The following is a 72089-nucleotide window of genomic DNA, read 5'->3' as shown; positions in this document are numbered from 1 at the left end:
TGCTGATGCTCCAGATATTCAACTAGTCCAAAGAAGGCCAGTTTTATTGCTTCTTTAAACAGGACAACAGTTTTCAGCTGTGCTAACTGTCAAGGGAATTTTATCATTCCCTGTCAAGGGAATTTTATCATTCCTATATGTGTTCATTAACCAATACAATTAAAATCCCCCTGTCTGTTTCTAAGAATTTGTAAGATCCTTATTTGCATAAAATAGACAGAGACCAGTCTTATCAAAATTAGCCAATAGCATTTATTCTCGGAGCGCGCTGCTCATAGAACCCTGTACAACAGTTTATATATCAAATATGACGTCATAGGTTTTAAAATGTCCTTCCTCCTCTCGATCAGTACAAAGCAGGTTCAAAAGTTCATTCCAACTCACCAGTGCACATACATGACACACAATATAACTGGATTAACTCCTGAAGTCTCACCATAATTTATTACCACTTTAGCAGACAGTTCCAGATACGGAAAACCTGGAGAGGCTCTCGCTGTCTTATATGATCGCCACAGAGTTATAGTTGAGTCGGTTCAAACATAGGTTAATGACCCTCTTTGCTTCCTTAAGACACACACACACACACATTCCTTCCTACACAATGGTTATCATTTCCAATTACCCCTTATCCATGCTACATACCCTCTTTTTTAGGAACTAACATTATTCATCAGATATTGTAAAACAGGGTAGAGTTTAATTAGTTATAGTTCTATTTAAATGTAGATATTGTTTAGTCATTATTCATAAAATTCCGAACACTAACATAATTGCAAAAGGGTTTTCTAATGATCAATTAGCCTTTTAAGATTATAAACTTGGATTAGCTAACACAAGGTGCCATTGGAACACAAGAGTGATAGTTGCTGATAATGGACCTCTGTACGCCTATGTACGTAGATATTCCATTAAAAATCTGCTGTTTCCATTTACAATAGTCATTTACAACATTAACAATGTCTACACATTATTTCTGATCAATTTTATGTTATTTTAATGGGCAAAAAAGGTGTTTTTCTTTAAAAAACAAAGACATTTCTAAGTAACCCCAAACTTTTGAATGGTAGTGCATATATGTTACAGAGAAGTACAGGACATATTCGCTACCAGCAGAGATAATGAGATGCATTTTGTCTTAGTAATGATAATGAAGTAGCCTACTATTAGGCCACCACCACCTGACTTTCCTAATGGCAGCAATCTGTTTTTATACAACAACCAGGTAAATGTGGTTAGAAATTGCAGATTAAAGATATAAGTATAAGTATTGTGTTATCAATATTAGCAGTATATTTCTCTCTCCCTTTCTCAGGATATACATAGGGAAGCGATTGGCTGCCTCCACAACTAGCACTCTGTGATATATGCTTCAGGGTAGCGCTCCCATTTGTTGACGGCAGACCAATAGGAATGGCAGCCCTTGCCACAACACACCCGTTGCCCCCCTCTCTCGCTGTCATGGGGCAACATAGGACCAGGCCTTTCTTTACCACTGTCTCTCTGTCTGTCTCAATATGTCTGTCTGTCTGTCCACCACCCACCAGCACGTTGTGTGTCTGTCCATCAGTCAGTCACCCAGCATCTCTGAATCTGTGATTGTCCCAGGGCCAGAGAGAGTGTGAGTGTGAGTGTGAGTGTGAGTGTGAGTGTGAGTGTGTGTGTGTGTGTGTGTGTGTGTGTGTGTGTGTGTGTGTGTGTGTGTGTGTGTGTGTGTGTGTGTGTGTGTGTGTGTGTGTGTGTGTGTGTGTGTGTGTGTGTGTGTGTGTGTGTGTGTGTGTGTGTGTGTGTGTGTCAGGGCCGGAGAGAGACTGCTATACAGACATTGTGTCAATAACTCAGACTGAGATCACTATTACTTTACCAGCAGAGTAACACTGATCTCAGTTAACTAACAGAGAGAAACGAGTGATGAGATGGAGAGAGAAAAGGGAGAGAGAAAAAAGAGAGTAACTCCTCACTAAATCCCCATGGAAGGTATGAGCAGGGCGTTGAAGAAATAGGGTATATAGTCCAATGCTTAACCAAATTTAAACCAAAATCAAATTCTGGTGAAAGAATGTCCCCAACAGTATATCTTTATTTGACTCTGGTCACCAATAATTTGTGTCAGAAATAACAGATCTGTGATAAGCCTGGGTGGTTTGTATAACGTTGAGGAATGGTTTGTATAACGTTCTAAGTGGTTTATGACAACACAAGTGGCGCTGGTTGTTTTTGTTGTCCTATATAACCATCTGACTGTTTAAACTCTGAACTGTTTGAAGGACCATAAGCCCATTAAACTTCATTCCTCATACAGCTCCACATGCCTGTGGTCCGTTTGTCTCTCTTACTAGATCTTTCCTTTTTATACACTTTTATTGTGTTTGGCTACGCAATCATTTTATGCTAATAATGAAACAAGTGCTAGAGAACTGTGATATAATAACATATACAGTACCAGTCAAAAGTTTGGACACACCTCAAGTGCAGTCGCAGTAACCATCAAGCCCTATGATGAAACTGGCTCTCATGAGGACCGCCAAAGGAAAGGAAGTCTCAAAGTTACCTCTGCTGTAGATGATAAGTTCATTAGAGTTACCAGCCTCAGAAATTGAAGTCCAAATAAATGCTTCACAGAGTTCAAGTAACAGACACATCTCAACTGTTCAGAGGAGACTGCATGATTCAGGCCTCCATGGTTGATTTGCTGCAAAGAAACCACTACTAAAGAACACCAATAAGAATAAGAGACTTGATTTGGTCAATAAACTTGAGCAATGGACATTAGACTGGTGGAAAACTGTCCTTTGGTCTTATGAGTCCAAATTGGAGATTTTTGGTTCCAACCGCCATGTCTTTGTGAGACGATGAGTAGGTGAACGGATGATCACTGCATGTGTGGTTCCCACTGTCAAGCATGGAGGAGGAGGTGTGATGGTGTGGGGGTGCTTTGCTGGTGACACTGTCTGTGATTTATTTAGAATTCAAGGCATACTTAACCAGCATGCCTACCACAGCATTCTGCAGCAATATGCCATCCCATCTGGTTTGTGCTTAGTGGGACTATCAATTGTTTTTCCACATTACAATGACCCAAAACACACCTTCAGGCTGTGTAAGGGCTATTTGACCAAGAAGGAGAGTGATGGAGTGCTGCATCAGATTACCTGGCCTCCACAATCACCCGACCTCAACCCAATTGAGATGGTTTGGGATGAGTTGGACCGCAGAGTGAAGGAAAAGCAGTCAACAAGTGCTCAGCATATGTGAGATATCTTTCAAGAATGTTGGAAAAGCACACCAGGTGAAGCTGGTTGAGAGAATGCCGAGAGTGTGCTAAGCTGTCATCAAGGCAAAGGGTGGCTACTTTGAAGAATCTAAAATATATTATGATTTGTTTAACACTTTAGTTACTACATGATTGCATATGTGTTATTTCTTAGTTGTGATGTCTTCAATATTATTATACAATGTAGAAAATAGTACAAATAAAGAAAAACCTTTGAATGAGTAGGTTTTTTTGACTGGTACTGTATATCAAAACTCAGACATTTGTATAAGTTAGCCCTGATCCTCATTCAATTATCTGTCAGACATGTTTGTGTCAAGCCATTGTGTAACCGCAATATATTCTCATGTAGTCATACATCAGTGGAGGAACAGGCTACTTCAGTAATGCGAGTGTTGGGAAGTCATTTTGTGTACCATAAACTGCAACATCTGTTGGACATTTTACAGCTTTTCCATGGGAGGTGAATCATTGCGCATCAAAGTGTTTATATGGTAAATAAGTTTACCTTGCTACTTCTGGATTTATTGTGCATGTTGAGACAATATCCAGAACACACTCAGCTACACACACACACCACACCACACCACAGACACATACACACCTACACTCTCTGAAGGTTTTACAGGAATGCAGTGACATCATCAACACCATAATTTATCCGTGTGTAGTTCCCCCCATGTCTCTTTACCCCCCAATTCAGACCTTAACTCTTTTATTGTCTCAGTCCTCCTGACATCCCTTCAGACCTTAACTCTTTTATTGTCTCAGTCCTCCTGACTTCCCTTCAGACCTTAACTCTTTTATTGTCTCAGTCCTCCTGACTTCCCTTCAGACCTTAACTCTTTTATTGTCTCAGTCCTCCTGACATCCCTTCAGACCTTAACTCTTTTATTGTCTCAGTCCTCCTGACATCCCTTCAGACCTTAACTCTTTTATTGTCTCAGTCCTCCTGACTTCCCTTCAGACCTTAACTCTTTTATTGTCTCAGTCCTCCTGACTTCCCTTCAGACCTTAACTCTCCCTTTATTGTCTCAGTCCTCCTGACTTCCCTTCAGACCTTAACTCTTTTATTGTCTCAGTCCTCCTGACTTCCCTTCAGACCTTAACTCTTTTATTTTCAGTCCTTGTCTCAGTCAGTCCTCCTGACTTCCCTTCAGACCTTAACCTTCAGACCTTCAGACCTTAACTCTTTTATTGTCTCAGTCCTCCTGACTTCCCTTCAGACCTTAACTCTTTTATTGTCTCAGTCCTCCTGACTTCCCTTCAGACCTTAACTCTTTTATTGTCTCAGTCCTCCTGACTTCCCTTCAGACCTTAACTCTTTTATTGTCTCAGTCCTCCTGACTTCCCTTCAGACTTCCCTTCAGACCTTAACTCTTTTATTGTCTCAGTCCTCCTGACTTCCCTTCAGACCTTAACTCTTTTATTGTCTCAGTCCTCCTGACTTCCCTTCAGACCTTAACTCTTTTATTGTCTCAGTCCTCCTGACTTCCCTTCAGACCTTAACTCTTTTATTGTCTCACCAGTCCTCCTGACTTCCCTTCAGACCTTAACTCTTTTATTGTCTCAGTCCTCCTGACTTCCCTTCAGACCTTAACTCTTTTATTGTCTCAGTCCTCCTGACTTCCCTTCAGACCTTAACTCTTTTATTGTCTCAGTCCTCCTGACTTCCCTTCAGACCTTAACTCTTTTATTGTCTCAGTCCTCCTGACATCCCTTCAGACCTTAACTCTTTTATTGTCTCAGTCCTCCTGACTTCCCTTCAGACCTTAACTCTTTTATTGTCTCAGTCCTCCTGACATCCTTCAGACCTTAACTCTTTTATTGTCTCAGTCCTCTGACATCCCTTCAGACCTTAACTCTTTTATTGTCTCAGTCCTCCTGACTTCCCTTCAGACCTTAACTCTTTTATTGTCTCAGTCCTCCTGACTTCCCTTCAGACCTTAACTCTTTTATTGTCTCAGTCCTCCTGACTTCCCTTCAGACCTTAACTCTTTTATTGTCTCAGTCCTCCTGACTTCCCTTCAGACCTTAACTCTTTTATTGTCTCAGTCCTCCTGACTTCCCTTCAGACCTTAACTCTTTTATTGTCTCAGTCCTCCTGACTTCCCTTCAGACCTTAACTCTTTTATTGTCTCAGTCCTCCTGACTTCCCTTCTTTTATTGTCTCAGTCCTCCTGACATCCCTTCAGACCTTAACTCTTTTATTGTCTCAGTCCTCCTGACTTCCCTTCAGACCTTAACTCTTTTATTGTCTCAGTCCTCCTGACTTCCCTTCAGACCTTAACTCTTTTATTGTCTCAGTCCTCCTGACTTCCCTTCAGACCTTCTTTTTATTGTCTCAGTCCTCCTGACTTCCCTTCAAGACCTTAACTCTTTTATTGTCTCAGTCCTCCTGACTTCCCTTCAGACCTTAACTCTTTTATTGTCTCAGTCCTCCTGACATCCCTTCAGACCTTAACTCTTTTATTGTCTCAGTCCTCCTGACATCCCTTCAGACCTTAACTCTTTTATTGTCTCAGTCCTCCTGACTTCCCTTCAGACCTTAACTCTTTTATTGTCTCAGTCCTCCTGACATCCCTTCAAGACCTTAACTCTTTTATTGTCTCAGTCCTCCTGACTTCCCTTCAGACCTTAAACCTTTTATATATTTTTTATTATTTTTACATGTGCTGACATGAAATCAGTCAAGACTTTCACACTTGCAGCTTTCCCATGAACCGAACACTGACCATGTGTAACGCATGCTCCCTTACCCCATTTAACATCTCATATAAAATAACGGGGCTTGGCTGGGCCGGGCCAGGGGAGTGGAGTGCTATTTTCCTGCCTGGGGTAAATTGCTCCCATTTGTTCTGAGCCCTGGCCCAACTACATAGGTTTCTCATCCATCAGCAGGGTGTTTGATGTGAAGGCTCCTGCTGGGGTCACACTGCTAGCTGACAGTGCAACCACTATTGTACATACTGTTGTTGGAAGAGCACAAAAACACCTGGTTTCCATTCTCAAACAGACAGACATGGCCGCATGGTTATACACATATGTTTACACACGGCATGCCTTGTGTTCTGTACTGCACGCTAGGTTGATTGTAATTGGTCAATTTAGGTTAAGTAATATTATAGAAACAGTTCAGTGGATTTGAAGGGGAGGTCTATGCAGATTCTTATGTTTACATTTGTGTCATTTATCAGATGCTCTTATCCAGAGTGATTTACAGGAGCAATTGGGATAAGTGCCTTGCTCAAGTGCACATCAACATATTTTTCACCTAATCGGCTTGGTGATTCGAACCAGGGATCTGTCGTTAAGGGGCCCAACGTTCTTAACCCCTAGGCTACCTGTCGTCTTCTACAGTGATCCACCCTGTACCCCTCTGTCTCCCTCTCACCCAAAACCAGTTCACACAACAAGGTGGTACAGAGAACCCACTAACCACCCCCCTCCCTAACCACCCCACCACCCTCCCTCCCTGGAAGAAATTCATTCATTTCCTGAACCTCCACTTCAGAAAGAGTGGGACGTCTGTCTCTCTGTAAAAGGCATTATCTTTCGGCCTCTCTTTCCTGCCAAACAGGAAATAGAGACTCCAGTTTCATACAGCCTGGGCCGAACAAAGGAATGCATTTAAATTGGCATGTCATAACCATGACTTAACATTCAAACAAGGTGACCAGATTACACCAAGCTCCGCTCAAGGAATTGCATGTCCCCAATCGTTTCATTTTGTACAGAACCACCATTTTTTTGGTTTCGTTCCACTGCTCTGACCAGAAAAATACAGTTCTGAAATGGTTAGAACCCCAAAAAGTACAGGTTTAAATTGTTCCTTTTGAACCTGTGAAATCAACAGTTGTTTACATTGAGCTCATTAAATGACTTCACCAATCAGTGCGGATAGAGCAGGAAAGCTAGCTGTTTACATGCGTGATGGACAGAGAAGTGGAGCCTATGGCGCAAGATGCGACTGAAATTTTGCGGGTGGGGAGAGATCAAGAGAGGGTTCAGGAGGAGGCTTGAAGCGCTGGGCATCTTGTTATGACATGCATTATGTGAATTAGGTCCACATAATTATACCATTTTAATGTCCTTTGAGCTAGCTAGCTAATGTGCTTGTGTGTGCAAAGCAGCACCAGAATTAAAAATACGTCTTAGTTAATAAATGTCAAACGTGATAATAGCACTGAATTTTTTTTATTCATTCATCTCTATCTAATTCAAAATTTCTCTCCCTATCTTCTGAATCAAGCTTGTAATGTCAGTACAGTAGGCTATGCTTCAGAGGGGGAGGGGCAGGTAGCCTAAACACACACGGGTAAAGATTTTCAGCTTACAGGCAGACACTGGAAAAAGTTTGTGAGTGACAGAGTGAGGGCTTTGCATAGGTGCTTTGTTGTGGAACTAGAAACAAATGCCTGGAACTTAAAATAACGTTATTAAGCGGTTCCCATGCTTTAAAATAATAGTTATTTTCCAGGAACAGTTTTGTTCCAGGTTCCATTTTTCTTCCCTGAAAAAAGTATTAATCTTCCGGTTTCCGGTTCTGTTCCCTGAACCGGTTCCAACCCCAGGTTCCTTCACTTTTCCTCTCCGTGATCCATTTATTGTAATGAACAATTTACCTCATCATTTATCATAAGAAACAATATGCCTCATTATTTATTATAAGGAACAATATACCTCATCATTTATCATAAGGAACAATGTACCTCATCATTTATCATAAGGAACAATATACCTCATAATTTATCATAACGAACAATGTACCTCATAATTTATTATTAGTAACATTATAAACCGGGAGGTTTGATCCTTGAATTCTGATTAGCTAAAAGCCATGACATATTAAACAGTATACAATGGGTATGACAAAACATTACTTTTACTGTGCTAATTACGTTGGTAACCAGTTCATAATAGCAATAGGGCACCTCAGGGATTTGTGGTATATAGCCAATATACCATGGCTAAAGGTTGTATCCAGGCACTCCACGTTACATCCTGCATAAGAACAGCCCTTAGCGTTGGGATATTGGCCATAACCACACCTCCTCGGGCCTTATAGCTTAAATATACCTCATAATTTATCATAAGGAACAATATACTTCATAGCACCATCACACACTCATACTACACAAGCGGCCAAAGCACAATAACACACTGTCTGATATGCAACCGTCCTCACTCCCACGCATGGCTTCACACACTATCTATCAACTTCACATTGGGGGAGAAAGTACTTCTGGGAATCCTAGATTCTAGTAAAATCCTTGAATTCAAATAATTTAAGTTTGTGAACTCTATGGGAACAACATCATGTCCCACGCGTCCAACCTAATTCCACCCCAACACACAATAGAACCCCTACTACACACACTATAAAACACTGTCCTGAATCCTGAATCCTGAATGATATGTCAAACTGAATATGGTCTACCCAGGGAGACAACCAACACCTCAGTGATACCAGCCTTCAGCACACTGGTGGATGTCATGACAACACACCATTATGACTCTCTAACTCACATCAACACCAACCTTCCCCCACACGTTTGACTAAGTTTCTTTTGATCACAGCAGAGACTGTTCCCAGTCAGCCCACCAAGGTGAACATAAGGATGAAAGAGATTCCTTCTTGTTGCTACTGGGCTGTTTTGGTGTGTGGTTTTCCCCCCGACATGTAACCAAACACGTGAAGACAGTTTTGCCAGATTGTGGACCAATTAACCAGTGTCAAAATGATGTGTGTGTGTGTGTGTGTGTGTGTGTGTGTGTGTGTGTGTGTGTGTGTGTGTGTGTGTATCAGAGCCAGATTGTGAAACCAACGTCATAATAGTTTCCATGTGGCGTCTACTCTCTACTCCTATTTCCACTCTCTTCCCAGCAGTAGTCAGTCATGTGCCCTGTGGACTGACAAGGACTACAGTGTACTACTGTGCCATTTCCCATTTGAATTCATTGGTGGACTAAACACATCCAGCCCAGACATGCTTGGCTCAATAAGGCATTATTCATCATAGGCTTAGAATGAAAGATGGGATGGAGACGCACACAAATGCATGCACGCACACACACACAAACACACATACACTCTAAGATAATGTACAGTACTGTAAGCAAGTAATGGCAGATAAGCAAAGGTGTGTTTTGTCCTCACATCTTGGGCCAAATACAATTCTTTGACGTAGGCCTTAAATCTAGAATCCTTCATTGCTACATAACTTTTGGACTTATAAATTAAAAATATTTACCCATTAATTCTTGAGGAATATAACTTATAAATGCATTGTGAGCTTAGTTCAACTGTCGTACACCACTAGAACCCGAAAAATAAGCTGTTTTTACACAAATATTTGTAAACAACATAAATGTAAACAAAGACGGTATAAAACATTGGTTAAAACTATCATTTTGATATCATGTAGTCCTTGCATCCATGGCTCTCGCTATGAATTTGAGAGTGGCTCCATTTCTCCAGGCCCATTCCTCAGCCTTTTACCGAAACAGAGGTTTGGTGTGCTCTTTGTTATTGTTTCAATTAAGGATTCTAGCTTTAATCTAGCTTTAATCTAGCTTTAATCTATGCTAAGCATCTATCAGATGCTTAGCAGGCTCTGCTCACACTTACTGTGGAGGCCAAACCACACGAAATTGCAGGGCGCCAAATTCAAAACAACAGAAATCCCAAGTCAAATGTCTACTATTTGCTGATGATCTGGTGCTTCTGTCCTCAACCAAGGAGGGTCTACAGCAGCACCTAGATCTTCTGCACAGATTCTGTCTGACCTGGGCCCTGACAGTATATCTCAGTAAGACAAAAATAAAATGGTGTTCCAAAAAAGGTCCAGTTGCCAGGACCACAAATACAATTGCACACAAACTATACACACCGAAGCCTAAACATCAGCGCCACAGGTAACTACCACAAAGCTGTGAATGATTTGAGAGACAAGGCAAGAAGGGCCTTCTATGCCATCAAAAGGAACATAACATTTGACATACCAATTAGGATCTGGCTAAAAAATACTTGAATCAGTTATAGAACCCATTTCCCTTTATGGTCATGAGGTCTGGGTGCCGATCACCAACAAAGATTTCACAAAAAGCGTCAAACCCCAAATTGAAACTCTGCCTGCAGATTTCTGCAAAAAATATCCTCCGTGTACAACGTAAAACACCAAATAATGCATGCAGAGCAGAATTAGGCTGATACCCGTTAATGATCAAAATCCAGAAAAGAGCTGTTAAATTCTACAACCACCTAAAAGAAAGCGATTCCCAAACCTTCCATAACAAAGCCATCACCTACAGAGAGATGTACCTGGAGAAGAGTCCCCTAAGCAGGCTGGTCCTGGGGCTCTGTTCACAAACACAAACAGACCCCCCCAAAAGATAATTACACATTGGAAAGGATTAACAAAAAACAGAATAAACTAGAATGCTATTTGGCCCTAAACAGAGAGTACACAGTGACGAAATACCTGACCACTGTGATTGACCCAAACTTAAGGAAAGCTTTGGCTATGTATAGACTCAGTGAGCATAGCCTTGCTATTGAGAAAGGCCACCGTAGGCAGACCTGCCTCTCAAGAGAAGACAGGCTATGTGCACACCGCCCACAAAATGAGGTGGAAACTGAGCTACACTTCCTAACCTCCTGCCCAATGTATGACCATATTAGAGACATGTATTACCCTCAGATTACACAGACCCACAAAGAATTCGAAAACAAATTTTGATAAACTCCCGTATCTACTGGGTGAAATACCACAGTGTGCCATCACAGCAGCAAGATTTGTGACCTGTTGCCACAAGAAAAGGGCAACCAGTGAAGAACAAACACCATTGTAAATACAACACATATTTATGTTTATTGTTTTCCTTTTTATACTTTAACTATTTGCACATCGTTACAACACTGTATATTGACATAATACTACATTTGAAATGTCTTTATTCTTTTGGAACTTTTGTGAGTGTAATGTTTACTCGTCATTTTTTATTGTTTGTTTCGCTTTTGTTCATTATCTATTTCACTTTCTTTGGCAATGCAAACATATGTTTCCCATGCCAATAAAGTAACTTAAATTGAAATTGAGAGAGAGAGATGGCCAAGAGAGAGAAATACACAGAAAGACAACAAGATGGTAGGAAGACAGAAAGAGAGAGAGAGAGAAAGAGAGTACGAGAGAGAGAGAGGGTGAGGGGGTCGAGGGTGGTGGAAGGTGATGTACGTGCTGAATGGTGCCTGTGTGAAGATAGTGGAACAGCTGCTGGCTAGTCTGTGGGCTGACTGACTGGATGGGTCCATCTGGTAAGAGCATTACCTGGGTCCTCTTACCACTGAGGGGGCCTCCATTAGCTAGTCTTGGACAATCCTTACTGAGAATTTCAGTGGCCACTAAAAGGCTGTGTTGTTTATGAAATTCTACATTTCCCCTCACATGTACTGTAGTTGTTTTGAGAATACCTTGGTAGGTACACCTTGTGCAATAATTACGCTTCCAGGAAAAGTATCATTTCTCCACTTGCCCACAGTGGAGAACATTTTGAGTGATTTCAGACAACTTCATTGATTGGTAGATAGACTTTATGGCCAAGCAAATGGAAAAGGTGTGGGTATGACAGCATACTAATAATCTAAACGGAGTCCTATTGGTCTCTTACAGGACATAAAGCAATCATGTAGGACCAGACATGTTTCCGGACCATGTAATCAGTGCAGGAAAACTCTAGGCTATAACTAAAACCCAGAGTTTTTCCTGGTCAGGTCACCTACATATAAAGGATAAATTATCTGTCTGGAATGTGTCCTATCCTTGGCTAAGAGTAGACCTGCCTCAGGTTAGGTAGGTTTATTCTCAGGTTACACTAGCCTTTTTCTTAAACAGCCTCCTAAAATTACAGCTAAAGATGGAATAAATCTGCATCAGTAATGCCGAATGCATTACATTTTAAAATCCTAATTTACATACATTGGCTGAGAATATACTTTCCAGTCTTCTTTTGACCCTCAAAAAAATTAAGCTTTGTATAATTCATACTTTCGACTGGTACGACCTGGAAAAACTTGGAACCTAAAAAGACAGAGTAAGATGGATGAGATCCTCCTCACCATAGCACCTAGGGGCTTAACTCAAGTAAGTCAACTTCTATTCTTACCTGGACTGCCTTAGAAGATCATTCTAGAAACAAATTGGCTCATATGTTTAAAGACAAATACCCACAATCCCATAGGATGTGGGAGGATTATTAAGCCTTTGGCTTTAGAGCTGAGGCTAATGACGGAGTAAAGCCCAATGTGGAGGCTGTAATTTGGGGTTTGGAGTTGCCTTCCCTCCACTGGACCAGCCTAAGTTCTGATACATGTCTTAGTCTAATTAGAAGATGAATAAACTCTCCTCACGGCTACTGATTACAATTGTGCAACTTCATTCATTTGAGAACATCCCCATCACAACACAACACATCACAATGCAGCACAACACATCACAACACATGACAACACATCACAGCACAACACATCACAACGCAGCACATCACATCACAGCACAGCACATCACAACCCAGCACATCACAACCAAACACAACACAGAGTACTGACACTATACAGTACAATAGCAGCAAGACGTACTGTACTATGTGTGTGTATATGTGTGTAGGCTAACGCTTGATAAAAAATGACATACTGTAGGGATAAGAAAAGGGGTTTAGGGATGAGAAAACCTGAGCTGCACAATTTCACATCTGTCTCCAGTCTAAGAATAGCAGCAGCCTGTCTGTCTCTGGGGTTTGGGTTGATACAAACCCAGTTACACGGTTCAGTCTGAGCTCACCAACCACACTATGACGTGACTCAGTCCAGGGTCTCCAGCAAACGGATGTGGGCTGTCCAATAATTAATTATATGCTTAGCCTATCACACTGGTGCCTTTCGCTGATCCAGAACCTCACTTCTGTGGAAGGCCTTTGTGATAACTCAACCAATCAGAGGAGAGTTTAGTCTGTGGGTGTCCTACCGAATCTCTGTCAACTACTTAGATGGAGTCCACACCAGAAAACACCAAAAGACTGCGAGTGACCATACAAAACACATGTGGTATCTGGGTACAGAAACTGTTTCGCTTTCTCAATGCTGTCTGCTGATGAAGCTTCCATCTTGCTCCTTCTGTTTGTACATTTAAGGAGCAGCTTTGCACTGCTGCAGACATCTTGAACAGACTTCAGTTTAAGACTGAATCAATGAAGAATGCACTCCTGACCACACATCTAGCTTCTTGTTATGCAACACAGCAGCAGTGCAACCTACAACTTCTTATATATACACATGTCCTGGTTTCCTATCTCCATCTGTGCTACAACTCTTAGTCATGAGTTTCTTCAGCGACTAGCTAGGTGTTCACTGCGGGAGTCTGGACTAGCGGAGTACTTGGAAACCACAAATGCCTTGAAATCTCAAACTGTAACAAGCCTCCATACTCTTAAAAGTCACAAAAAACACAAAACATGAGAAAAACAAACATTATTAAGCCTCCGGTTTGTTCATGTCTGCCAAATGTGACAAGTAGTTTGGTGCCAGTTAGTGTGATGACCTCCGGCCGTGTGTTCCGGATTGTCTTGCGGTATGTTGGCACCAGTGACTGTGTTGGGCCCGGTGACTGTGTTGGGCCCAGTGACAGTGTTGGGCCCAGTGACAGTGTTGGGCCCAGTGACAGTGTTGGGCCCAGTGACAGTGTCGGGCCCAGTGACAGTGTTGGCCCCAGTGACAGCGTTGGCCCCGGTGACCGTGCTGGGCTTGTTAAAGCCACAGTCTGAGATCTGGGAATTTATTCAATGATCATTTCAATGAATGATATATAAACATTGATAATTGAAGAAAGAACTTATAAATGCTTCATGAGCTCAGTAAAACTGTCTTATCCCGCCAGAGAGGGCTGCCTTGCTTCTAGCTCTTGGTAAACTATGCAGTATTTAGTTTTTTATGTATTATTTCTTACATTGTCAGTCCAGAATTTATTTTGTGTTATTACATACAGCCGGAAAGAACTATTGGATATCAGAGCAGCGGTAACTCACCAGCACTACCAGTATTACAACCAGGAATACAACTTTCCCGAAGCGGTCCTTTGTTCACAACCCCAGGGCAATTGAACTGATTCCAGAAGCCAACCAAAAACAACGCCGGCGGAGGAGAGGTACTTGGAGTGGTCTTCTAGTCCGACTTGTGGTGCACACCCCACCCACCACTTATGAGTATATTACTCGCTAATGTTTACTCTCTGGATAATAAAGTTAACGAGCACAGAGCAAGGGTTTCTTTCCAGAAAGACATCAGGGATTGTAACATACTCTGTTTCACGGAAACATGGCTCTCTCAGGATATACTGTCTGAGTTGGCACATCCGGTTGGGTTCTCAGTTCATCACGCAGACAGGAATAAATATCTCTCCGGGAAGAAGTAGGACCGGGGGTGTGTGTTTCATGATTAACGACTCATGGTGTAATTGTGACAACATACAGGAACTCATGTCCTTTTGTTTACCTGACCTAGAATACCTCACAATCAAATGCAGACCGTATTATCTCCCAAGATAATTTTCTTTGATTATAGTCATGGCCGTGTATATCCACCCTCAAGCCGATACCACGACCGCCCTCAAAGAACTTCAATGGACTTTATGCAAACTGGAAACCACATATCCTTAGGCTGCATTTATTGTAGCTGGGAATTTTAACATAGCAAATTTGAGGAAAAGGCTGCCGAAGTTTTATCAACATACCGACTGTAGTACTCGCGCTGCTAAAACACTCGAACACTGTTACTCCAACTTCCGCGTTGCCTACAAGGCCTTCCCCCTCCCTCCTTTTGGCAAATCTGACCACGACTCCATTTTGCTCCTCCCTTCCTATAGGCAGAAACTCAAACAGGAATTACCCGTGATAAGGACTATTCAATGCTGGTCTGACCAATCGAAATCCACACTTCAAGATTGTTTTGATCACGCGGACTGGGATACGTTCCGGGTAGCTTCAGAAAATAATATCAACGAATACGCTGAGACGGCAAATGAGTTTATCGGGAACTGTAAAGGAGATTATGTACCCACTATGACTATTAAAACATACCCTAACCAGTTTGTCAGAATTTATGGGGTTTTGTTTGTCCACCTGCCCCTTCAGGATTAACCACAAGTTCTCAATGGGATTAAGGTCTGGGGAGTTTCTTGACCATGGACCCAAAATATCTATGTTTTGTTCCCCGAGCCACTTAGTTATCACTTTTGCTTTATGCAAGGTTCTCCATCATGCTGGGAAAGGCATTGCTTGTCACCAAACTGTTCCTGGATGGTTGGGAGAAGTTACTCTCGGAGGATGTGTTGGTACCATTCTTTATTCATGGCTGTGTTCTTAGGCATAAATTGTGAGTGAGCCCACTCCCTTGGCTGAGAAGCAACCCCACACATGAATGGTCTCAGGATGCTTTACTGTTGGCATGACACAGGACTGATGGTAGCGCTCACCTTGTCTTCTAAGGACAAGCTTTTTTCCAGATGCCCCAAACAATCGGAAAGGGCATTCATCAGAGAACATGACTTTACTCCAGTCCTCAGCAGTCCAATCCCTGTACCTTTTGCAGAATATCAGTCTGTCCCTGATGGTTTTCCTGGAGAGAAGTGGCTCTTTGCTGTCCTTCTTGACCCCAGGCCATCCTCCAAAAGTCTTCGCCTCACTGTGCGTGCAGATGCACTCACAACTGACAGCTGCCATTCCTGAGCAAGCTCTGTACTGGTGGTCCCCCGATCCCGCAGCTGAATCAACTTTAGGAGGCGGTCCTGGGGCTTGCTGGACTTTCTTGGGCGCCCTGAAGCCTTCTTCACAACAATTAAACCACTCTCCTTGAAGTTCTTGATGATCCAATAAATGGTTGATTTAGGTGCAATCTTACTGGCAGCAATATCCTTGCCTATGAAGATCTTTTTGTGCAAAGCAATGATGATGGCATGTATTTCCTTGCAGGTAACTATGGTTAACAGAAGAAGAACAATGATTCCAAGCACCACCCTCCTTCTGAAGCTTCCAGTCTGTTATTCGAACTCAATCAGCATGACAGAGTGACCTCCAGCCTTGTCCTCCTCAACACTCACACCTGTGTTAACGAGAGAATCACTGACATGATGTCTGCTGGTCCTTTTGTGGCAGGGCTGAAATGCAGTGGAAATGTTTTTGGGGGGATTCAGTTCATCTGCATGGCAAAGAGGGACTTTGCAATTCATCTGATCACTCTTCATAACATTCTGGAGTATTTGCAAATTGCCATCATACAAACTGAAGCAGCAGACTTTATATTTGTGTCATTCTCAAAACTTTTGGCCTCCACTGTACAATGTAGAAAATAGTAAAAATGAAGAAAAACCCTTGAATAAGTGGGTGTGTCCAAACTTTTCACAGCTCATTACATTTCTCCAGTCCCATCCCTGAGCTTTATAGCAAAACCAAGTGGCGGGGCTGCCTTTTTCCTGATAAAATGAATTTCGGATTTCAGATTTGGGTTTCAGATCGCTAATTTCCTGTCAAAAGCCTGTAGGTTAAAAGGAAGCCAGGATGCAGGGGAAAGGTGTTACATCTGAAGCCCTGAAAAGCTGAAAGAATCCCTAACAGTGTTTGGGAGGAGGAGGTGTGTGCCAATAAAATGCCTCCTGACTGCCAGGAGACCGACTTTATTTCTGTACTATTAACACATGTTTTTTTTCTCTAAAGTCTGAAGAGTGGCACAGATCAAAAAGTTGCACATTGTTTAGTCTGGCTTACTGTAAGTACAGAATGTTCACTGTCCAAAATGAGGTCGTGAACCATGGAAGAACCCCTGCATGCATATACACACACACACACACAGACACACACACACACACATTAATGGGAGCCAATACGGTGGAGAATGTTTTGGTCACTCCTCTGCATGTGGCTGTCTGAAGAAAGCTTAAACCATCTCCGGCCCTGCTCCTCCTCCCTCAGTCAGCCTCCTGTCCTCCCCAGTCAGCCACACACACAGACAGCAGCTGTTCCGTGCCTCACTATGACAGCCTAGCCTCACCTCTGTCTCTACTGTGAGCCATACACACCACACACATCCCAGGCAACAAACAGTACAGGAGGACCAAGAGCACTACTCTGCCTGATAAGGATAAGTCACTCCAGAGAAACAGGTCTGGGAACAGTGAGAGGACAGAATGGGGTTGTGGACGACACTGATCGTGGCTTCGCAACTGATCTTGAACCTGTGTTCGGAAGTGGGAGCCCAGGGCTCAGGTGAGTGTAGCTGACAATGACTTTCTTAAATTATTACTGAATGTGATGCCAATATGATCTTGATGTGGTCATTGAAGTCTATTGAAACCATGCAATTGCACCACAAAGTACTTTTAAGGTATTGCTTTGTAATCACAGGACACAACCGCTAAAAGTAAAAATTCAACAATTTGATCTTAGCCAAAGACATACAGATTAAGTTGACATACAAACCGACTGTGATGTCATCTTCAGATGCCTTTTATCAGTCTACTAAAGCTCTCAGCACTCTACCTCAGAGTATTCCAATCGAGAATCATGAAGCTCTGAGGTAATGATTGATCTAACAGACACTGTGATTGAGAATATCAGATACATTTTTCCCCAAAAGTTTAAGGTAACAAAATCAGTCAACACAAAAATCTATATTTCTCTTATTTAGATTGCAATCACCATTGTACAGTTGCTTTTTTACTTTGTAAAACGAGAATATCATATTCGTTCACACTCAAGCCAATATACACAGAGGGCTAGACAGGACATTTGATACTCTGTTGAGTAAGAATAAATTCTGATAAATAGTCCTCTGTGGTAAGAATATTGAAAATACATGCTTCATAAGAATGTTGTGTACTGACTTTAGACTGAGGAAGAGTAAGAGGTGATGACTGAGATGTGACCGCTGTATTAATTGAGTGTGAGTGAGTGAGTGAGTGAGTGAGTGAGTGAGTGAGTGAGTGAGTGAGTGAGTGAGTGAGTGTGTGTGTGTGTGTTTAGTGTGGGGGGTCTGGAGTCTGGAGTCTGGATATGATTTAAAGTACCAGCCATAGCACACACATGGGAATAATCACTAAAGGTCTGCATGCAATTTTGGAGTCTGAAAACACACACACACACACGCATGCACCACAACACACAGGCCTTTAAATGGTATCTACACTGAGGTACAGGCCATAACTGTCACATTATTTTACAAAATATATTCACAGCTGTACTGCACACAGTTGTCGCCGTTGATAAATATTAAACATTTGACTCACTAGCAGTTCATACAAATATAAATTATTGGCAATTATTGCACGAGGTTTCACTATAAACAAACAAAAGTTTGGACTTATTAAGTAAATTGTCAATCACATGCCTTGTGTTTACAGTACAACTTTGTTATTACTTATAATAATACAATATATACCATTTTGCAGACACTTTTATCCAAAGCAACTTACAGTCATGTATGGTATCAAACCCACAACCCTGGCACCATGCTCTACCAGCTGAGCCATACAGGACTTAAATGGATTATTTACCTATTAAGGCACAATATACATAACAGACAACAATAATGCAGTTGTTTATTATCTACTGCATCTAGGTGATTTTACTGTCACTTTATGACTTCAATTGACTTTATGTGGTAGATCATGTCACATGTGTCATACTGTATGTGAGCTGTTCAGGTGAATTTGAGGTGAATTTGGTTTTGTGTAGCTTAACAGATCATGATAGGACAAGCGGTGACTCTGGGGATGAAATCTAATCCTTTCTCATGGAATTTTGTGAGGAGATCCTGACACACAGATGGAAGAGGGAGAGAGTGTGTATAGTGTGTCTAAACAGACAGATGAGAATAGAAAAAGAGTTGGTTTGTTTAGACTGTTTTATTGGTGCACCTCCCAGTCCCAGTTTGCAGGCCAAGTCAGGTTGAACCATACAGAGATCTATCTGTTAGTGTTTGCCTAACCTCCCTCCTCAAGTGACGGGGACAATAGTGATGCTGAAGCCTTTCACAAACCAGGCATCAGTGTGTTTGTAAAGGTGAGATTGAGTGCAGGAAACGGCATGAAAAGGAGGCTCCAGTCACGTTTAACCACACACCTTTAAAAGCACCCGTGCTGCTCCCTGGTGAGCTGGAGCAGATTGAGGCCAGGCAGGGGGAACGGGAGGAAAGACTAGAGGCAGGAGAAAATAAGAAAGATGTCTGAAGCTGACAGACACAGATGGAAGCCCACGCACGCACGCGTGCGCACCCACACACACACGCACACACACGTACACACACACACACACACACTGAGAAGAGAGAAGATGAGAGCAATTTTCTAGAAGCATTTGGGAGCAATTTGGTGCGTGCCTTCATTACACTGTGCCTTGTAGACGGCTGCTAGGACACTTGTGTATTCATGTATGGTCTCAGACTGGCGGGGAGGGATTCAAGGCACATCCTCCCACGGCCTGCTGTGTCCCGGAGGGACTTTATTGGAATAGAATTGTAACCTTGAGCTTAACCGTCCACTCAAGAGAAAGCTTCTCACTGTAACCAGTGACTGTAATCTGGTTCAGGTTATTAATCAACCTACCAGGTTGTTTATAAACACTACAGGGACAAGATTATCCACATGTATCGATCACATTTTAACTAATAGTGTAGAACTTTGTTCTAAAGTTGTATCTGTACCCATTGGATGCAGTGATCACAATATTGTGGCTATTCCCAGGAAGGCCAACGTTCCAAAGGCAGGGCCTAAAATTGTGTATAAGAGATCATACAAAAGATTTTGCTGTGACTCTTTATGTGGATGATGTTAAAAATATTTGTTGGTCTGATGTGATTAATAAGGAGCATCCAGACACTGCACTTGATGAATTTATGAAATTGCTTCTTCCAATTATTGACAAACATGCACCTATTAAGAAACTGACTGTTAGAACTGTTGAGGCTCCATGGATTGATGAGGAAATTAAAAACTGAATGGTTGAAAGAGATGAGGCGAAAGGAGTGGCTAATAAGTCTGGCTGCACATCTGACTGGCTGACTTATTGCAAAATGAGAAATGATGAGACTAAACTCAACAACAAAAAATAAGGAACTGTATTATGAAGCCAAGATCCATGATATAAAGAATCATGGGAAAAAATTTAATTATTGGCAGAAAGACAAATTCAACTCCATATTTTATCGAATCAGATGGCTTATTCATCACAAAACCATTTGATGTTGCAAATTATTTTAATGATTACATCATTGGCAAAGTGGGCAAATTTAGGAAGGAAATGCCAACAACAAACAATGAGCCATCGTATTAATGCATAAAAAAAAAAATAATGAAAGAAAAGCATTGCAAGTTTGAATTTTGTAAAGTTAGTGTGGGAGAGGTGGATAAATCATTGTTAACGATCAATAATGACAAACCTCCTGGCATTGACAACTTAGATGGAAAGCTACTGAGGATGGTGGCCCAGAACAGAGCGGCACATCTTGCTCTTCATTGTAATCAGAGGGCTGATGTAAATACTATGCATGGCAGTCTCTCTTGGCTAAGAGTTGAGGAGAGACTGACTGCATCACTTCTTCTTTTTTATAAGAAACAATGTGTTGAAAATCCCAATTTCTTTGCATAGTCAACTTACACACAGCTCTGACACACACACCCACCAGACATGCCACCAGGGGTCTTTTCACAGTACCCAAATCCAGAACAAATTCAAAAAAGCGTACTGTATTATATAGAGCCATTATTGCATGGAACTTAATTCCATCTCATTTTGTTCAAATGAACAGCAAACCTGGTTTCAAAAAACAGATAAAGCAACACCTCACGGCACAATGCCTCCCCTATTTTTAAAAATGTTTATTTAACCTTTAGTTAACTAGACAAGTCAGTTAGGAACAAATTCTTATTTACAATGACTGCCTACACCGGCCAAACCCGGACGATGCTGGGCCAATTGTGTGCCGCCCTGTGGGACACCCATTCACGGCCAGATGTGATACAGCCTGGATTCTAACCAGGGACTGTAGTGACGGCTCTTGCACTGAGATGCAGTGCCTTAGACCGCTGCGCCACTATTTGACCTAGATAGTTTGCGTGTATGTAATGGTATTGATATATAGGCAACCTGTGACTTAAAAAAAAACATATTGATGTAGTTCTGTCCTTGAGGTATTCTTGCCTATTAATGTTTTGTATTATGTCATGATTCATGTTTTGTGTGGACCCCGGGAAGAGTGGTTGCTGCTTTTGCAACAGCTAATGGGGATCCTAATAAAATACCAAATACCAAAACTCTTTAGTGGCTTCTACATTCCACTCCCTGAGCACTCAGTACAGTCTATCCATATTTGTGTGGTAAAAGTGGTCAAGCAAAAGACCCACTAAGTTATTTGCACCGAGAAAACTCATTTTGATCTTGATCTTCCAGCCCATTCTAGTCTACTGACGTAAAGTATTGTCTCGGAACATCCAAACTACTAGCTCAAGATTGATCAAAATACCATACATTCTGATAAAAGGGAAAATGTTTTACCCCAAACTCATACTCTGCCTCATCTGCCTCATCAACAACTAGCCTACTCTCTCGTGACGACCAGCATCTTCTCAGCACTTTAAAACCTCTAGCTCACCAATCCTCACCATTCAGGTCGATGTGATCAAGTGGACACTACTGGCCAGGCAATGTAACATTTCTCCCCAGTTAGCCAAACTCACTGTGATGTTCCAGCCCAGTTTAGTCTATAAAGTATTGACGTACCCTTTCCCCCCGATACATCCAAAACACTGTCGTGTCTTTACTATCATTAAATGAAGACTTTTAGTTTTTATCAAAGATTCTCTGTAATTAGTATTATGCGATTAAACTGATTAATCATGTAACTGTAATTAACTAGGAAGTTGGGGCACCAAGGAAAATATTCAGATTACAAAGTTATAATTTCCTAATATAACTTTTCAGATATTTTATATCTGATCAATTAGTCTTCGAATTAATGAATGATTTACTTTACCTCACGTTAGTCTCATTCCAAACGTCCAAAATGTGGTAATCTGCACGAACCCAGTCTTCACTATGAGTCATCCATACATCAATTGTCTTAAATCATTTATTTACTAACTAAGTAATTCACAGAAGTGCATAAACAAACAAACAAAGTAAATATGGTTACAAGAAATGATAGGGGAATGTGCCCTAGTTGGCTAAACCGGCATGGCGGCTTGTTGTACTAAAATGTAACAAACGGACCAGTTCGTAGCTGGATTCTTCACCGATCTTTTATACCTTCTCCGGGAACATAAATGTTGTTCGGACCTCAAGTTCTGTGATGTGGAAGAAATGCCCTTGTTCTCTATGAAACGTCACTCTGTCGCTATACTGTGTGGCCATGAGGCAGGATCTTCCTGGAATTTACGACCTCTCCGACCACAGCAGCCTAGTTGTAGGAGGCAGGGAGAGGGGGATGGGGCTTGCTGTACCCAAAGAGGGCAACGTCATGACAACACCTTGCTCAATAACCATCCTATTCATCTACACGTGTCTTTATTCTCGCTGTACTGAGCAGCAGAACTTTACTTTGTTACTTTACTTCCCCTCAAAGATTACTTTATTTTACTTTAGTTTATGTTTCCTTTTACAGTTATTTTACTCTATTTTATGTTTCCCTTCACAGGTATTTCACTTTACTTTATGTTTCCCTTTACATTTATTTTTACTTTATGTTTCCCTTTACAGTTATTTTACTTTACGGTTCCCTTTACAGTAATTTACTTTACTTTTCCCTTTACATTTATTTTATTTTACATTTCCCTTTACATGAATTTTATCTTACTTTACATTTCCCTTTACATTGATTTTACTTTACATTACCCTTTAGAGTTATTTTACTTTACATTTCCCTTTAGAGTTATTTTACTTTACATTACCCTTTAGAGTTATTTTACTTTACATTTGCCTTTACATTAATTTTATCTTACTTTACATTTCCCTTTACATTAAATTTACTTTACATTACCCTTTACAGTTTTTTACTTTACATTTCCCTTCACATTAATTTTATTTAACTTTACATTTCCCTTTACATTAATTTTACTATACATTACCCCTTTACAGTTATTTTACTTTACATTTCCCTTTACAGTTATTTTACTTTATTTTTTCCTCTGTAGTGTATGATCTCCTCAATTCCCCGGACTGTCTGCCAGACCTGCTGCAGGGTGGCTTAGTGGAGCAGGGCGTGAATGAGGCTTTCATCCTCACCACCTTCAAGCTGCAGCCCAAGACTGGCACCACAGTGTTCGGCCTGTACAACCCACGGGACAACAGCAAGTACTTTGAGTTCACTGTGCTGGGGAAACTCAACAGAGGTAAGGGGTAGGAAGGAGAGGCAGGAGCGTCATACCCATTGAAACCGATGGTTTATCTACTTATACTCTGAAAATATAGAATATATTGTTTCTTTTACTCATTATTAATTGAAAGATATCGATTTCTGGCCACCATTTCCCCTCAAAGAAATGAGGTGCACAACGGGGAGAGGGATGCATAATACATTGGTCTTGCTGACTGCACTTTTCTGTACTATGTCAAATGAAATAACATTTTAATTGTCACATGCTTCGTAAACAACAGGTGTAGACTAACAGTGAAAAGAGTCTTAGTTCTCTCTCTCTTTTAATTTGTGTTTAAAAATCATTATTTTCGCTCTCTGCTTCTACATTATTCATGTATTAATTTCATTGAACCAATTCCCTTTTCATCACATGTCCTTTTCCTTTAACTATCAAGTTCTTCTCATCTCTCTCTAATTCTGTCCCTTCCTCTCTCCCAGCCGTGCTGCGTTACTTGAGGAGTGATCGGAGGATGAGCTCCGTGACCTTCAACAACATCCCGCTGGCAGACGGTCAGCGCCACCGCCTCCTTTTCCACCTGAAGGGCATGCAGCAGGGACCTGGGGGGGTGGAGCTACACCTGGACTGCAGGCTGGTGGAGACGGTCCGGGATCTCCCCTCCGTGTTTCAGGGTCTGCCTGCAGGCTACGGTGTGGTGGAGCTGAAGAGCATGCAGGGCAAAGCAGAGGTGATGTTATTGGATATGTTTCAAATGGCAACCTATTGCTTTTATAGAGCACTTATTTAGACCATTGTCAAATTGGGTGCAGTTCAAATGTGGTGCATCATATGGAATAGAGTTATTATTTACTCATAGATCCAGATAAAATCACAGAACCTTCAACCGAGGATTGGTTGTCAGTCTGTTTCCATTTAAGCCATTTGACCAGAGCTACCCAGACACTCCCCAAACCATTGCTTTTGTTGACTTTGTACTCAGGGAAACTATGAGTGATGTCACTTATTTACTCCTAGATCCTCCTTCCAAATTCAAATGACCCTAACCCCCTAGCCTGGGTGCCAGATAGTCTGTTTCTGCTTTGGCCAAATGCTTGTCCATCGGAAATTAGAGTTGGCTACAGCAGGTCAAAATCTGGAAATCGGGAAACAAATTTGGTAACCACCTTGTCCTAATCTAATCAAACCCATCCATCAGCATTCAGCACTGATTCCACCTAATGTGTCCCTGTTGTTGGACTTCTTCATAAACAGGAAGAGCTGGAGGAGCTGAAACTAGTGGTGGGAGACACGTTTGAGAACGTAGCTTCTCTTCAAAACTGCCACCAACAAGGAGACTCAGTGCAGACTCTGGGTAAGTGTTTATGACAAAAAAATATAAAAAAATAAACCAACTTCTATTCCTGTGTGTTCCCTAGTACTGTTTAGTTTACACAGACAAAAACATTTTGAGGAAAGTCTTTTTCTTGAACGTCGCCCAACTGTTTTTCAAGAAGCAAATAAATGGTGATATATATAGATATATAGATATAGATATATATATATATATATATATATATATATATATATATATATATATATATATATATATGTGTCTCTACTTTCGAATTCACACAAAAACAACAGTTACTGTAGAATGATGTTAAACAAGAACCCCTCCCCCTCGAGTCTGTTGGTATGACTAATGTTCTTTTCCTATGCTGCTCTCCCATGCAGGGGTCAACACAAAGCAGCTGTCCAATCAAATGCTTGATCTCACAAAGGTGATAAATGAGCTGAAAGATGTCCTCATTCAGCAGGTAACTATAGTGCTCAAGCACATCTGGGAGCTATTAATAAACTGTACCTCCTGACCCACTGAGTCCATAAAAACTCAAAACATGTATATGTTGCTTTCTAAAGGTCAAAGAGACATCTTTTCTCAGAAACACCATCTCTGAGTGCCAGGCTTGTGGTAAGAACATCCACCATCACCATTATATTACAAATTATGTATTAAAGTTTTGTTATATGTTGTTTATAGATTGGGCAAATAGCTTTTTCCTGACCATGAGGAAAATCACTGGGTCCTAGTAATAAAACTAGTTTGAAGTATGTTCGCTTATAACACATTCATTACTAATACATGAGAAACCACTGGTATTGTGGAAACGAGTGTCATAAAAATATATTTCCTCTGGGTGTCTTTGAAGGACTGGGTGGAAGCGAAGTCATGAAGCAGAAGTGTGCCCCTGGAGTTTGTTTCCGCGGTGACATGTGTATTGAGACAGAGGAAGGGGTTGAGTGTGGACCCTGCCCTGACGGATACACAGGGGACGGCTTCAGCTGTGACGATGTGGATGAGGTAGGGTGTGTTTGTGTGTGTATGTTATATTCAGGTGCATGTGTGTTTACTGTATGTATTTATATGGTTGTAATAATTCTGAAACACTAACCAAGCGTCTTCTTTCATCTCTCTCTCTCTCCAGTGTCAATTTAACCCATGCTTCCCCGGGGTGAAATGTGTGAACACGGCTCCAGGGTTCCGCTGTGACGCCTGTCCTCTGGGCTACTCTGGTCTGGCTGTGGAAGGGGTGGGAGTGGTCTACGCACAGACAAACAAACAGGTCAGTCAACATAACCAACATCACCAAATACAGTCAAGGTCACCAGGTCAGTCAGCATCACCAAATACAGTCAAGGTCTCCAGGTCAGTCAACATCACCAGCATCATTAAATACAGTCAAGGTCTCCAGGTCAGTCAACATCACCAAATACAGTCAAGGTCTCCAGGTCAGTCAACAACACCAAATACAGTCAAGGCCTCCAGGTCAGTCAACATCACCAAATACAGTCAAGGTCTCCAGGTCAGTCAACAACACCAAATACAGTCAAGGCCTCCAGGTCAGTCAACATCACCAAATACAGTCAAGGCCTCCAGGTCAGTCAACATCACCAAATACAGTCAAGGTCTCCATTTTAATTGGGTAAAAGAAAAAGCTGCACACTCTATTAGGTCTGTTGTAATAATTTATTCACCAACATTTCGACAGGAAGGTTTAAATTCAGTCAATGGACAATTCAAGAAGATTAATTTAAATTAAATATACTCCTACCCACCCGGTGACATTGTTATTAGGATAACTAATCATGGAACACCTTTTCAAGATATGTATCATAATAATCATCTCCAGTTTTGTACTTTATACGGTCTCTTAGGTCTGTGATGACATTGACGAGTGCAAAGAACCCAACAATGGACAGTGCACCGCCAACTCTCTCTGTCACAACTCTGCGGTAAGGCCTGAGTGTGTTACTCTGTCATAGATCTGCGGTAAGGCCTGAGTGTCTGTCTGTCTGATAGCCTGGTGGTCGACTAGATCGGTTTGTTGCTTCAGCCAACTCCTGACCTTCGTTTCCTTCAACAGAAATTGCTTGAAGCACAAACAGATCTGGCACCAGGCTAGTATCTGATAGCCTGGAATACAAAACGGAATATTGCTCAATTTAAACAATAATGCAAGGAGGGAACAATGTTAACTGGATTCCAAATCTCTGACTGCCTGCTACAAGTACTACATTTATTCCTATGTCTCTCATTGCCTATTACCCTACATTATCCCTGTAGGGTTCATATGTCTGTGGGGGCTGTAAGACAGGCTACACAGGAGACCAGGCGAAGGGCTGTAAGCCAGAGAGGAGCTGTGGTAACAGTTTGACCAACCCCTGTGATGTCAACGCCCAGTGTATCCAAGAAAGAGACGGCTCCATCACCTGTCAGGTGGGGTCCTAAGGATCACAAACTGGCCCCCATTGACAGAACTCTCCCTCACACACACAAACACACGCACACATACGCACATACACGCACGCACACATACACACGCAAACACACACACACGCAAAAACACACAAACACGCACTGCCTCTTAAGTGTTCTCTCTTCTTTCTCCTGTCAGTGTGGGATTGGCTGGGCTGGTAATGGCTACCTATGTGGAAAGGATACAGACATTGATGGATACCCTGATGAGAAACTTAAGTGCAAGGATATGCTCTGTAAAAAGGTAACCATGACAACACAAGAAATACAACTATCCTGGGATAAACAACCCCCCCTCCTCTCCCTTTTCCCCTCCCTCCATCTTCTTTTTATGGTGTGTCTGTTAAAGTGATAACCATAAATCGGTCAATAAATAAATCTGTCTGTTTTCAGGATAACTGCATGCGCGTTCCTAACTCTGGCCAAGAGGATGCTGACAAGGACGGACAAGGAGACGCTTGTGACACCGACGCTGATGGTGACGGTATTCTGAATGAACAGGTAGACCTTATACACACACACACACACACACACACACACACACACACACATTCAATTAAATGCATTTATAAAGACCTTTTTACATCAGCAGATGTCACAAAATGCTTATTTAGAAACCCTGTCTAAAACTCCAAACAGCAAGCAATGCAGATGTAGAACCACGGTGGCTTGGAAAAACTCCCTAGAAAGGCAGGAACCTAGTAAGAAACCTAGAGAGGAACCAGGCTCTGAGGGGTGGCCAGTCCTCTTCTGGCTGTGCTGTGCTGAGAATTTGAAGGAGCATACTTAAGTTCACACAGGACACCGGTTAAGACAGAAGATTTCACCAGATAAGACAGACTGACCCTATTCCCTCTGTGCCCCTCTCCCGTGCAGGATAACTGCTGGCTGAAGCCTAACGTGGACCAGAGGAACAGTGACAAGGACAGCCATGGTGACGCCTGTGACAACTGTCGCACGGTGGAGAACCCTGATCAGAGGGACACTGACAGTGATGGGAAAGGAGACGCCTGCGATGATGACATGGATGGAGACGGTACGTACAGCGACACATCACTACCACATAGCTACAGTCCGTCACAGTAGTATGTTCCAACAGCCGCTTGTCTAGAATCCTTGAACATACAGTACCACCAAGCACCAACCCTACCCTGACCCAATGATTTATATACTAGATGATTGACAGGGGGTGCTGTTTTGAAACCACCGCACCTCCATCTTGGCATTCCCCCACGAGCGTAAAAAAAGGTTTTGGAAGCTATAGAAATGAATTAATTCATTTCTACGTTAATTATATTACAGACACCTTAATGCATACTTTTAAATTATAGAATGTGAGCTAAACATGAAAAATATCTATAGAAGAAAATTGTTACTGTCCCCACTAATTTTATAAAATGTTAAATACATGTAATTTTGTCCTTGACACATTTAATTTAAATACTGTAGCGTTCCATTCATTCCTATGGAGGACTGCTTCTTCTGGGGGGTGTCAATATGCCCAATCTGTGGCTTCAAAGCCTCTCACTAGCCAGTACATAGAGTAGCATCAGCAATTCAGGGTTTATATACATAATTGCCATGACCCCACTACTAAAATTACCTCTCAAGTTAACAGAAACATACAGTATGCCTTTATCATCCTCACTCTTTAATAATGTAGATGACTGTCTGGGTTTCTTTTTATAGACCCTGTCTACAGACGGCTTGACCTTTATGCTACAACCACAGTACTGTTGCTTTCCAGAGATAAATGAGAAATGACACACACATGGCCTACCATATTTCAACAGTTCACTCAGATGACAAATGCAACAGTGCCTCCTTGTGGCACCACTATTGAACTATAAGAAACAGCATATCAATGGAAATAGAATCAATCGCATGCAGTTTGCTTTTAAATCCCAATGCATTGATTCAACGTCAGTGGTTAAGCCTTCAAATCATACAAATCATGTTTTATGACTTTCTCATGGGCCACACTTAAAGTTCACTTTTTGCATGTATCCAACCGAGATCCACACATGTGTTCTAAATGTGAACTCTAGAACAGCCATCGCCGGTGTTCTTACGTCACGAAGCAGTGCTCCTGAAGGAGTCCACTTGAAGCTGAAGCACTCATGTATTTCACCAACACTTCTGCAGAGTGGTGGGATACTATTGGTCAGATAACTTTACAAACTCAAACTTTGTAATTGAATTGGTCTCCAGGCTTGAAGAACTTCCTTGACAACTGCCAGCAGGTGGTGAACCGGGACCAGTTGGACCGGGATGGAGATGGAGTGGGAGATGCCTGTGACAGCTGCCCTGATATCCCTAATCCTAACCAGGTCAGACTGCTTCCACAGGCCTCCTTTAGGGTTCTGAGACCTGTTCAGTTTACAGATATAAAATGGGATATGGAGCAACTGAACTGTCCTACCCTGTAATAAATATTATACTGAGTGGTCAAAAAGTGTTTTAACAAATCTGTGCTCTAATTTTAGTCCGACATTGACCATGACCTGGTTGGGGATTCTTGTGACACAAATCAAGACAGGTACAAGAAAAACATATTTTAAAAGTATCTGACTTGAGAAAACGTATGCTCTTAAAATATCCACTTCACGATTTAATTTATTTTAGTCAATTCATAAATGCAGTAGTCAATATATCCCTTTATTTTGACAAATATTCCTATTTTACTGTATATTTTAGTATACAGTGCATAAAGTAGGTTGCCAGTCCAATGTTACTTAACTGCCAGCCATTCCCTACTAGCCTGAGTCCCAGATCTGTTTATGATGTCAATTCCATTGCTGTAAGCAACACTCAGGCTAAATCCATTCATGTGATGACCTGAACCTATCTTTTCTGTCCCTCCTCCCTGTATGTCGTCCCCTGGTCTGTAGTGATGGCGATGGTCACCAGGACACCAAGGACAACTGTCCCAATGTGATCAACAGCTCCCAGCTGGACACAGACAAAGACGGCCTGGGGGATGAGTGTGACGATGACGACGACAACGACAGTATCCCTGACTTCCTGCTACCAGGACCCGACAACTGCAGACTGGTGCCCAACCCCGACCAGCTGGATGAGAACAGTCAGTCTTTAATATTTCTTTCAAATAATTTACTTTACTGCTTCAAACAAATTGCCGAGCAACGGGACAATCTGAATGTGAATTCTTGAGTCATCACCTAAAACCTATTGCCTGGTGAACCAGTCTGTTTGTGCTTTGGCCAACACCTCTCTGTGTTAGTTTGTGTCCTGCCAAACAGACAGTAAATGGTGTGACAACTGTAGAAGAGTTGACTACACCAACAGTATGGGATCAGACTACATTTTAAGTGAAAGTAAAACACAAGAAAGTGAGCACCTATGCATTAACAAGGTTCTCTATCAAATTACATTTTATTTGTCACATGCTTCATAAAACAACAGGTGTAAATAACAGTGAAATGCTTACTTCACAATGACATCTGCAAAAAAAATAACTGTAGCTTAATTGGTCTACTACTGTATCATTCATCACCATTGATATTCAACCAATTTGTGGCAGGTAGCCTAGTGGTTAACCCTATAGCTCCTGTATGTTGCTCTGGAAAAGAGTGTCTGCTAAATTACTCAAATGTAACTCTCCACTCTACCAGTGTATTGTCTATGCTTAGAACCTTACTGGGCATCATTTCCTTTGTGTATTCTCTCCTTCCAGGTGATGGTGTTGGAGATGTGTGTGAGTCAGACTTTGACCAGGACAAGGTGATAGACAGGATAGACAACTGTCCAGAGAACGCTGAGGTCACTCTGACAGACTTCAGAGCCTATCAGACGGTGGTGCTGGACCCGGAGGGCGATGCCCAGATTGACCCCAACTGGGTGGTACTTAATCAGGTCAGATGGTCATTTACTGGATGGACTTACAACACAATAAGTTCTACATGGCAGAAATGCTTTGACTTTGTCAACATGACTGACATTTCATCTCTCAAACAGGGAATGGAGATTGTTCAGACCATGAACAGTGACCCTGGACTTGCTGTGGGTAAGAAAGACTTCCATATCGTTATCAGGTATCGAACCATGTTATCTCATATGGTATTGTATCAAGTCGTATCCTATTTTATCGCAACATTTTTGTTTTGCATTGCTCCCTAGGTTACACTGCGTTCAGTGGAGTGGACTTTGAGGGGACATTCCATGTTAACACGGTGACCGACGATGACTACGCAGGCTTCATCTTTGGCTACCAGGACTCCTCCTCCTTCTACGTGGTCATGTGGAAACAGACTGAACAAACCTACTGGCAGGCAACACCCTTTAGAGCAGTGGCCGAGCCTGGCATCCAGCTCAAGGTGTGTGTGTGTGTGTGTGTGTGTGTGTGTGTGTGTGTGTGTGTGTGTGTGTGTGTGTGTGTGTGTGTGTGTGTGTGTGTGTGTGTGTGTGTGTGTGTGTGTGTGTGTGTGTGTGTGTGTGTGTGTGTGTGTGTGTGTGTGTGTGTGTGTGTGATTGTTTTTGAAGTAAGTACAAAAAGACAAAGATAGATAGATTTGGTTTAGGGTGTCTCTTGATTGTACAATTCACACACATGTGTACTATGGAGAGCCACCCAAAACACAATCTGTCTTGAGCAGACCTACTAGCTGGCCACACCCTTCAGAGCAGTGGCTGAGCCTGGCATCCAGCTCAAGGTGTGTTTGTATGATTGTATGTGAGATTGTGTTTTTGAAGTAAGTACGAAAAATAAAGATAGATTATATTTAGGGTGGCTCTGTACAATTTAACACACACACGTGTGCTATGGACAGCACAGGAGGTTGGTGGCACCTTAATTGGGAGGACGGGCCTGTGGTAATGGCTGGAGCGGAATGGGTGGAATGATATCATGACATCCATGTGGTTGATACCATTCCATTTGCTCCATTCCTGCCATTATTATGAGCCGTCCTCCCCTCAGCAGCCTCCACTGATGGAGAGCCACCCTAAGCCAAATCTGTCTTTGTTTCTTTGTACTTACTTCTTAATTACCTTCTCTCCCTTGCCATCTCCTCTCTCCATCGCTCTCTCCCTCCCCAGGCTGTGAAGTCTAAGTCAGGTCCAGGGGAGCACCTGAGGAACTCCCTGTGGCACACAGGGGACACCAACGACCAGGTGCGTCTGCTGTGGAAGGACCCCAGGAACGTGGGCTGGAAGGACAAGGTTTCCTACCGTTGGTACCTGCAGCACCGACCCCAGGTTGGATACATCAGGTGAGACAGCTGAGAGAAAAATAGAGAGAGAGAGTGTGTGTGTGATGTCATGGCTACATCTAATACACAATTGTGTACAACAATGGCTAATGTCTGTTGGGTGTTTGGACAGGGCCCGTTTCTATGAGGGGACAGAGCTGGTGGCTGACTCTGGTGTGACCATCGACACCACCATGAGAGGAGGCCGACTGGGCGTGTTCTGTTTCTCTCAGGAAAACATCATCTGGTCCAACCTAAAGTACCGTTGCAATGGTAAGCAGCATGCTTTATTTGAGTGTCGCAGCGGTCTTAGGCACTGCATCTCAGTGCTGGATAAAAACAAAACAAATTAAGAATTGTTTTGAACTCAAATTAGTCAAATTCATCAACCAAAGTGGCAACCTTAATTTAACTGACTCTTGGTAGAACTTGACTTTGACCCTTAACCTCTGACCTCTAACCTACACAGATACCATCCCTGGGGACTTCCAGGAGTTCAGCATGCAGCATGGCGTTGTCGACGGTCTCTAAGCATACAGAGAAAAACTGAAAGAGAGACCGTTTCTCCAGATGTGTTTGGAATGTACTGTATGTGGTGTGTGCGTTTGTACACAGTGGCAATACTGTATGTATGTGGTCTGTTTCCATGTCTACCCACTTCCCCAACAAAAATCTAATCAACTTGTCTTCATGGGTGTTATAATCAGTGTCCTCAGTGGTTTAAATTAGGACTACTAGAGTAAAATAAAATTCACATTTCACATTTCAAACTTAAGATTTTATTATTTGAGCTCATTTTGCAATAACATCCACAAACAGAAACATCAGCCATTGATATAAGCTTCCTTCTCTCTCCCTCTCTCAGAGCTTTGATTCTCAGTGTGTACCAGCCCCACACAATGTCATCACACAATATAGACATGAGAGCAAACACAGGAGATGAATCAGACCATGGGGACTTGGTCATGCCTGAGCATATTCCATTGTCGTATACCCTGGTACCAGATCTGTTTGTGCTGTCTTGTCCTGTTGGAAAGACAGCACAAAGAGATCTGGGACCAGGCCAATTGTCTTGGCCCTGTGACCTCAATCCTCCCCAGAGGCCTAGTCTTGACCAAGAGTTTTGTTATCAGTGAATATCCCGGCTCCTTAAAACAACTCTCTAGAGGCCAATAGAAAGCGATTTGAAAATGATTCCCAAATAAACTCCACTCTTCTGCCTGGTTTAAGTCTTAGACTTAGGTGTTTGTAAGTTTGAAATTTTGATTCTTTTATAAGTATAATGCTATCAACAAAGGAATTTCAAATAAAAAAAATGTGATAAGAGATATTGTATTGTGTTTTTTTGGTCTTATTTATCAGCCTTATTGAATGTGTTTCTCCAGATTTTCATCGGCCAGTCTCTCAGTTCATGTGGCTGAAAAAAAAATGAAGTTTTTTTTTTTTTTTTTTTTTTTTGATGTGGCTGAAAGAATAAAGAGCAGTGAGGAAACAAGAATATTGACCTGTTAACCTAGTATTATTATTATTGCCGGTGACCATGTGGCACGGTCATCCATAAGGTATGCTAATATATTTTAAAAAACTAATCTAATCTCATTCCATAGTCACTCTCATATTTTGGTCATGCCTCCGAGCGAGTTGGTAGGGGCGAGGTGGTGGTTTGGGATGTATGACAAGTTATTTGGCTATAGAACTTCAGTGATAACAAAGTCCTGAGGGACATTTTGTGGCCTAATGTGGGAATGTATATTGATAGGCCTTCACCAAATGTGTCACTTAAGATCCTAAAAAGACTATTCAGGAAAGAGTTTAAAATGGATTTAAGATTGTATTTTTAAGGTTTATTTAATAGATTGACTTTCTATCATTGAAAAAAAGGTTTCACCCCAGCATTCCTGCTCGTACATTCTTGCTCTTGCTGTACAACCCTTTTCATGAAACTCAAAACTACACAAGAATGTATTTATTCTGAAGGCTTTGTAACAACAGAAAAAGCAACACAAAGGAGGTTTGAAAACAGTTCAGATACTCCACTAGAATCTGGTCTTTGATCCTGGCACGCTATTGGCTCTCAGCCGTCACCTGCTGAGAGCCAATTCTTGTTGCGAAAGCCCCTCTCAGACATTTTTTCCAAACTTGCGTAATAAAACCATGTAACCCTACCCAAATAAACTGATCTTACCTGACTGTGTTAGTCATTAGCTTTCATCATTGCTTTTCACACACAGGGTTTGTGTCTGAATTGAAATGGCAACCTATTCCCTATATAGTACACTACTTTTGATCATGGCCCATACAGCTCAAAAGTAGAGCACTATGTAGGAATTAGGGTACCATTTCAGACACACAAGGATAAACATCTTTAAAAAGTGGAGCAGTGACAAAAAGAACACATTGGATTGACCTATGACCTGTACTTTAGACTCAGCTTTTCTCAGGAACATGCACAGAATGCATGCTTACCTTACAGGGCTGATAGCCAGCAGCTCATAAAGTAGTTATTGATATTATAGATTCATATTTTCAATAATAAATGATTTATGATAATCTAGGCTATTATACCAATATGCTGATCTCTATGTAATTTCATCAAGACAAATTTTGCACCTGGTTTCTGTGGAGTATCTCTGGTACATTTCATCACTTGTCAGACTGGTTTCCCAACACTAAATGACATAAGACCCCACCAGACACCAGAGACACTGAATATCTGAAACCAACTACAGAATGGTTTCTCTCATAACATTTGTACAAGTATTGGATTCATAGCCTGTCATTGTATTGTAGGCTAGGCCTACAGTACATAATCCCACGTAAATGTAATTTGTGGCTTGCACTAAAACTAGTTCTCTCATTCAAAATTGATCTAACTGCACACTATCTGCATTCTCCATTTGATCTATTTATGGATCATGTAGGCCTATCCAATGGATGGCCTATATAGCATGCTGACAAGTCTAGTTCCATTTCAGCCAGCATCATCCCTTTACTACTTAATTGTTCACTAATCTGAAAGCCAAATGCCAAATGTGGATAGGTGAAAGCAAACATATTGAATGGCCATTGGCCAGGTGCATCCATCAACATATTGCTTACCAGTCCTTTCAGATGTGAAATCCCCCCCAAACGGGTTAGGGAGAGAATGGGTGGAGTAAATGGACAGTTTGGAACCAGGTCAACATTTTTGCTAACCTGTTTATACTTCTCAGCCAGTGCTCAATCACGCCCCTCCCGGTGAAAGGCCAACTGTGATTGGTTCAAACATCTGCACACCCTTTAGTTCAAACACCTGCACATCCTCTCAACTCTTTAGTTCTATTTTAACTTTAGGGTGAGGCTTTGAGGAACTAATCTGTCCTGGTCCCCAAATCAGCAGGAATACGTCGCGCGGCAAACAAGCTCAAAGAACCAGTACAGTTCGTCACCATGTCCGAACGATGCGCGTTCGATACTAATGTCGTTACCCTCACGAGATTCGTGCAGGAGGAGGGAAGGAAGGCGAAGGGAACGGGAGAACTGACCACCCTCCTCAACTCTATCTGCACAGCCGTTAAAGCTATCTCCACCGCTGTCAGAAAAGCTGGGATTGCCAACCTGTAAGTTTCTGTGTATGCATGTGAAAGTCTTGGTGTCCATTCAATTGGTCCTGTGTTGCTCAGTTGGTAGCGCATGGCGCGTGTAACCCCAGGGTTGTTGGTTCGGTCCTCACAGGGTAAAGTAGGAAAATATATGTACATAAAATGACTATGTAAAATGGCGACAGATTAACATGAGAATATTTAAAAAGCCACATGGATTTTTACATTTTTTTTCCATCAAATTGACTTGTTGCGGATAAAAGGCTGTCCGTGATGACGTAGTGTACATAAAATACATATTGCGGTTGAATTGCCATGTAAGCTACCCAAAAATAGTGGTAAACTCCTTAATGTGCAAATATTGATAGGATGGTTATTATATCTAAATAAATGTGGAGTCACGTGATATGTTGTGGTCCTCCCACGACAACTCGGGAAAGCATGCAGTTGATTTAACTTCACAGGGCGGTGAATGGAAAAGGGGATGAGCTTGATGCTCCTTTCCAATAGAGGGTCTTATTCTGGTGGCATGATGGTGAGTGCTTGGCTGCCGTTTTACAAATAAAAATAATAATGCTCTTCTCTATAATAATCTCATAATGTAGGTAGCCTACCTACACTGTATCAGCGAGCTGTTGGTTAAAACACATGAGCCAACACCAGAATGGGCACACTTTCTATATAATTAAACAGTTTTTGTGACAACCATCAGTAGAGTTTAAAATGTGATGAACACCCATTTAACTTATATTTTTATTTTTGGTACATGGGAATTTAAAGGCAAAGTTATTTGTATGTGCATTACGTCATCACGCGCAGCATTTTAAACAGTTTGTTTTAATGGAAATAACGTCTGAGGTTTTTGAATATTCGCATAAAAATCTGTCACAAATTGGATGGAAAACTAGCTAGTGATATGGTCTGTCAGTGATCATTTTTGTCGCATCATGATGCTGCAGAAAATGTGAGTTGTGGATTCTTATCCCCTCTGTGCTGTATGGTAATCACAAAGCACTGGCAATAAGTGAATGATTATATCAATAGCAGGGACCGTCCAACCAACCAACCAACCATATGCCGGGTAGGGAGACTAAATCAAATATTTACCTAGTCGGATATTATGCATGAGTCTGACAGTCCTGCTAATCAGGTAATACTGTTGTCAACTTCGACTCGGGTCAATGTCCATCCGATTCTTTCTTTGGACTCAATGTTGTTTTCATAAATGCAAGCCTGAGCTATTGTAATGCAATAGGCTACTCATTAATTTCCTCTTGAGACATGTCTATTGTCTTCATTAGGAGGAAGTATAGGCCTATTACCTATTTATTAGGAATTTCTTTGTAGTCCTCCATTGTCCGGAATTTCCTTGATGACTGACAGTCAATGAAGGCCAAAAGATGGTATCACTCTCTGCCCTGTGAGTTGAACCAGACACTGCATGCCCACTATCACAGAGCAACCCTAGAAACACTACACCCTTGTCCCTCCCTCCTTCCAATTGTGACAGAAATAGGCCTACTATGGTGATATTACTACTCACATGTCTGCCCCCTTCCCATCTCTCTATCCCTTCCTTCTTTCTCTCTCCTCTCCTCTCCCTCCCCTCCAGCTATGGCATTGCTGGGAGCACCAATGTGACCGGTGACCAGGTGAAGAAGCTGGATGTTCTGTCCAATGACTTGGTCATCAACATGATCAAGTCCTCTTTCACCTCCTGTGTCCTGGTGTCAGAGGAGAACGAGAGGGCCCTCATTGTGGAGCCAGAGAAACGGGTAGGGGTGTGTGTGGCCCAGATTGAAGTTGAGATATGTCTTGCAACATCAATGTGACAACGTCCTCTTGTTTCACAGGGAAAATATATTGTGTGCTTCGACCCACTGGATGGCTCGTCAAACATTGACTGTCTTGTATCAATTGGAACCATTTTTGCCATCTACAGAAAGGTTGGTGACTCTTTTGTTATTATTCCTCTACAAAGCCCTTAGGCCCAAGGCAAAAAAAAATGTACTAAGTTGTTCAAATGAAATATTGTTGTTCAAACAAGTTACTAAGTCGTTTGAACAGGTGATCTCATTTGAATCAGCTGTATAAGGAAATAAGCAAACAGGAAACCACTCACCCAGAGGTGGCGCTCCTAGTGGCCAGAGACTTTAATGCAGGGAAACTTAAATCAGTTCTACCTAATTTCCATCAACATGTTTAACTTCACTAGGGTAGGGGCACTATTTTCACCTCTGGATGAAAAGCTTGCCCAAAGTAAACTACCTGCTACTCAGGCCCAGAAGCTAGGATATGCATATAATTGGTAGATTTGAATAGAAGATAGTCAGTCTATAGTTTCCAAAACTGTTAACATAATGTCTGTCAGTATAACACAACTGATTTGGCGAAAACCTGAGAATCTTTTTTGTTTGTAGTTATTCTATTGAATGCCATTACAGTATCCATTGACTTAGGACTCAAATTGCACTTCCTATTGCTTCCACTAGATGTCAACAGTCTTTAAGAATTATTTCAGGCTTGTATTCTGAAAAATGAGAGAGTAGACCACTGAATGAGTGGACCCTACAGTGTCCGAGGTTTTTCATGCGCGCGACAGAGAGTGAGCCTTTCTTGTTTACCTTTTATATTGACAACGTTATTGTCCGGTTGAAATATTATCGATTAAGCTAAAAACAACCTAAGGATTGATTATAAACATCGTTGGACTTGTTTCTACGAACTTTACAGATACTATTTGGATTTTTCGTCTGCCTGTTGTGACTGTTTGAGCCTGTGGATTACTGAACAAAACGCTCTAACAAAAGAGGTTTTTGGATATAAACAGGGACTTTATTGAACAAAACAAACGTTTATTGAGTAAATGGGAGTCTTGTGAGTGCAACCATATGAAGATCATCAAAGGTAAGTGATACATTTTATCGCTATTTCTGACTTGTGTAACTCCTCTACTTGGCTGGTAACTGTTTGTAATGATTTGTCTGCTGGGCGCTGTTCTCAGTTTGCGGACGACACTACAGTGCTAGGCTTGATTACTAACAAATACGAGACTGCCTACAGGGAGGAGGCGAGGGCCCTCGGAGTGTGGTGTCAGGAAAATAACCTCGCACTCAACGTCAACAAAACAAAGGAGATGATTGTGGACTTCAGGAAACAGCAGAGGGAGCACCCCCCTATCCACATTGACGGGACAGTAGTGGACAGGGTAGTAAGTTTTAAATTCCTCGGCGTACACATCACAGACAAACTGAATTGGTCCACCCACACAGACAGCGTTGTGAAGAAGGCGCAGCAGCGCCTCTTCAACCTCAGGAGGCTGAAGAAATTTGGCTTGTCACCAAAAGCACTCACAAACTTCTACAGATGCACAATCGAGAGTATCCTGTCGGGCTGTATCACCGCCTGGTACGGCCACTGCTCCGCCCACAACCATAAGGCTCTCCAGAGGGTAGTGAGGTCTGCACAACGCATCACCGGGGGCAAACTACCTGCCCTCCAGGACACCTACACCACCCGATGTTACAGGAAGGCCATAAAGATCATCAAGGACAACAACCACCCGAGCTACTGCCTGTTCACCCCGCTATCATCCAGAAGGCGAGGTCAGTACAGGTGCATCAAAGCAGGGACCGAGAGACTGAAAAACAGCTTCTATTTCAAGGCCATCAGACTGTTAAACAGCCACCACTAACATTGAGTGGCTGCTGCCAACATACTGACTCAACTCCAGCCACTTTAATAATTGAAATTGATGTAAAAATGTATCACTAGCCACTTTAAAACAATGCCACTTAATATGATGTTTACATACCCTACATTACTCATCTCATATGTATACGTATATACTGTACTCTATCATCTACTGCATCTTGCCATCTTTATGTAATACATGTATCACTAGCCACTTGAAACTATGCCACTTTATGTTTATATACCCTACATTACTCATCTCATATGTATATACTGTACTCTATACCATCTACTGCTTCTCGCCTATGCCGTTCTGTACCATCACTCATTCATATATCTTTATGTACATGTTCTTCATTCCTTTACACTTGTGTGTGTATAAGGTAGTAGTTGTGAAATTGTTAGGTTAGATTACTCGTTGGTTATTACTGCATTGTCAACTAGAAGCACAAGCATTTCGCTACTCTCGCATTAACATCTGCTAACTATGTGTATGTGACAAATAAAATTTGATTTGAGATAATCGCATGGTAAAGCCTTTTTGAAATATGACACTGTGGTTGGATTAACAAGAAGTTCATCTTTAAACCGATGTATAACACTTGTATGATTTATGAATTTTTATCATGAGCATTTCTGTTTTTGAATTTGGCGCTCTGCAATTTCACTGGATGTTGGCCAGGTGGGACGCTAGCGTACACTAGTGAGGTTAATGTGCAACCAGAGGGGGTAAAAATTCTAGCTCACCTGTAATCCACACAAAGAGACTTGTACAAAGCTCTCCATCGCCCTCCATTTGGTAAATCCAACCACAACTCTATCCTCCTGATTCCTGCTTACAAGCAAAAATTAAAGCAGGAAGCACCAGTGACTAGGTCTATTAAAAAAAATGGTCAGATGAAGCAGATGCTAAACTACAGGACTGCTTTGCTATCAGACTGGAACATGTTCGAGATTCTTCCGATGGCATTGAGGAGTACACCACATCAGTCACTGGCTTTATCAATAAGTGCATTGAGGATGTCGTCCCCACAGTGACTGTACGTACATACCCCAACCAGAACCCATGGATTACAGGCAACATTCGCATTGAGCTAAAGGGTAGACCCGCCGCTTTCAAGGTGCGGGACTCTAACCCGGAGGTTTATAAGAAATCCTGCTATGCCCTGCGACGAACCATCAAACAGGCAAAGCGTCAATACAGGGCTAAGCGTCAGTACTACACTGGCTCCAACGCTCGTCTTGTGTGGCAGGGCTTGCATACTATTAGACTACAAAGGGAAGCACAGCCGTGAGCTACCCAGTGACACGAGCCTACCAGACAAGCTAAATCACTTCTAAGCTCGCTTCGAGGCAAGCAACACGGAGGCATGCATGAGAGCATCAGCTTTTCCTTACGACAGTGATCACGCTCTCCGTAGCCAACGTGAGTAACACCTTTTAAACAGGCCAACATTCACAAGGTTGCGGAGCCAGATGGATTACCAGGATGTGTGCTCTGGGCATTTGCTGACCAACTGGCAGGTGTCTTCACTGACATTTTCAACATGTCCCTGATTGAGTCTGTAATACCAACATGTTTCAAGCAGACCACCATAGTCCCTGTGCTCAAGAACACGAAGGCAACCTGCCTAAATGACCACAGACCCGAGGCACTCACGTCCGTAGCCATGAAATACTTTGAAAGGCTGGTCATGGCTCACATCAACACCATTATCCCAGAAACCCTAGACCCACTCCAATTTGCATACAGCCCAAACAGATCTACAGATGATGCAACCTCTATTGCACTCCACACTGCCCTTTCCCACCTGGACAAAAGGAACACCTATGTGAGAATGCTATTCATTGACTACAGCTCAGTGCTCAACACCATAGTACCCTCAAAGCTCATCACTAAGCTAAGGACCCTGGGACAAAATGCATCCCTCTGCAACTGGATCCTGGACTTCCTGACGGGCCGCCCCCAGGTGGTGAGGGTAGGTAACAACACCTGCCACGCTGATCCTCAACACTGGAGCCCCCCAGGGGTGCGTGCTCAGTCCTCTCCTGTACTCCCTGTTCACCCACAACTGCATGGCTAGGCACGACTCCAACACCATCAGTAAGTTTGCAGATGACACAACAGTGTTAGGCCTGATCACCGACAATGACGAGACAGCCTATAGGGAGGAGATCAGAGACCTGGCCGGGGGGGTGCCAGAATAACAACCTATCCCTCAACGTAACCAAGACTAAGGAGATGATTGTGGACTACAGGAAAAGGAGGACCGAGCACAACCCCATTCTCATTGACGGGGCTATAGTGGAGCAGGTTGAGAACTTCAAGTTCCTTGGTGTCCACATCACCAACAAACTAGAATGGTCCAAACACACAAAGACAGTCGTGAAGAGGGCACGACAAAGCCTATTCCCCCTCAGGGAAATGAAAAGATTTTGGAATGGGTCCTCAGATCTTCAAAAGTTTCTACAGCTGAAACATTGAAAGCATCCTGACTGGTTGCATCACTGCCTGGAACGGCAATTGCTCGGCCTCCAAACGCAAGGCACTACATATCTACATGTAGTACTACCTCAATCAGCCCGACTAACCGGTGACTGTATGCAGCCTCGCTATTGTTATAGCCTCGCTATTGTTTATTTTTCACTGTCTTTTTAACTTTTTATTTCTTTACTTATTGTTCACATAATACCTTTTTTTTAAACTGTTGGTTAGAGCCTGTAAGTAAGCATTTCACTAAGTTTGTATTCGGCGCACGTGACAAACTTTTGATTTGATTTATTTGGTCTTTTCTCTAAGCATAACTTGTTACACAGCTTGTCAGACCGTGTAATGGTTGCTGCAGCTGTTCATTTGTATTTATTATGGATACCCCATTAGCAGTTATACAACTTTAAACACACAATACATTCTCAACAGATTTCACAACACATCACTGATTCCATGATTATTCATTGACTGTTCTTTGATAACCTAAAGCAGGGCTGCTTCTGAATGCCATAACTTTTAAGTGAGGAGCAGAGCGTAATTCGAGCAGATCCCTCTCCTGCTCCAATTTTGCTCTGGTACTGCTCAGCCACAAGGTCTGGGCTTGTTCTGCCGAGCATTTTTTGTTTCCTTTATCACTCTTCTTTATCACTTCTTACTGGGACCCTATCCACAGTAGCCTATATCTAGTTTACAGCAGTGGTGTAAGTACTTAAGTAAAACATACTTTAAAGTAGTTTTTGGGGGTATCTGTACTTTACTTTCCTATTTATATTTTTATATATTTACTCGTTACATTTTGAATGCTTAGCAGGACAGGAAAATTGTCTAATTCACACACTTATTAAGAGAACATCCCTACTGCATCTGATCTGGCGGACTCACTAAAGACATGCTTCGTTTGTAAATGGTGTGTTGGAGCCCCTGGCTATCCATAAATAAATACAAGAAAATTATGCCGTCTGGTTTGCCTAATATAAGGAATTTGACATTTTTACTTTCGATACTTAAGTATATTTCAAACCAAATGCTTAGACTTTTACTCAAGTAGAATTTTGCTGGGTGACTTTCACTTTTACTTGAGTCATTTTCTATTAAGGTTTCGTTTATTTTACTCAAGTATGACAATTGGGTACTTTTTCCACCACTGGTTTACAGTGCCTTCAGAAGGTAAATCAGACCCCTTAACTTTTTCCAATTTTTTTTACTTTACGGCCTTATTCTAAAATGTCTTAAATTTATTTTCCTCAATCTACACAATGACAAAGCAAAACAGGTTTTTAGAAATGTTTGCTAATTTACAAAAAATAAAAAAACAAACTTAAGTATTCAGACCCTTTACTCAGTACTTTGAAGCACCTTTGGCAGCCATTACAGCAATGTGTCTTGGGTATGACGCTACAAGCTTGGCACACATGTATTTGGGGAGCTTCTCCCATTCTTCTCTGCAGATCCTCTTAAGCTTGTTGTCTTGGCTGTGTGCTTAAGGTCGTTGTTCTGTTGGAAGGTGAACCTTCGGCCCAGTCTGAGGTCCTGAGCACTCTGGAGCAACTTTTCATCAAGGATCTCTCTGTACTTTGCTCCGTTCATCTTTGCCTCGATCCTGACTAGTCTCCCAGTCCCTGCCACTGAAAAACATCCCCACAGCTTGATTCTGCCACCACCATGCTTCACCGTAGGGATGGTGCCAGGTTTCCTCCAGATGTGATGCTTGGCATTCAGTCGAGTTCAATTTCGGTTTCATCAGACCAGAGAATCTTGTTTCTAATTGTCTGATAGTCTTTTAGGTGCCTTTTGGCAAACTCCAAGCGGGCTGTCATGTACCTTTTTGTTTTTTAACGAGGGGCTTCAGTCTGGCCACTCTACCATAAAGGCCTGATTGGTGGAGTGCCTCAGATGGGGGAACCTTCCAGAATGACAACCATCTCCACAGAGGAACTCTAGAGCTCTGTTAGTGACCAGCGGGTTCTTGGTCACCTCCCTGACCAAGGCCCTTCTCCCCCGATTGCTCAGTTTGGCCGGGCAGACAGCTCTAGGAAGAGTCTTGGTGGTTCCAAACCTCATCCATTTAAGAATGACGGACAATTCCTTTTGACCTCATGGCTTGGTTTTTGCTCTTACATGCACTGTCAACTGTGGGACCTTTTTATATAGACGTGTGTGTGCCTTTTTCAAATCATGTCCAATTAATTGAATTTACCACAGGTGGACTCCAAGTTGTAGAAACATCTCAAGGATGATCAATGTAAACAGGATGCACCTGAGCTTTTTTTTTGTCTCACAGCAAAGGGTCTGAATACTTATGTAAATAAAGGTATTTCAGTTTTTATTTAAAAAAATGTTGCTTTGTCATTATGGGGTAGATTGCGGAGTTTTTAATACATTTTATTATTTTACAATAAGGCTGGAATTTTAAATCTGGAAAAAGTCAAGGGCTCAAGGCACGGTATACTCTACTTTCTAACATTAGGATATGTAGTTTCTACTTGGAAGGACTTCAAATATATAAACAAATGTTTTAGGTAGGCACTACATAGGCTACTGTCAAATGTATTAGAGTTTTCCTTGGAATAGAATCACCATAATGTAAATACGCTAAAATATCAGAAATACATTTACATTGGAGTCATTTATCAGACGCTCTTATCCAAAGTTACTTAGTTAGTGCATTCATCTCAATGAAGTAACTCAGCGAAGTCAGAGCTAGAAAGAGGGAAAAGAGTCAAGTGCAAGTGTTAGTTCACAAAATTATTTTTTGTGTGGGGGTTTGACATCAGAGGGGTTGAGTGTTTTGTTTCTTGAGGAGGGGAGTGACTCAGGCCATTTTGAAGTCGGGGGATGCAGCCAGTGGTCAGAGATGAGTTGATGAGTGACGTGCGGAATGGAAGGTCTCCAGAGATGGTCTGAAGGAGGGGTTGGGGTCGAGCGTGCAGGTTGTCGGGCAACCGGACCTCACTAGTCGTAAGATTTCTTCTGACGTGAGAGGGGAGAAAAAGGTCAAGGCGTAGGGTAGTTATGTATGAGTGGGACCAGTTGATTTCAGTAGGCTGAGTGAATAAAGAGCGGATGAAAAGAAGGTTGACGACAGTGGTTGACAAAGTTGTCGGCAGAGTGGGGGGGGTAGGATTAAGGAGGGAGGAGAAGGTGAAGAGTTTCCTAGGGTTGGAGGCAGAAGCTTGAAATTTAGATTGTATCTGCTGCTAAAGCCACTTTCTATCAGAGGAAGAGAAGGATGATAGGTCTTCCGGAAGTTTAGTTTAGGTTTCCTCAGCTGACTGCAGCCCTGTTCTTTAAGGTTGCACGGAGGAAAGGGGGAAGTGCGAGTTATAGGCGGTGGAAAGGGAGGATGGTAGGCTTGACGAGGTAGAACCAGAAGGGAGAGATTTAACAAAAGGGAGAGAGAAGAGAGAAGATTATGATGGCGGATGAGATTAGTAGGCGAACAGCCTCAAGTAAAGATGAGGTCAAGCATATTGCCTGCCTTGTGAGTGGAAAGGGTGAGGTCAAGCATATTGCCTGCCTTGTGAGTGGAAAGGGTGAGGTCAAGCGTATTGCCTGCCTTGTGAATGGAAAGGGTGAGGTCAAGCGTATTGCCTGCCTTGTGAGTCGAAAGGGTGAGGTCAAGCGTATTGCCTGCCTTGTGAGTCGAAAGGGTGAGGTCAAAAGAGGCAAGGAGGGAAAGAAATTAATCGAAGGCAGACGTCAGGAGGTTGAAGTTGCACAGTACAAAGAGCGCTGAGCCAACGTCAGGAAATTAGCTTATCAAGGTGTGAAGCTTATTGATGAACTCTCCAAGGGAACCTGGTGGGCGATAGATGTCCACTCAAGCTTAACATTGTTGTCAAGTGACAGTAACCGCATGGAATTCAAATAAGGAAAAGGACAGGTGAGGGAGTAAAGAGAATCTCCATTTAGGAGAAATCAGCAGCACTGTGCCACCACGGCAATGAACCAATGCTCTCAGACTGAGAGAGAACAGTCCGGTGAAGAGAGCAGCTGGAGTAGCAGTGTTCTCTGGGGTGATCCATGTCAACGTCAGAGCCAAAAAGTCGAGGGACTTAAGGACAGTATAGGCTGAGATGAACTCTGGGTTCTTGACCACAGACCAATAGTGGTCCTATTCCCTATTCCAACTAAACTACTGAAAGAGCTGCTTCCTGTGCTTGGCTCTCCTATGTTGAACATAATAAACGGCTCTCTATCCACCGGATGTGTACCAAACTCACTAAAAGTGGCAGTAATAAAGCCTCTCTTGAAAAAGCCAAACCTTGACCCAGAAAATATAAAAAACTATCGGCCTATATCGAATCTTCCATTCCTCTCAAAATTTTTAGAAAAGGCTGTTGCGCAGCAACTTACTGCCTTCCTGAAGACAAACAATGTATACGAAATGCTTCAGTCTGGTTTTAGACCCCATCATAGCACTGAGACGGCACTTGTGAAGGTGGTAAATGACATTTTAATGGCATCGGACCGAGGCTCTGCATCTGTCCTCGTGCTCCTAGACCTTAGTGCTGCTTTTGATACCATCGATCACCACATTCTTTTGGAGAGATTGGAAACCCAAATTGGTCTACACGGACAAGTTCTGGCCTGGTTTAGATCTTATCTGTCGGAAAGATATCAGTTTGTCTCTGTGAATGGTTTGTCCTCTGACAAATCAACTGTAAATTTCAGTGTTCCTCAAGGTTCCGTTTTGGGACCACTATTGTTTTCACTATATATTTTACCTCTTGGGGATGTTATTCGAAAACATAATGTTAACTTTCACTGCTATGCGGATGACACACAGCTGTACATTTCAATGAAAAATGGTGAAGCCCCAAAATTGCCCTTGCTAGAAGCATGTGTTTCAGACATGAGGAAGTGGATGGCTGCAAACTTTCTACTTTTAAACTCGGACAAAACAGAGATGCTTGTTCTAGGTCCCAAGAAACAAAGAGATCTTCTGTTGAATCTGACAATTAATCTTAATGGTTATACAGTCGTCTCAAATAAAACTGTGAAGGACCTCGGCGTTACTCTGGACCCTGATCTCTCTTTTGAAGAACATATCAAGACCATTTCAAGGACAGCTTTTTTCCATCTACGTAACATTGCAAAAATCAGAAACTTTCTGTCCAAAAATGATGCAGAAAAATTTATCCATGCTTTTGTCACTTCTATGTTAGACTACTGCAATGCTCTACTTCCCGGCTACCCGGATAAAGCACTAAATAAACTTCAGTTGGTGCTAAATACGGCTGCTAGAATCCTGACTAGAACCAAAAAATTTGATCATATTACTCCAGTGCTAGCCTCTCTACACTGGCTTCCTGTCAAAGCAAGGGCTGATTTCAAGGTTTTACTGCTAACCTACAAAGCATTACATGGGCTTGCTCCTAACTATCTCTCTGATTTGGTCCTGCCGTACATACCTACACGTACGCTACGGTCACAAGACGCAGGCCTCCTAATTGTCCCTAGAATTTCTAAGCAAACAGCTGGAGGCAGGGCTTTCTCCTATAGAGCTCCATTTTTATGGAACGGTCTGCCTACCCATGTCAGAGACGCAAACTCGGTCTCAACCTTTAAGTCCTTACTGAAGACTTATCTCTTCAGTGGGTCATATGATTGAGTGTAGTCTGGCCCAGGAGTGGGAAGGTGAACGGAAAGGCTCTGGAGCAACGAACCGCCCTTGCTGTCTCTGCCTGGCCGGTTCTCCTCTTCCCACTGGGAACAGCTGGAGGCAGGGCTTTCTCCTATAGAGCTCCATTTTTATGGAACGGTCTGCCTACCCATGTCAGAGACGCAAACTCGGTCTCAACCTTTAAGTCCTTACTGAAGACTTATCTCTTCAGTGGGTCATATGATTGAGTGTAGTCTGGCCAAATCAAATCAAATCAAATCAAATTTTATTTGTCACATACACATGGTTAGCAGATGTTAATGCGAGTGTAGCGAAATGCTTGTGCTTCTAGTTCCGACAATGCAGTAATAACGAGCAAGTAATCTAACTAACAATTCCAAAAAAAAACTACTGTCATACACAGTGTAAGGGGATAAAGAATATGTACATAAGGATATATGAATGAGTGATGGTACAGAGCAGCATAGGCAAGATACAGTAGATGATATCGAGTACAGTATATACATATGAGATAAGTATGTAAACCAAGTGGCATAGTTAAAGTGGCTAGTGATACATGTATTACATAAGGATGCAGTCGATGATATAGAGTACAGTATCAACGTATGCATATGAGATGAACAATGTAGGGTAAGTAAGTAAGGAGTGGGAAGGTGAACGGAAAGGCTCTGGAGCAACGAACCGCCCTTGCTGTCTCTGCCTGGCCGGTTCTCCTCTTCCCACTGGGATTCTCTGCCTCTAACCCTATTACAGGGGCTGAGTCACTGGCTTACTGGGGCTCTCTCATGCCGTCCCTGGAGGGGGTGCGTCACCTGAGTGGGTTGATTCACTGATGTGGTCATCCTGTCTGGGTTGGCGCCCCCCCCTTGGGTTGTGCCATGGCGGAGATCTTTGTGGGCTATACTCGGCCTTGTCTCAGGATGGTAAGTTGGTGGTTGAAGATATCCCTCTAGTGGTGTGGGGGCTGTGCTTTGGCAAAGTGGGTGGGGTTATATCCTTCCTGTTTGGCCCTGTCTGGGGGTGTCCTCGGATGGGGCCACAGTGTCTCCTGACCCCTCCTGTCTCAGCCTCCAGTATTTATGCTGCAGTAGTTAATGTGTTGGGGGGCTAGGGTCAGTTTGTTATATCTGGAGTACCTCTCCTGTCCTATTCGGTGTCCTGTGTGAATCTAAGTGTGCGTTCTCTAATTCTCTCTCTCTCGGAGGAGGACCTGAGCCCTAGGACCATGCCCCAGGACTACCTGACATGATGACTCCTTGCTGTCCCCAGTCCACCTGACCGTGCTGCTGCTCCAGTTTCAACTGTTCTGCCTTATTATTATACGACCATGCTGGTCATTTATGAACATTTGAACATCTTGGCCATGTTCTGTTATAATCTCCACCCGGCACAGCCAGAAGAGGACTGGCCACCCCACATAGCCTGGTTCCTCTCTAGGTTTCTTCCTAGGTTTTGGCCTTTCTAGGGAGTTTTTCCTAGCCACCGTGCTTCTACACCTGCATTGCTTGCTGTTTGGGGTTTTAGGCTGGGTTTCTGTACAGCACTTTGAGATATCAGCTGATGTACGAAGGGCTATATAAATAAATTTGATTTGATTTGACCAGCAGTTCCAAACGCTGCTGAAGAACAATAATTCGACATGGGTTGTGCATGCATGGTACACTAAATTAGAAGGGGTTGTAGCCAAGGGCTGGGGAGCGTCTGTAAAGCCTGCAGGGAGAGGAGCGAGCAGGGATAGAAAACACACACAGTTGCCAAAGCTACAAAAGAGCAAAATGAGAATAACTATGTAAGATACACAAGTGGTTGGGAGCCTTCCTTTCTTTCCTTCTTGGAATAACTCTGCATATGTCACCAATTGCCATTCCAAAAATAATATTTTTTTTGTAGGGAATTTTGGGGGAGGCATATCTTTTACGTGATGGTGGCGCTCTATACATGGTTAAAATCCCATAGGAACACAGCCATTTTAAAAGCGCAGGGCTTGTGCAACGTTCCATGACTACATGTTTTGTCTTACAGGAATGATATACATACATATGAGGAGAAAGCTGAAGTCGTAACCTTTTCACGGATGTAATATGATCTTGTCTGATTTCGAGTTTATCCACTAGATCACATGACGTGACTTGGCCACTTGAAACCAGATACGTCTGTCTGGTTTGATCTGGTTTGGGTAGTACTTCACTGTGCAAAAATTGCGGAAATAACAAGCATACAGGTGAGGTAAACATCAATATTGTGCCCATTGGAAACGAGTGAAAGTTAGTTATATTAATGGATGCGTTCAAGGTAATGTCATGTTAAATGGATGACATTACGACGACCACCAGGCTGTACCCTTTCCGTGCATACAACATGTTTGTACTTTTGGTGACTTGATAGTCAGTCTGATTTGCTCATGTATTATTTATATATTTTCTGTAAACAGTATATTGAATTTGTGGAGAGCGTGGGAAATGCTCAATACACATGTGAAACTTGTTGGTGCCTGCTTCTGTGAACAAATCACTTGACTGCTGCAGTTTGAGATTTATTCCCTTTTATTTATGAAAAGAAGCTGATACTAGCCTTTATTATTTAAGATGTATTTATTATAGTTTAGTTAATAAATCAATGTATGTTTCTATTAAAATACATTTTACAGTAGTCTTTGTATTGCTTACCAAAAACATCTGTTAATACATGTTGAAGTGCTTAAAAAAAAAAGACACATCCTGATGTTAGAAAGTAGAATATAAACACAACAATTTCAACGATTTTACTAAGTTACAGTTCATATAAGAAAAACAGTCAATTGAAATAAATTCATTAGGCCCTAATCTATTGATTTTTACATGACTGGAAAAACAGATATGCATCTGTTGGTCACAGATCCGAAAACCAGTCCGTCTCTGGTGTGACCACCATTTGCCTCATGCAGCGCAACATATCTCCTTTGCATAGAGTTAATCAGGTTGTTGTTTGTGCCATGCTGTCCCACTCCTCTTCAATGGCTGTGCGACATTGGTGGGAACTGGAACACACTGTTGATGCAGAGCATCCCAAGCGTGCTCAATGGGTGACAGCCACTGCTTGATTCGTATGCAGGCCATGGAAGAACTGGGTCATGTTTCAGCTTCCAAGAATTGTGTACAGATCCTTGTGACATGGGGCAGTGCATTATCATGCTGAGACATGGTGATGGTGGCAGATGAATGGCACGACAATGGACCTCAGGATCGCGTCACGGTATCTCTGTGCATTCAAATTGACATTGATAAAATGCAATTGTGTTCGTTGTCTGTTGCTTATGCCTGCCCACACCATAAACCCACCATGGGGCACTCTGTTCACAATGTTGTCATCAGCAAACTGTTCGCCCACACAATGCCATACACATGGTCTGCGGTTGTGAGGCCGGTTGGACATACTGCCAAATTTTCTAAAATGACACTGGAGGTGGCTTATGGTAGAGAAATTCATGTAAAATTCTCTGGCAACAGCTCTGGTGGACATTCCTGCAGTCAGGATGCCAATTGCACGCTCCCTCAACTTGAGACATCTGTGGTGTTGTGTGATACAACTGCACATTTTTAGTGGCCTTTTATTGTCCCCAGCACAAGGTGCACCTGTGTAATGATGGTGCTGTTTTATCAGCTTAAAATTGAAAAGCTGAAATGTCTTGTCAATAAGTATTTAATTCCTTTGTTATGGCAAGTCTCAAGTTCAGGAGTAAAAATGTGCTTAGCAAGTAACATACTAAGTTGCATGGACTCACTCTGTGTGCAATAATAGTGTTAAAATGATTTTTGAATGCTACCACATCACTGTACCCCACACATACAATTACCTATAAGGTCCCTCAGTCGAGAAGTGAATTTCAAACACAGATTCAACAACAAAGACCAGAGGTTTTCCAATGCAAGGGCACCTATTGGTAGATGAAAAAAAATGGAGACAAAGCAAACATTAAATATCTCTTTGAGCGTGGTGAAGTTATGAATTACACTTTGGATGGTGTATCAATACACCCAGTCAGAAAGTAAAACTCCAAAAATGTGGCTAAGAAATTAATTATATCCTGAATACAAAGCATTAGGTTTGGGGCAAACACGACATTATCACTGAGTACCACTCTTCATATTTTCAAGCATGGTGGTGGCTGCATCGTGTTACAGGTATGCTTGTCATCGGTAAGGACTTTTATATATATAATAAAAAGAAGCGGAATAGAGCTAAGCACATGCAAAATCCTAGAGGAAAACCTGGTTCAGTCTGCTTTGTAACAGACACTGGGAGACACTCACCTTTCAGCAGCACAATAACCTAAAACACAAGGTCCCAAGACGACATTGAATGTTCCCGAGTGGCCTAGTTACATTTGACTTAAATTGTCTTGAAAATCTATGGCAGACTTAAATGGCTGTGTAGCAATGATTCACAACCAACTTGACAGAGCATGAAGAATTTAAAAGAATGTACAGGTGTGCAAAGCTCTTAGACTTACCCAGAAAGACTCACAGGTGTAATGTGCTAAAGGTGGTTCTAATGCAGCTAAAGGTGGTTCTAACATGTATTGCCTCAGGAGTGTGAATACTTATGTAAATTAGACTTCTGTATTTAAATTTCAATACATTCGAGCACATTTCTAAAAACAGGTTTTCACTTTTGCCTCTTAAGGATCCGCCCCTTTTTTTCAATTTCTGCCTAAAATGACATACCCAAATCTATCTGCCTGTAGCTCAAGACCTGAAGCAGGGATATGCATATTCTTGATACCATTTGAAAGGAAACACTTTGACGTTTGTGGAAATGTGAAATGAATGTAGGAGTATATAACACATTACATCTGGTAAAAGATCATACAAAGAAAAAAACAATTTATTGTATTTTTTTTTTTGTACCATCTTTGAAATGCAAGAGAAAGGGTATAATGAATTATTCTAGCCCCTGCGCAATTTATACTTTGGCGACTAGATGGCAGCACTGTATGTGGAAAGTTTTCGAGTGATCCAGTGAAATCTTACATGTCTATTTAAAATGTTGTTTCAAGACTAACCAAATGTGCCTAATTGGTTTGTTAATAATTGTGCACTCTCCTCAAACAATAGCATGGTATTATTTCACTGTAATAGCTACTGTAAAATGGACAGTGCAGCTAGATTAACAAGAATTTAAGCTTTCTGCCCATAACAGATATATCTATGTCCTGGGATTTTGTTTTGTTTCTTACAACTTCATGCTATGACATTAGCCCACATTAGCTCAACCGTCCTGCGGATGGGACATCCTGAAGAAGATTTGTCGGGAGGGAGGGAGGGGGGGTTTATTGTGTACATTTTGTCAATTTTGAATTCAGGCTGTAACACAACTGTGGAATAAGTCAAAGGATATGAAAACCTTCTGAGGGCACTATATATTATGAAGGATACAACCTTCTCTGTCTAACGTCTATTGCATTTGCACAAGCAGGATGCAGTCCCTACACTTTGGGAATATTTTGTGTGATGTTGTAGGCCAGTCTTTATAGTTGCTGCCATATCTTAGTTCCTGGTAAAATAACACTACTTGACTGCCTGTCTGTCTCCTGTGCAGCTTAGCCAATGTTTGTAATTAAGATGAAAAAATAACATTCAATCACTAATTGGACTGCATGTCTGTGTCTTGCTGCATTCCACCTCTGGGCAGCCGAACGTTCATGTATCCAGACCGGTAAAAGGAGTCTGACAATAGGCAAGTTAATTTTGCATTGCCTGATACCATATATGCTGATATTGTGGCGAGAGGAAATAGCTGCATATAACTCAACAGCTAAGAAGAATATGAAATCGATAGACTGCCTGTCTGTCGTGTTTGTTTGCAATACTGACAACATTTTGTATGAATGCTTCGATAATGTATTTTGTATAAAGCCCCACTTACATGCTATGGCACTCAGAAACAGCCCTATTTTAGGCTATCAAAGAACTGTCAATGAACAATCCTATCAATGGATGGAATCAGTGAATGAATGGCTGCAGCAACCATTACACGGTCTGACGATCTGTATAACAATTGAGGCCTAATTAGACAAAATAACAATTACTCTCCTTTGAAAGACTTGTGTTCAAACAAGATACTAAGTTGTTCAAACAAGAATTCCAAGAGGCACATAAAAAATGGAAAAAAAGAAATTGCCTTGGGCTTCAGGGCTTCCTAAAATGTATTAAATTGTTTATTTTCCCTCATCAATCTACACACAATACCCCATAATGACAAAGCAAAGACATGTTTTTAGAAATGTTTGCTAATTTATACAAAAAATAACTGAAATATTACATTTACATAAGTATTCAGTACTTTGTTGAAGCACATTGGCAGTGATTACAGCTTTGAGTCTTCTTAGGTATGATGCTACAAGCTTGGCACATCTATATTTGGGGAGTTTCTCCCATTCTTCTCTGCAGATCATCTCAAGCTCTGTCAGGTTGGATGGGGAGCTTTGCTGCACAGCTATTTTCAGGTCTCTCCAGACATGTTCGATCGGGCTCTGGCTGGGCCACTCAAGGACATTCAGAAACTTGTCCTGAAGCCACTCCTGCGTTGTCTTGGCTGTGTGCTTAGGGACGTTGTTGTGTTGGAAGGTGAACCTTCGCCCCAGTCTGAGGTACTGAGCGCTCTAGAGCAAGATTTCATCAAGGACCTCTCTCTGTACTTTGCTCCATTCATCTTTGCCTCAATCCTGACTAGTCTCCCAGTCCCTGCCACTGAAAAACATCCTCACAGCATGATGCTGCCACCACCATACTTCACCGTAGGGATGGTGCATGGTTTCATCCAGACGTGACGCTTGGCATTCAGGCCAAAGAGCTCAATCTTGATTTCATCAGACCAGAGAATCTTGTTTCTCATGGTCTGAGAGTCTTTAGGTGCCTTTTGGCAAACTCCAAGCAGGCTGTCGTGTCTTTTTACTGAGAAGCAGCTTCTGTCTGGCCACTCCTACCATAAAGGCATGATTGGTGGAGTGCTGCAGAGATGGTTGTCCTTCTAGAGTTTATCCCATCTCCACAGAGGAACTCTAGAGCCCTGTCAGAGTGACCATCGGTTTCTTGGTGACCTCTCTGACCAAGGCCCTTCTCCCCCGATTGCTCAATTTGGCCGGGCGGCCAGCTCTAGGAAGAGTATTGGTGGTTCCAAACTTCTTCCATGAAAGAATGATGGAGGCCACTGAATTCTTGGGGACCGTCAATGCTGCAGAATGTTTTCGGTACCCTTCCCCAGATCTGTACCTCCACACAATCCTGTCTCTGAGCTTTACGGACAATTCCTTCGACCTCATGGCTTGGTTTTTGCTCTGACATGCACTGTCAACTGTGGGACCTTTTATAAAGACGTGTGTACCTTTCCAAATCATGTCCAAACAATTGAATTTTCCACAGGTGGAATCCAAGTTTGCAAAAATGTCTAAAAACCTGTTTTCACTTTGTCATTATGGGGTATTCTTTGTAGATTGCTGAGGATTTTTTACAAATGTATCCATTTAGAATAAGGCTGTAACGTTACAGAATGTGGAAAAAGTAAAGGAGTCTGAATACTTTCCGAAGGCATTCTATATTCTGTCTCGGACGTTCCGTAACAGTTCCACACATTTGTTTCGTTCTTATACTGAAACAAAGTGTCTGTCAGATTAGTGTGCCAGTTTCTACTGTAGTTAGTTACTGTTTCACTGTTCTTCTGTTTTGTTTGGTAACAACTATCCACGTGTTTGTCTCTCAGACAACAGATGATGAGCCCAATGAGAAGGACGCGCTGCAGTCTGGACGTCACATTGTTGCTGCCGGTTATGCCCTCTACGGCAGTGCCACCATGATGGTGCTCTCCACAGGTCAAGGGGTCAACTGCTTCATGCTCGACCCTGTAAGTTTCAAATCAAATCAAACCTAGGGGTGAACTGCTTCATGCTCGACCCTGTAAGTTTCAAATCAAATCAAACCTAGGGGTGAACTGCTTCATGCTCAACCCTGTAAGTTTCAAATCAAATCAAACCTAGGGGTGAACTGCTTCATGCTCAAACCTGTAAGTTTCAAATCAAATCAAACCTAGGGGTGAACTGCTTCATGCTCGACCCTGTAAGTTTCAAATCAAATCAAACCTAGGGGTGAACTGCTTCATGCTCAACCCTGTAAGTTTCAAATCAAATCAAACCTAGGGGTGAACTGCTTCATGCTCAACCCTGTAAGTTTCAAATCAAATCAAACCTAGGGGTGAACTGCTTCATGCTCAACCCTGTAAGTTTCAAATCAAATCAAACCTAGGGGTGAACTGCTTCATGCTCAACCCTGTAAAATCCAAATCGAACTTTAAAAAATGTAAAAGTGCATTTTTGAAATAGCAACACACTACAGTAAAACTATATAACCAAATAAGAAACGGCAGTGAAAGAACATGTGAACACGTCTAAATTAATTAGTCGATGAAGAGACACAGGAGAGGTGCCCTTCATTGATTTATAGTTCATCCATGAGGTGCTCTTTGATCTTCCGATTAATTACTATAGAACAAAAAATAAGTTGATGCTGGATGGTAAAACAAAGCCTTTGCCTTGATTACTTCTGGAAGTTTGTTTGCACAGTCACATGTAGTGGGAAAAAAGTCAATGAAGTTGCTGAGTCAGGTCCCTGTTCTGTATGTTTTTAGTCTATCGGGGAGTTTATCCTGACAGATAAGGATGTGAAGATCAAGAAGAGGGGGAAGATCTACAGTCTGAACGAAGGCTATGCTCAGCACTTCTACCCAGACATCACAGAATACCTGAAGAAGAAGAAATATCCAGAGGTAATTTACTAACTATACACCTGAAAGGGCTTAAACTATAATTCTGCACCACTAACTCACTCTTTAGGTACTATGAAGTGACCGATGCAGTTAATGAAATATGCCTCGTGGTTGTCTTACTTACTTTTAAATGCACCTATTGTAAGTCGCACTGGATACATTGCTTTTTGTTTCCAGGATGGGAGTGCCCCCTATGGAGGGCGTTATGTTGGCTCCATGGTCGCTGATGTGCACAGGACTTTGGTGTACGGAGGAATCTTCTTATACCCTGCCAATGTCAAGAGCCCCAAGGGCAAGGTGAGTGAGACAGAGCTCTTCAGGTCATATAAACGTTATATATATTTTTTTCCCAAAGTAGAAATATGTTACATACAAGTAACCAGAAGTAGAGTGCTGGCTGTGCTCAAACAATCAATGATAGAAGGTAGAATGAACTAGACCATTTCTCGATATATATTGAAGTGACTAACCATTGTCTCTCTTTCACTCCATCCGGTGTAGCTGAGGCTACTGTATGAGTGCAACCCCATGTCTTTCATCATCGAGCAGGCTGGAGGCATGGCCACCACGGGGGAGATGAATGTCCTGGACATCAAGCCAGAGAACATCCACCAGCGAGTTCCTGTGGTCCTGGGCTCCCCTGAAGACGTCCAGGAGTACGTCGCCATCTACAAGAAGACACGCATGTGAGGCTGCGCTGGAGCCTTCTCTGGATCCACCATGACCTGCTTGTCCTCAAGGGTTGACCTTTGACCTGAGCTAGTAATCTTTGTATCATATGAACGGAGCTGTGGATATACAGTGTATATATATATATCATGCCCAGTTGTTTAGAAGTTGAGGTGATTGGTTGATCAGATAATTGGGGCAGTGCTTTTCTCTGGCTGATCCTTTTGAACAAGCGGAGTAGTATTTTACCTTCACCATCTGACCAACCAGATCTGGGACCAGAGATACTTCAGGGGGAGAAAGTAGGGAGGAGACTTTCAATGACCTGGGCCTATGTCTTAATAGTTTAACGTTTCTTTCCCTATTCGTTTCTCCTTCTGGAACTGTGCTGATCTAGCAAGACAGGATAGGGGAGAGGAGTCCAATTCAGATGATTGGAATGCAACCCTTCAGCGTCTTACTGTTTGGATCCCTGAACTGAGAGACCCCTCATGGACAAATATTAGGCCTACCTCAGCCTTATGATGTAGTATATTGTAGGGTTGTTGTGTCATTTCCACTGGTGGACCTAAAATATGTTTTGAATAAAACCCAATGTTAAAATCCCTCCACTTGTTGTCCATGTTGTGTTGCTGACCCACTAGCAGGGGGACGTAGTACTCCTTCATAGGCATACAGCATATTACAGTGTGTCAAACCATGAGAAGCTGGTTTCTAATATTATCAACACCAGGTGGTGTAGTGGTAATTCTTTGCTTCAGTTGTCAATCCAAAAACAATCTCAGACGATACTAATTTGTGGTGGGTGCAAAAGGAAACAGCAGGTTATAAAGAACAAAAAATGTAGAGTAGGCCTACTCATGTAATAACAATTATACCACAGCTGTGTATGTTGTCAATCATGTACATTTGTTTTATGTTGTACATTTATAGCAATTTTGTTCAGGAAAGTTAAACAAACTAAAAATATATATTTTTTAAGAAGTGAAACTGATGACTAAAAGTGGATGTTTCTTGTCTTGACAATGCTTGGCATGTGATTGTAGATTACACAATATGACACATGCATCACTCTGCTACATGCTCCATCAGCTGACCGAAGCCAAGCCGCGTCATCCTGGGGCCTAGGTGATGGGGGTTGTGGTCATACAGAACCGCATTTGGGAAGGTAAAAGAGGAAAACCTTTTATAATCAAGTAAGAGGAACTATGACACGGTAGAAGAGCAGGAAGACAGCGTGTGCTCTCTTGTGTTCTTTTTAGCGTGATTAGTCATGTAGCTGAACAAGCAGAAACAATACCCTGTGACAAGCAATCATCACAGCGCTGCTGAAAAGCCAGACCTGCAGAAAGTAGGCCTGACTGGACAATGCCTATCGTAGTCATGGAAGCGTATTATCAGCCTATGAATGTGTGATGATAGGGGAAAAGTATTCAAATAGGTGTCCTGTTACCAAGGTGTTGTTGATCTTGCTATACAATAGGTTTACGAGTTACTTAGTACCCTACTTGACGATAAGATCTAATCCTATCTACTCTCAGGTGCTTTCCTGTACAATATTACAATACATGTTTGTTCTTTGTGTTGCAAAGGTAAGGCTAGTATTTATCAAGTGCCATTCGCTGGCAAGCAAGACTAGCATAAGAAGGTTTGTAAATGGTGAGGATGGGAGAGGGAGAGTGTATTGGTATTGGGTAAGAAGAGGAAAAACACCTAGAGTAGCATAACCTTTTCCCCTTACTCATTTCCCCTAGACAAGACGTTGTCAGTCAATCGCACAACATCACGAAAACCACAAAATACCAGTTCTATTTTGCTATTACAAATACATCCAAACAAGCCGTATAGATTGAATTAGTCTTACGTTTCTCTCACTCCTTACTCACAAAGTAAGCAGCAACCACTCCCCCATGGTCAACTTTGTTACCCAAACAGCTCACCATTCATGAAGCACCCACAATGTTTCCCATTCAATGTATTCTGGAGCTCCATGGGGACAACACTCCATTCATATGAATGAGAGATTATGCTCTACTGTATTTGAACTGAATACATTTAAGAACAAAGAGGCCGCATAAGTATCAGTGTCCTGCATAGAAAACAGGTTATTAATCAAAGGCTGTTGCTCTGGCTCTTAGCTGTAATGCCTTTCCTAGATCCATAATGTACTAGAGCCAAAAAATGTTTTTAAAGTGTTCAATTATCCTTGCTACACCTTTGTGACTTTCTCAACATTATAAATGTGTGTGTGTGTGTCTGTGTGTATGGACGTGTTTAACTATACTTTAACTATAAGACTAGTAAACAAACACACATTTGTCCAACTGGGGACATTTTGTTAGTCCCCACATGGAAAAAGGCTATTTCTAGGGCGTTTGTGGTTAAGGTAACGAATTAGGGGTTAAAGGTTAGGTTTAGGGTTCGATTTAGAGTTAGTGGTTAGGGAAATTAGGATTTGGAATGGGGATTAATTGTGTCCCCCCACAAGATAGGTTAAACAAGAGAGAGAGAATGTGTCATAGAACAGAATGTCCTACAAATCCTCCCACGACCATGAGGCATAACAGTCTCTAGATTGGAAGGCTCTTGTCCCTGCATGACCGTACAGCACCTTTACTCAACAAACACTAGCTGCAGATAAAGAATAGTACAGAGGAAACCCTTTCTCTCCAACTCATGTTTTCGCTGCTTTTCACATACAAACTCAGACATTTCAGAGCTCTAGTCTTCCTCAATGTCTTATCACTCTCAGTGGCTGTTGGTCTCAGCTTCACACATAAGGCTCCATTTAAAAATAGACTGTACCTCATGGGTATCATGTGTCTATAACAGTGTTGTAAACAAACAAACCGTAAGCACAAACTGACTTCTTATGTGACAGAGAATGTAGTCTTATTGATCTTGACCTCATTAAGTAATGCTTCAAATAAACTGAACACTGATGGACAAGGAAGGTCTCTTAATTAACATACTGTTGATTGGGTTAGCAAAGTCACACAAGCTCATGTAGTGAGTGAGTGAGGCTTCATGGCCGTAGGGGGCACAGGGGCACGTAACCCACATAGTCATTTTAAATGTTTTTTTTATGGATTAGGACCTGCGCCACTTCCTGTGTGAGGTAGGGTTGTACTCTACGGATGTTGTAGAGCAACCTGCAGTAGCGGGTCACTGCTTTGATGTTTGCAGAGAACGACAGGGTGTTGTCCTGGGTCACGCCAAGGTTCTTTGCACTTTGGGAGGGTGACAGTGTGGAGTTGTCAACTGTGATGGAGAGGGCTTTGAGCTGGCAGGCCTTTCCCGGGAGGAAGAGTAGTTCCGTCTTGTCGAGGTTGAGCTTGAGGTGGTGGGCTGACACCCAAGCTGAGATATCTGCCAGGCACACAGAGATGCATGTCGCCACCTGGGTGTCAGAAGGGGGGAAGGAGAAAAGTAGTTGAGTATCATCCGCATGGCAATGATAGGAGAGACGTGAGGATATGACAGAGCCGAGGGACTTGGTGTTTAGAGAGAAGAGGATGGGGCCTAGAACCGAGCCCTGGGGGACACCGGTAGTGAGAGTACGTGGTGCAGACACAGATCCTCTCCATGTCACCTGATAGGAGCGGCCTGTCGGGTAGGATGCAATCCAAGAGTGTGCAGCGCCCTAGACGCCCAGCCCTGAGAGGGTGGAGAAGAGGATCTGGTGGTCCACGGTGTCAAAGGCAGCGATAGATCTAGGAGGATGAGAACAGAGTAGAGAGAGACAGCTTTGGCAGTGCGGAGAGCCTCTGTGACACAGAAAAGAGTAGTCTCGGTTGAGTGACCTGTCTTGAAGCCTGACTGGTTAGGGTCAAGAAGATCGTTCTGAGAGAGATAACATGAAAGTTGATCAGAGACAGCACGCTCAAGTGTTTTGGAAATAAAAACAAAGAAGGGATACACAGGTCTGTAGTTTTTGACGTCAGATGAGTCGAGTGTTGGTTTCTTGAGGAGGGGAGCAACTCGGGCCATTTTGAAGTCAGAGGGGACGGCGATCTGTCACTCAAATCACTTTGAGAAACAGAGCCTTCTAATTACCCTTCTTACCTAATGAAAGCCTGTATAGTTTACATAACAAAACAATACCTTTACATTCAATATTATTTAGATAATCAAATAGTTTAGGCCTAATTAAAACTTAAATAAACCATTCCCAGAATGTAATATTGGCTGCAAAAATAGGCCACATTTATTTAGTATGCTACTCAAACTTTTACAAGCCGCACCAGTTTACATGGCCTGCATATGGTCTAATGAACGAATTCCTGAATTAAGGAAATAATTTACTGATAAGAATGATCTAAAATAAATAGGCCTACCTGCTTGCACTTTGTTTGCTTGCACTTTGTGCAGGCTGTGTAACCATTTACAGCATGGTTGTTGTTACAAACTGGGGATTTCACTCGCACAGCACGTTTCCACGATGATGCTGTAACCTATACCCTTATCATAACATTTATAAAAAAAATTGCCAAATACAATAGGTGTAGACTTTACCGTAAAATGCTTGCTCATGAGCTCTTCCCAACGATGGATAGTTAAAACATAATACAAAATAGAAATAATAACACAAGGAATAAAATACACAAGCATTTAAAGTATATACAGGGAGTATCAGCACCAGATGAATGTGCAGGGATACGAGGTATTTGAGGTAGATATGTACATAAAGGCAGGGTAAAGTGGCTAGGCAACAAGACAGATAATAATAAGAGTTCAAATAAAGAACAGAGTAGCAGCAGCAGATGATGTGTGTGTGTGTGTGTGTGTGTGTGTGTGTGCTGTGTCGGTATGCATGTGTCTTATGTGTGTGGGTTTTTTGTGTGAGTGTCAGTGTAGTGTACAGTATAGCTCCACTACAGCCCTGTCAATGTAGATGTGGCATGCTCTCCCTTCTTTATCCAAAATCAGTTCCTTCGTCTTACCGATATTGAGGGAGAGGTTGTTGTCCCACAACACTCCCAAGTCTCTGACCTCCTCCCTGAAGGCTGTCTCATCGCCGTTGGTGATCAGGCCTACCACCGTTGTGTCATAAGCAAACTTTATGATGTGTTGGAGTTGTGCGTGTCTGCTCAGTCGTGGGTCAACAAGGAGTACAAGAGGGGACTAAGCACACACCCCTGTGGGGCCCCCGTGTTGAGGGTCAGCGTGGCATAGGTGTCCTTGCCTACCCTCACCACCTGGGGCTAGCCAGTCAGGAAGCCCAGGATCCAGTTGCAGAGTGAAGTGTTCAGTCCCAGGGACCTTAGCTTAGTGATGAGCTTGGGGTGCACTATGGTGATGAATGCTGAGCTATAGTCTATGAATAGCATTCTCATGTAGTTATTTTCCCTGTTGTCCAGGTGGGAGAAGACAGTCTGAAGTGCAATTGAGATTGCGTCTTCTGTGGATCTATTGCGGTGGTATCAAATTGGAGTGGGTCCAGGGTCTCCGAGATGATGGTGTTGATGTGTGTCAGCACGGATATTGCCTGAAATCTATGGTTTTTGGTTGGGATACATCCGTATAGTTTCTCCGGTTAGGCCTACTTTAGCAATTTTCGTTTGAGCTTGGCTATCCAGTGAAAGTGTGTCGTATTCTCACGTGGCAGGGAAAATAAACTTGGCAATGTGTCGTATTCTTATTTGGGGAGAGGGAACATAAACTCTGTGCATAGACAAATAGAACGTTTTAGCACCACACAAATTGTCACGACTTCTGCCGAGGTCGATACCTCTCCTTGTTCGGGGGTTGCTCGGTGGTCGACGTCACCAGCCTTCTAGCCATCATTGATCCATTTGTCATTTTCCATTGGTTGTCTTGTCTTCCGTCACACCTGGTTCCAATCCCATTCATTACATGTTGTGTATTTAACCCTCTGTTTCCTCTCATGTCCTTGTCAGAGATTGTTTGTATATTTGTGTATTATGTATTTGTGCGCGACGGGTTCATGTACCCACTTTTATTTTAGCTTGTATTTTTGACTGTGGAGTTTTGTCAAGTATATTAAACGACTCCATTTATCCCAAGTTCGATTCTCCTGCGCCTGATTTCCCTGCCACTTACACACACGACATTACACAAATAATGGACTCGATGCGTGCATGGCTGGTAGCCTTATGTCTGCCTCACCGCTCACAGAATGGAATACACAACACAATGCAACACAACAAGCCCCTGGGCTTTTTAAAAAGTGTATCTTTATTAAAAATGTTTTTGACCAGCAATGTAATTGTTCTGAACCACAAGCCGACCCACGGGTTGAAAGAATGTTTTCATTCCACCCACCTGCTGATTCTTTTGTGGCTCATCTGTAGTGAACCATGGGTATCTGACCTGATGCAAGACTACATATCGGTAAGCAAGAGAATTGCTCATCTTTACTGTGTCTTAGTCTGTAAAAGCAATTTACAGTTTATCTTCCCCCAAAAATATGTCTTGTGGGTTTCATACGTTTCCCAAACTCAGGATGCACCCAAGTTGATCACAAGGAGTGCCATTTGTAGAGCACATTTTGCAGGAGAGTGCTTTGAGAACCTGCTGCAAAAAAATATTGGGTATGTTATGCTTCTCACCGATGCATTCCCAACACTTGACTGGCCACTGACAGTCCCAACAACAAGCGTGAATCACAATGTATGTAGCTAACATAGAATAGTAGAGATTATTAGCTAGCTAGTTAATACATTTGTCAATAAACTAACATATTTACGACATTAACCTCCATACACTTGCTTTCACTGAGCTAGTTAGTCAATTTAGCTAGCTAGCTTTTAGTCAAATATATGACTCAAAAGAGAAGACTGTAAAACGTCTTCTCCTTTGAGTCATAGAAATGGTAATGATAGCTATATGATACTAGAGATGTGTTGTGCTATTTTTATGATTTGGAAGGAAAATTGTTTATAAATGTCAGGCAATATGGTGGAAGCTGCAGGATGCACGGAAGTACTGTAATTGTCATATTTTATAGTGTTTGATCATCATTCAGATACACAAACATTCCAACCAATAAACAGGGATTTTTTTATATGCATATTTCCTGTAGACTACACATCTCCAGAAAAGACACTATAGAATACTTTAGCATCATAACTCAGAACAGTAAAGCAAATACAATTCACTACCACTTAATCTACAATATTCCTTTTCACAAACATTACAGGCTAGATAGACTGCTGGATTTCATCTTCAATGCGGTCACCCCTATCTGTATGTGGAGGAGGTGTGTGAGTTCGCCATCCCAGAACCCCTGTGTGCCCAGTACGAGAGACCTGACAAGTAGGAAGCCATCGCTGGATTTGTGTCCTCCTTCAGCAATCTAGGGTGAAAGTGAAGACTCTGGGCTCAATAGGTTCTTGCACCATAGTCACCGGAAGAGATGGCGTATGTAAGTTTCCAATGCACTGACTAATTGTTCCATCTTTAAACATCTGTTTATGACCAAGATTATTAATTTAGAGGTGATGCACACATATACACACAAATACATACTCATAAACCTCACACTAAACGAACATCTCTCTCTTCTCTGTGTCTCTCATGCCCATCCTCGTCCTAGGCCTGTGTGACCACACCAAGGTGTTCAAAGATGGCAGATGCCTCCTGACAGATGACAGTTTTGTCCTGGTGGGCTCCTTCTTGTCCTTCTTCGTCCCCCTCACCATAATGGTGGTAAGCTCAGTTGTTCTCTTCTGGTGTTACTAGCAGAGATGGAAAAGGAAGTGACACTCACCATCAGCGCCCTGCAGACTGACGCTACCATCTGCCTGGACCAGCTGTTGTTCCAGCCCAAGTGAAGTGCCACCCTGACCCTGGGCTTCTTCCTTCGGGTTCTCACTCTCCTGCTCTTCTTCGGGCGTTCACTAAGCCGTGACACAGGAGGGGTTGGCAGGGCAGAAGGCCTCCCAGATTCTGGTCATGGTCTTCTTCCTGATCATGGTCATGTTTTGTCCCTTCGTCATCACCAATGTGTGTGTGTGGGGGGGGGCTGAGAGTGTTTGTGTTGGTGGCTACCTCTCCTCAGCCTCTGGTATACACTCTGGTCAAAATACAGTGCAGCAGCATTCTCCTGCTACATAAGCTGTCAGTGGTCAGTTCTGGTCTACTCAAGGTGGTGGCTCTCCCATAGACACCAATGCGATAGCAGCTGGGGCTGGTCTACTTAGCTCATTTGACCTCCATTGACACAGAAAACATTTGTATGTGTCACTTCCTTTTCCATCTCTGCTAGTAACACCAGAAGAGAACAACTGAGCCAATGCTAAAGTATCAGCAACAGCCAAGGGGGCACGCGGAGATACGTTTCCCACCAAAACATTCATACACCTAGCTGGGTACCAGTCTGTTTAGCTAATGTTCCACTACTTGTACTCTGTGTCATGTTTCAATTTTGTTTTGCAATGACACAGAGTTCAAGGAGTGGAATGTTGGCAAAACAGACACCATATACAAATCAACTGTATTTTTGTATATATGTCATAAGGCGCTGCTGCGCCTTCTTCACCACGCTGTCTGTGTGGTTGGACCAATTCAGTTTGTCCGTGATGTGTACGCCGAGGAAGTCCTCCTCCCTGTAGGCCGTCTCGTCGTTGTTGGTAATCAAGCCTACCACTGTAGTGTCGTCTGCAAACTTGATGATTAAGTTGGAGGCGTGCATGGCCATGCAGTCGTGGGTGAACATGGAGTACAGGAGAGGGCTCAGAACACACCCTTGTGGGGCCCCAGTGTTGAGGATCAGCGGGGTGGAGATGTTGTTACCTACCCTCACCACCTGGGGGTGGCCCGTTAGGAAGTCCAGTACCCAGTTGCACAGGGCGGGGTCGAGACCCTGGGTCTCGAGCTTGATGACGAGTTTGGAGGGTACTATGGTGTTAAATGCTGAGCTGTAGTCGATGAACAGCATTCTCACATAGGTATTCCTATGTGTCTCAAGACCCCACCAATACATATTTCTGAACGTTATACTGCATCATGGAAAACACTAGATCCAAAAATAGCTCTGTTTGTTCGGCTAATGACAACAACAAAAATAACATACATATTTATTTACGTACTGTATGTGCACAATCATACCCAGCCATCACCTTTGTCTTGAGAAAATGACTTGAGGCATATTATTTCTCAACAAATATTAATCAAGTAGTTGGGGACGTCGGGGAACTTGTTGCACCTTCTGGTAACCTGTGGGAAAAAGTATACATTTAGTAGACCACTCAATTTATAATGACATCTATCTCACATGAAATCAATGATAGTGTATTATATTGCATACAAACGCACATTAGGGACTTCCATACAGCAAAGGTTTTCTGCAGCAGTGCCGGTGGGCTAGTCTGGCAGTGCCAGCGACCACTGCAGAGTTTTCTGAGCAAAAAAAAACAAACAAAAATTATTTTTTTCCCCCATTGTTGGAGAGAAAAGACTGTAAAAACACCAGGAAATCAGCTCCAAGTGATTTTAATTGAAGAAATCTGTTCCCAAGTATTCTCACGCGTAATAGAGACGTGATCGTATATAAATGTAAGCAAGGTTTGAAATGATCTGTTTTGGCTTCTTGTGGTCAATTTGCATTCTACAAATGATTTGTACTTGTGTTTCAGCCTCTCGACCATCTGCTCAAGAACAAATCGGCCCACGGCTGAATCTAGTTGATGATCCCTGCCCTAATCTCTGGATTTCACATGATCGGGAATATAGATATGCAGCTGTTGGTCACAGATACCTTAAAAAAAAATAGGGGCGTGGATCAGAAACCAGTCAGTATCTGGTGTGACCACCATTTGCCTCGTGCAGCACGACACATCTTCTTCGCATAGAGTTGATCAGACTGTTGATTGTGGCCTGTGAATGTTGTCCCACTCCTCTTCAATGGCTGTGCTAAATTGCTGAATATTAGCAGATACCTTTACGTATCGTACACATTGATACAGAGCATCCCAAACATGCTCAATGGGTGACATGTCTGGTGAGTATACAGGCCATGGAAGAACTGGGACATTTTCAGCTTACAGGAATTGTGTACAGATCCTTGCGACATGGGGTCGTGCATTATCATGCTGAAACACGAGTAGATGGCATGACAATGCGCCTCAGGATCTCATCACGGTATCTCTGTGCGTTCAAATTGCCATCAATAAAATGCAATTGTGTTTGTTTTCCGTAGCTTATACCTGCCTATACCATAACCCCACTGCCACCATGGGGTACTCTGTTCACAATGTTGACATCAGCAAACCACTCGCCCACACAAGGCCATACACGCTGTCTGCCATCTGTCCTTTACAGTTGAAACCGGGATTCATCTGTGAAGAGCACACTTCTCCAGTGTGCCAGTGGCCATCAAAGGTGAGCATTTACCCACTGAAGTAGGTTATGATGCCGAACTGCAGTCATGTCAAGACCCTGGTCAGGATGAGGAGCACGCAGATGAGTTTCCCTAAGACGGTTTCTGACCGTTTGTGCAGAAATTCTTTGATTGTGCAAACCCACAGTTTCATCAGCTGTCCAGGTGGCTGGTCTCAGACGATCCCGCAGGTGAAGAAGCCGGATGTGGAGGTCCTGGGCTGGCGTGGTTACATGTGGTTGTGAGGCCGGTTGGACGTACTGCCAAATTCTCTAAAACAACGTTGGAGGCGGCTTATGGTGGAGAAATTAACATTCAACTCTCTGGCAACAGCTCTGGTGGACATTCCTGCAGTCGGTATGCCAATTGCACGCTCACCCAAAAGACATTTGTCGCATTTTGTTGTGTGACAAAAATGCACATTTTAAAGTAGCCTTTTATTGTCCCCAGCACATGGTGGACCTGTGTAATGATCATGCTGTTTGATCAGCTTCTTGATTTGCCACACCTGTCAGGTGGATGGATTATCTTGGCAAATGAGAAATACGCTTTTCGTGCGTATGGAACATTTCTGGGATATTTTATTTCATCTCATGAAACATGGGACCAACACTTGACATGTTTGGTTTAAATTTTTGTTCAACATAGATAGCTATACTATTGACATTGCAAACATAATTTGTAAGCAGTTAGGGAAATACTATTGACATTACTTGAAACAGTGCGACAGCTGACAATAGCAAACCTATCAAAATGAATTAGAATATATTCTCAAAATTCTTAAAGCACTGGTTTATACCTCATTTATCCCATGTAGCAACAGCTATATCAGAGAGTATCTTTAGCTATACAGAGTTACAATATCCTATCAGTTACCACGTGATAAATACAAAACAAACCACATACAGTATCTGTCTGAGTTATACAGTTATGAGGATACAGTATCTGTTATATAACTGATTTATCTGTTTGCTCTCGTCAACTATAATGGAACTCAGCAAGTTTGTTGTCGTTTAGTTTTCACAACTTTCTCACTGTCTTTTGGAGTGTATGTCTGTGTCTGCCTGAGTGCCCGGGTTTCATAGCGAGTCATGCTGGGTCTTCCACGGAATGGGTGCCTTTTGCGTCCCGTTTATATTTTCATTTAAGTAGAAATTGTGAACCAATATTGAATTTTAAAAGCCTGTTTCACCATCATTGTAAAGCCCTAGTTATTGATAAAGTCAATTTTGAAGATTATTATTTCTTTAAATATGATTGGTGATTAATTAATGTCTGTCACGCATTTTAAGGTCAACCCTGTTATGTGAACTGAATTTTCATTTTAATATGGTGAAACTATTCCTTTTGAAATATTTATTTCAAAATAAATGATTGAACATCTCCATAGTTAAATCATAGTGTAAAAACAGGTGAACTGGTTCTCCTATTTTTGGTAATTTTCTGGTGTTTTCTGCTAGAAAAAGAAACAGGTTAAGCATAACACTTCAACCCTATTACCCATAGATCGACAGGCTAGAAATGTTAACGATTGCATTTTTTTTGTGAAGCTTGCATTTAATTGCCAATCACTGTTGCACACAACAATTATTTTTTTAAATGCTTACTTACGAGCCCTTTCCCAAAAACACATAAAAATAGAATTGTAACCATAAAATAACTAGGCTGTATACAGGATATACAGGCTATATACAAGGTGTACCGAGTCAGTGTACTGTGTTACGAGGTAGTTGGGGTAATTGATTGAGGTAACATGTGCATTTGGTTTGTTTGGGTGATTGATTGAATGTCTGTAGGGGGTGAAAAGCAGAAAGTCCGGGTAGCTGTTTAATTAACTGATCAGCAGTCTTATGGCTGTTCAGGGGCATTCTGGTCCCAGACTTGGCTCTCCAGTACTGCAACCATCCGGGAACAGAGAGAACAGACTGTGGCTGGAGTCTTTGACAATTTTTCCGACAGCGTCTGGTATAGAACTTCTATATGGCAGGGAGCTCGGCCCTAGTGATGTACTGGGCCATACGTACTACCCTCTGCAGCACCGTACGGACGGACGCAGAGCAGTTGCCATACAAAGCAGTTATACAGCCAGTCAAGATACTCTCAATGGTGCAGTTGTATAACTTTTTGAGGATCTGAGGGCCCATGACAAATCTTTTCAGCCTCCTGAGGGGGAAGAGGTGATGTGGACACCGAGGAAATATAAGCTAACGACACGCTCCACTACACCCTTGTCGATGTGAATGGGGGTGTGTTCAGCCCTCCATTTCCTGTAGTCCACGATCAGCTCCCTTGTCTTGCTGACTTTGAGGGAGAGGTTGTTGTCCTGGCACCACACTGCCAGGTCTCTGACCTTCTCCCAATAGGCTGTCTCATCGTTGTTGGTGATCAGGCCTACCACCGTCGTTTCGTAGGCAAATTTAAAGATGTTGGGAGTCGTGGGTGAATAGGAGGGAACTATGCACACACACCCATATCCTTAATTTCATTTAAGGAGCTAAGAGCTTCTCCATTATGGGACAGTTTCTACATGCATCCAATCCAGACCTCAGAAATCTTCCTGACACGATATGAGTCCAGGGAGATATTTGACATTTTAGCAGACATTCTTATCCATAGTGACTTACAGCAGTGAGTGCATGTATTTTCATACTTTTTTTCCATACTGGACCCCCATGTAAATCAAGCCCACAACCCTAGCATTGCAAGTGCCATGCTTTACCAATCTCCTTCACATGTAGGTGACGTATCTAAGCATACATTTGCACCACATTCAGTAGTAGGCTATAAAAGGTATGGAAAGGCAAACATCATTTTATTTAATCCAAGTTGCTATTTCCAAAGCACATCTTTGCTATTTCTGCAGCATAGCAAATCCAAATCCAAATTTTTTTTGTAAAGATGCAACATAGGCCAATCTTTGTGAAAATTTTATTTTATTTATTTAACAGAAAATAAGTTGCACACCCTCAATACCCCTGCCTGCCCTGTTTGTTATGGACGATGGATGCAGATTTGGTTGTCAGCAGCGGTTCCTCGCAGTCCAGACCCAACGTTAACTGTCACCTTAAGGTTTGATATGTGGTACAAAAGAAAACCTGAAGGGAATTATTTGTTAGCTAGCGAAGTCTACAAGTTAGGCTTGATGTTGGGGTATAAGCTATCTAGCTAGCAAGCCCTACTTGCTGCAGGTCAAATTAGCAAACATTCTTGATTCTAGTTAATAAGATAAATAAAACATCTCAAATTAGCTACTTGCTTTAGAGTCAACTTTTTTGAGGTATTTGCTGAACAGCTTCTCAATTCATTGTTTCTCCATTTGTCAGTTCCACCACACACCATTTACACACTCATTTATGGTGCCCAAATTCAGAAATGACAGTTGGAACTCCACAGCAGAAAATATGTGATTCCTAAATTTAATATTTGTCAAATTATTGAGCATGTCCTCAAAACTCAAATAAGCATCAAAAATTGACCTTATTTAGCATATCAAGATCCTGATATGGACCTCAGTTAAGAGCATATGCATTGTATGTGCTGAGAAAATACAGTGTTTTCTCATCAATCTACACACAACACCCCATAATGACAAAGAAAAAACGTTGTTTGAAATGTTTGCACATTTATTAACAAATAACTGAAACATAACATTTACATAAGTATTCAGACCCTTTACTCAGTACTTTGTTGAGCACCTTTGGCAGTGATTACAGCCTCGAGTCTTCTTGGGTATGACGCTACAAGCTTGGCACACCTGTGTTTGGAGAGTGTCTCGTTGTCCTGTTGGAAGGTGAACCTTCGACCAAGTCTGAGGTCCTGAGCACTTTGGAGCAGGTTTTCATCAAGGATCTCTCTGTACTTTGCTCCGTTCACCTTTTTCTCGATCCTGACTAGTCTCCCAGTCCCAGCCGCTGAAAAACATCCCCACAGCATTATGGTGCCACCACCATGCATCACCGTAGGAATGGTGCCAGGTTTCTTCCAGACGTGACACTTGGCATTCAGGCCGAAGAGTTCAATCTTGGTTTCATCAGACCAGAGAATTTTCTTTCATGCAAAGATTTTGCATGAAAGAAAAAGATGGATTTCATATTTGTCAAATTTTTGAGCATGTGCGGAAAACTTAGAAATGTATCAGAAATCGTCCTTATTTTCAGTGTATGAAAAGCATATCAAGATCCGGATATGGACTTCAGCCAA

General features: G+C 42.2%; 3 protein-coding genes across 3 annotated transcripts in view; all 3 read left to right on the top strand.

Moving 5' to 3' along the window:
- The window catches only part of zgc:73226 (BCL2/adenovirus E1B 19 kDa protein-interacting protein 3), a 25265-nt gene extending 23579 nt beyond the window's left edge, over positions 1-1686 (top strand). Inside the window, exon 6 of the mRNA XM_042326597.1 lies at positions 1316-1686. Within this exon, the coding sequence (XP_042182531.1) occupies positions 1316-1364 (49 nt within the window). The 3' untranslated portion in view covers positions 1365-1686. The remainder of the gene's footprint in view (positions 1-1315) is intronic.
- A 15584-nt stretch (positions 1687-17270) lies between these two features.
- On the top strand, positions 17271-34017 carry LOC112257427 (thrombospondin-4-B). The gene is made up of 22 exons (XM_024430967.2): positions 17271-17584; positions 23503-23700; positions 24165-24412; positions 24937-25036; positions 25399-25481; positions 25585-25636; positions 25875-26026; positions 26151-26288; positions 26881-26958; positions 27290-27442; positions 27621-27725; positions 27875-27982; positions 28358-28517; positions 29693-29811; positions 29968-30020; positions 30373-30566; positions 31179-31357; positions 31460-31508; positions 31622-31818; positions 32540-32712; positions 32825-32964; positions 33161-34017. Exons 1-22 carry the CDS (start codon positions 17506-17508, stop codon positions 33220-33222), a joined length of 2820 nt encoding a protein of 939 aa, XP_024286735.1. The 5' UTR covers positions 17271-17505; the 3' UTR covers positions 33223-34017.
- A 1954-nt stretch (positions 34018-35971) lies between these two features.
- LOC112257426 (fructose-1,6-bisphosphatase 1) lies at positions 35972-58153 on the top strand. The gene is made up of 7 exons (XM_024430966.2): positions 35972-36290; positions 37885-38047; positions 38126-38218; positions 55820-55960; positions 56741-56878; positions 57056-57175; positions 57380-58153. Exons 1-7 carry the CDS (start codon positions 36121-36123, stop codon positions 57566-57568), a joined length of 1014 nt encoding a protein of 337 aa, XP_024286734.1. The 5' UTR covers positions 35972-36120; the 3' UTR covers positions 57569-58153.
- The last annotated feature ends 13936 nt before the right edge of the window (positions 58154-72089 follow it).

Source organism: Oncorhynchus tshawytscha, linkage group LG09 (genome assembly GCF_018296145.1).
Source record: "Oncorhynchus tshawytscha isolate Ot180627B linkage group LG09, Otsh_v2.0, whole genome shotgun sequence".
Classification (NCBI taxonomy): Eukaryota; Metazoa; Chordata; class Actinopteri; order Salmoniformes; family Salmonidae; genus Oncorhynchus; species Oncorhynchus tshawytscha.
The sequence above is the reverse complement of the archived record's forward strand: the minus strand, read 5'-3'. Positions and strand labels throughout refer to the sequence as shown.

What these genes read in the sequence shown, in the direction of transcription:
- LOC112257426 (XM_024430966.2), top strand. Translation starts at nt 36,121, where the DNA reads ATGTCCGAACGATGCGCGTTCGATACTAATGTCGTTACCCTCACGAGA. An exon ending in TTTTTGCCATCTACAGAAAG is followed by an intron (nt 38,219 to 55,819) that starts GTTGGTGACTCT and finishes TTTGTCTCTCAG; the next exon opens with ACAACAGATGATGAGCCCAA. An exon ending in AGAAGAAGAAATATCCAGAG is followed by an intron (nt 56,879 to 57,055) that starts GTAATTTACTAA and finishes TTTTGTTTCCAG; the next exon opens with GATGGGAGTGCCCCCTATGG.
- LOC112257427 (XM_024430967.2), top strand. Translation starts at nt 17,506, where the DNA reads ATGGGGTTGTGGACGACACTGATCGTGGCTTCGCAACTGATCTTGAAC. An exon ending in GCTGGGGAAACTCAACAGAG is followed by an intron (nt 23,701 to 24,164) that starts GTAAGGGGTAGG and finishes CCTCTCTCCCAG; the next exon opens with CCGTGCTGCGTTACTTGAGG. An exon ending in TGATGACATGGATGGAGACG is followed by an intron (nt 28,518 to 29,692) that starts GTACGTACAGCG and finishes ATTGGTCTCCAG; the next exon opens with GCTTGAAGAACTTCCTTGAC.